Below are 72,089 nucleotides of genomic sequence, written 5' to 3'. Positions count from 1 at the left end.
TTTGAAACGGCCAAACGTATGCTTTCTTCACCAGTTTTATGTCTCTGATTCCCCATCCGGTGACGGCCAGCAACTCCGTCGGTGACGCAACTTTGTAAGTCATGGTTGATCAGATGTGAACAAAACTGAAAACCCACTCTATTTTTATACTGTGTTTTCCCCTTTCCTAATCCAATCGCAATTCCACTCCTTTTAAACCTATTCTGTTTACCACTAAAAGTATTTTTTTTTTAAAAAAAACTTAAAAAAAGAAAGAAATAAATTCAAAATTGTTTCTGATTTAGTATGTTTTAGGCTACAATAAAGGAATGTTGAAAGTGATGATTTTACAGGAAATTTCTAGGAAGGATCATGGTCCATAGAGTAAATAAATATCCTTATCTTATTTTTGGTAATTAGATTTTTTTTTTTTTCAGAAGTCAATATTTATATCAATATGAATCAATATAGATGGCGATTCACAAGTTCCCATTTTATACATTCTCATATTTATAACATGATTAAGTTATATCACATACATGAATAATAATAATAAATGGAGTTTAAATTATTAAAAGGAATATCGAGTGTGTTTGTTAAATTAATTTAATAATATGTAACATTAAGTATATTTAAAAAAAAAAAAACTTAATGTTACAATTCAAAGTAAAAAATGACTTAAACTAATAAATAAAAATAATTAACATTTTTATATCTTAAATATCTTTCCCTTAATCATTCATTGTACTTTTATAAAGGTAAATCGACTTAACCATTTACTATTAGTTAATGGGTCTAAAGCGGCTCTCACGATTTTAAAACGTGTTTACAAGGTTAAGAAAAATCCATACTTATATAGCGTTAGAAACTTTTCCCATGTGAGATGTCATACATTTAATATTATAACTTTAAGTTAAAAATAACTTTGATAAACCAACTTAGTGAACTAATATTTAAAGCATAATTTAACTTAATGTCATTTAAGTTATTAAGTATTATATTTTACTAAATCTCATATTAGATGATATGTTTTAAATCAATAATTAGGTATACTTTAACTCAGTCATTTTAACTTGATAAGAATTAAGTATTAAATTTTACCAACCAATCGATGAATAATTTAATATTGCAACTCTAATTTAAAAGCATTTTAAAATAATAAGAATTAAAAAAATGTTATTTATTTTAACTAAGAACTAAATAATAATTTATAAGTATTTTTTTTTATTTTAGTCATATTAAATCATTAAATTTTAAGACTATACGTTTGATTCCTAAAAAGTATTAAGAAAAGAAAAAAATATAAAGAAAATTAAATATAGTTATAATTAGTTAAAAATTTATTCATTTTAAAATGATTTAGTCTTTATATAATTGAAGTAAATAAGTGAAATGAGTTTGAAAAAACATGTAAAAATAATTTATTGACTTTGAATCTATTTTTATTTTTTCTTTCTTTTGCACTTTTCCTATCTATTTTCTTTTCATCACATTTTTCTTCAAAAATTTCAAAAATCAAACATAGTTTAAGTATATATTAGACTCTACTCAATGTTGTTTAAATTTATATTTGGATCACAAAAAAATAAAAAATAATTCTGGAATGCGGGAAAGAAAGGAAAATTATTAGAAGATTATTTATTTTCAAGTTTTCTCTTCTTTATATGGGAGGAAAATAGAAAAATAAATTTGGAGAAATTTGTGAAAAATGTTATTAACATTAAAAATAAAGTTTTTTATTATTATTATTTTTTTAATGATTGAATTTTTTATGAGGATATATTTTTTAGGATAAATCAACTAAAATGTAATAAAAGTTTTCTTTGCCCAAATGAAATTTTTTTGTCTTATCAAGTTTATTTTATTAATATAATTTATTCTGAAAGTATTTTTGAAAAAAATTTGATATTTTTATGATAAAATAAAAAAAATTATATCAATTTTAGTGAAAACCAACTTTTAATTACATCCAAATAGTTAATTGTATCCTAATTAAAACACTTTCAGTAAAAAAAACTATTGACAAAAGTAAATTTGATTTGGTTTAATCAAAATTAAAAATTAAATCAAAATCATAGTTTTAAGTAGAATTGATGTTTAAAAAAACGTTAAAGGGGATAATTTTTGTTTTTCGCTTTAACTAATATTAGAAATTAAGCCAATTCATAATTTAAAGAAATAGTATTGATATTATAAAACTTTTATTATACATTTAACAATCCCCTTGCGCTTGTAGATAAGTGAGGTGAGAGTTCAACTTAAAATAAAGCTTAGATGGAAAATTGGATTTCTATGACATGATTAGGGGTGCAATTTGGGTGGGTTGATCCGAACTCAACTTATGTTTGGGTGAACTTGAATAATAATTTTCAATATTTCGATTGAGTTTGAGTTAGATTTTTTCAATTTGCACTCAATTTGCGTTGAGATTGGCTAAGATTCAAACAACTCAAACTTAACTCGAATCCAATTTAATGTTTTTATAATATTTATTTATTTTTCTATTTTTTTTAAATGTCAAATTATATAATATTATATTTTTTTTTACTATATTTAGAAAATGTATAAATTTGTGTTTATTTATTTGTTACTATCTTGAAATTTTGTATTATAAAATAATAACATAGATAGATATTGAATTATGCCACCCAACCAATCTGAGTATAACCGGATCAATCCAAGTCTAACTTAAACAATCCAAATTTAATCTGAGCTCAAAAAAATAAGGTTGGGTTAGACTTAGGTTGAATACATTGAGTTGAGTTCGCGTTAATAATTTCTTAAATCGGATTGAGCTTGGGTTTGTCATCAACCTGACTAATCCACCTAAGTTGTAGCCCTTAGCATGATGAGATAGGTCTATGAAAATCCTATTCTATTGCCACTCCAAGGCATCTATGATAAAATAAAATAAATCTGATAAAAAAAGATGAAAATATAATAATTATATGCCAATTTAGTCAGATTATTGACAGTGAATTTATGGCCACATATAAATAATGGTTGTTCTCAAATTAAAGAAGCATATTATACACGCCTTTAATACTATTAATGACATAATAAAGTCCCAATTAATTCTTACTCCATTCGGTAGAAAAGAGTGAATGTATTGAATATTTCTAGCAAACTTTGAAAGCCCATGTGATAGTGGTATTGGGATGCCAATCCCAACCCATAGAAATAGAAACCTACCTCGATAAATGAATGTTGGCTATACATCCATTGTTTTTAGATATACAAGTCATTCAAGAATTCTCCCAACATTATGGTAAGCCTAAATAAAAATAAATGAAAATCCCATACGAAAAATTTAGTTTTAAAAAAAAAATGAAAAAGAAAAAATATCTTCTATCATATATTTTTGCGTGAGGTCGAACCTCTTGTGGGAGAGTACCAGGCCATGCAGGTGGCAGCATCCCAGTCTGCTCCTGCACAGTCTAGAACAATGGCGGCAACATCCTTCATGGCACTTGAACCTTCACCACCTTTGCTATTAGCGCCTGACCAAATACTAATTCTGGGGTTGAGTCCCTGCACAGCCTGAGCATTGATCTTAGCAATTTCTTTATAAGAACCATTGGTGAGCATGATGTAGTCCCTCAAAGCCTCATAGCTCCCGCCCAGTTGCTTCAGGAGGGTGCTCAAGTAATGGCCCTGTGCTTCTGCTATGGCCATGATTCCCTCAGCTTCCTTCTTCTTGGCATAGAGGTCACCTTCCGCAGCTTGTTGGCGTGCATAGAAGGCTGCGTCTGCGCTTGCCTTCTGTGCATCGACACTCTTTTACTTCTCATACACACTACATCTGCAGCTCTTTGCTTCATGTACAGGTCCCAATTTGCCTCTTGCACCTGTATATATATGTACGAAATATTAAACCTTCAAGTATTAAATTCAAATGAAGTTTTTTTTTTTTTTTTTTGAAATTTTTGATAGAGTAATAGCAATCCCCTCTATAATAATCAAAAGAAGATGAATTCCAAAGAGTAGAAAAAAATAACATTAAAATTGAAATACAATCACCAATGATAATAATTTATATTTTCAATGTATACAACTAATAGAATGCATCATTTTTCATCATTTTCATAAACAAATTTATATTTTTAAATCGATAATAATTTCTTTGGCTTCATATATAAGTGATGTCCATAGAAGAAGTTAAAATAATTTTGTAATTGATAAAGGCAAATATTAATTTATCACCATTTTTCTTGTGAGTTGATGGCGATTGTCACACTTTAAAACAAGTTGCTTAGAGCCACCTTTTATAGTGGGCCAATAGTACCCTTGAGTGAGGATGTGCTGACAACGGGATCATCCTCCAACATGATTTCCACGGATACCCTTGTGTACTTTATGTAAGATGGATGTGGCTTGCTCGAGAGATAAGCATTAGAGGAGGCTACTGGAGCATGAATTTAATTTGAATGCCTCTTTGCTCTCAGCTGGGAGATCCCCATCTCATAGGTATTTCAAGATCGGAGCCATCCACATCACGGGTTCAGGTGTGGATTCGATTTGACTAACAATAGGAAGGCATATAGACGGGACTGGGATTGATTCCATAGTAATGTGAGACGAGGCTAGAGGCATAGAGGAGGAGGCTAAATTGGCTAGTGCATCAACTTGTTCATTCTGAGTTTGAGGTACCTACGAGATTTCAATAATTTCGAAACGAATAAAGAGGATTTTGACAAGTTCTAAGTAATTACTCGTCCTTTTATCTTTGGCCTCATACTACCCATTTGCCTATGATATTATGAGTTGGGAGTCACTAATATTTTTGTTAGAGTTGGTTCTAATTAGTTGGTTAGATGTTGACATGTCAAGTTAGTTTTAAAGATTTCAGTTGGAGAACAAATCTTCGTTTATCTGTCAATATTCTGTTTTGACAATTATTTTAGACTGAGGGATGGTCTTTTATGGGAAGCTAGCTAATATAAAAGACTACAATAATAGTCTCTTTGGATTTTGAGGAGAAGATATACACGAATGTTTTGGGATTTCTTTCATTAAGAGAGACTTTTGTAGTCTAGAAAGTCAATGAAAGAAGAAAGAAAACTTGTTCAGGTTTCTAGGTTTCCAAAATAGAGTTTTTTCTTGAACTTTAATGTATTTTGTAATCTTGAAAGCATCTAATGAGAATGTCTCATCTTGAGATGCTGCTCCCATGGACGTAGGTTATAAAACCAAACCATGTAAACTTGTATGTCGTGTTTTTTTTTTCCGTTTTCTGTTCAAGTTACATTTTTGCAGCATTGTTCTTGTTGTTTTTCTGGTGTGTTGTGTTCATGATCACTACAATTTTTAACCAAACCACCAAAAGGTCTAGGGCTAGCCGTAATCCTATTATCAAAGCCTCATATTCTACTTGTTAGATATGGGAAACCTAAACTGGATGACCTATATATATTATTTAAATATGGTTAGGGGATTGAAGTACAATTCCTACTCTACCTTGATTTGTTTTAGAAGACTTGTCTAAAAATAAAATCTAGAAGCTTTCTATGCTGCAAACTCAAGATGATTCACTACCAAACTTATTGATGAAATCATTGAAGATTTGTCCCTTAAGTATTGTTCTGCGCTTATAAACTATACCGAATTCTCCTAGCTCACGACCTAGAGTCTTTCATGTAATCCATAACCCTAAGTTGTTCATAGCATCTAGAGTCCTAAGCTCATGCTCTAGAGCCGTTCATGTCATTCACAGCCTTGAGCTGTTTATAACATCTAGAGCCTAAGCTCACGGGACCCCGAGTCTTTCATATATATCATCCATAACCTTGAGTTGTTCATAGCATCTGGATCCTCGAGCTCATGACCTAGAATCGCTCATATCATGCACAACCTTGAGTTGCTTATAGCATCTAGAGCCCTAAGCTCATAGGACCCTAAGTCGTCCATATCATCCACTCCCTTAAGCGGTTCATAGCATCTTAAGCCTTGAGCTCACGACTTGGAGTCGTTCATGTCATTGATAGCCCTGAGCTGTTCATAGCATTTAGAGCCTTGATCTCATGACCTGAAGTCGTTCATGTCATCCATAGCCCTGAGCTATTCATAGCATTTGAAGCCTCAGGCTCATGAGACCCCAAGTCTTTCATATCATCCACAACCCTCTACTGTTCATAACATCTATACAATTAAGCTCATCACCTAAAGTTGTTCATGTCATCCAGAGCCTTGAGCTATTTACAACATCTAAAGATTTGAGCTCACAACCCCGAGTCGTTTAAGTCATCTACCACTCTGAGTTGTTCGCATCATTTAAAGCCTTGAGCACACGATCCCGAGTCATTCATATCATTCATAGCCCTAAGTTGTTCATTGCATTTAGAGCCTTGAGCTCACTACCTAGAGTAGTTCATCTCATCCAAAACCCAGAGCTATCCATAGAATCTAGAGCCCTGAGCTCAACGGAACTGGAGTCGTTCATATCATTCACAACCCTCAACTGTTCATACCATTCAAAGCCCTAAACTCATGACCCAAAATTATTCATGTCATCCACAACCCTGAGCTATTCATCGCATCTAGAGTCTTGAGCTCACTATCCGTACTCGTTCATATCATCCATAGCCCTGACTTGTTCATATAATTTAAAACTATATATTTCCAATTTCACTTTTGTTAACAAAAAGGTAACTATTTTTATAAGAAAATCTTCCAATATCATGTTTCCTATATTATAAGTATTTCTTAATAGGAAAATATAAAGAAGTTATATAGTATATTGATTGAGGATATTTTTTGCATAGAAAAAGTGTTAAAGACTTTATACTATATCTTATTTATTAGATATAGTATAAATTAAATTTATATAATATTAATTACATTTAATTCATGTCTTATTAAAAATAAAATTAGTTGTAATTGTAAATAAATTAAAAAATAAATAGTTTTTAATAAATATGAATAGTAATATTATAATATGTACACACAAATTTTCTCAAATAAAGAAATAGGTGACAAAATTTGCAAAATTTTAAAATTTGAAGGGGCCATCTTCAATATACCCTCCAATTCTCCTTACAAAAACAAAAACACCCTTTTAAGCAATTTAATGCTTAACTTTGAATCAAAAGGAGTTTCTTTAATAAACAATGAATCTTGAAGCCTTCAAATAAAAGAAATCTTTAAATTTTCTTTTCTTCGAGAAATCTTTTACAAAACTTTGAGTTCTTCAAGGAATTACTTCAATAACTCTTCAAATTTTCTTTATGTTGGGTATTTTCTCATGTGGAAGGCCTAAATTAAGAGCCCAAAATTTAAGGCCTCTTAGGTCTTTATATAAAAAGGTTAGAAGAAGAATCCCTCTTCTTCTTCTTCTTTCAATTTTTTTTACAGCCACCGGAGGTAGAAGAAAAAGAGAGTAGAAGGAGAAAAGAGAGAGAATGGGAGAACCACCATTTTTGAAGTTAGAGAGAAAAACTCAGTTTTTCTTCACTGTCCAGATTTCATCAAAGGTCCGATCCCGCTTCGTCTGTGGACCGATCAACTTGAAAATTAGAGGAGAGGTTTGTGACTCATTGATCTTCAATCTGAATGGTGAATATTAGATTTGGAGTTCCGAACAGTCGTCTTTCAGTCCGAGAACAGAGCCTTTGTTTTGGTGAGTTCTCTATCCGGATAGTTTTGATCATGAGCTCCGATCAAGGTTAATCCGTGGTTTGATTGAGCTGATTTTTGGTGATCACGTTCATAACTCATTGATCTTCATTCTGTACGGTGGAGATTAGATTTGAAGTTCGGAATAGTTATATTTCAGTCCGAGAACAGTGGCCGTGTTTGGTGAGATTTCTCCATTGTCTTTATGCAAAGTTGTCAAAATTGCCAAGATTAATTTGTCTTGAGATATGGTTGATGTATGCCTCTAATTTTATCTAGAGAGAATTGTGTAACCCATTGATTATATTAGTAGAGTTTTTAAGTGGCGTAAGGGTCCCGTGGTTTTTACTTCTCATATTGGAGAAGGTTTTCACGATAAAAGTTGTTGGTGTTCATATACTTGTTGATTGGGTGAATTCTTGTTGCTTTATTTGATTGATTCTTATTAGGTTCTTATAAGAAGGGATAAAATCTGGTTGTGCATTGTTTGTGTTTATCCCATCACTTTACTCTCCCCAAAAGTCCTCTTTGAAATTAGACGAACCAAAAAATTTTATTTTGCTATCATCCTTTGATTTTTAGAGATAATTATCTTATTTATTATGATCTAAAATAATTACATAATTAAATAAATTTTATTTCTTATGATAATTATCATTTATTTTAATTATCTAGACAATTAGATAAATTTTATTTATTATAATAATTATCATTAATTTTAATTATCACAATTAAAATTTTAATTATGATAATTATAATATTTATTTGATTTAATTTAATTTTTTTATTAAATTATTTTATATGACAGATTAGTCAATTATTGACATGTGATAATCAATTAGTGGACAAAAATAAAATGTCTCCCTACAAAATCATAAATTGTATTTTTTTTTATTTATAAAAACTATACTATTTTAGTGTATGTTAAAAACATAAAGATATTAATATCTTTGTTTTTTAAAACATAAATAATAATAATTTAAAAATAATAGTGGTTGATGATATTTTATTTGAGATGAATAACGAATAAAGTTTAATTTCTTTAACATGTAAATGATCCAAGTTTTCATTACATGCACATATTTAGTACTCAATTACAAATATAATATTTTAAAATGTGTTTGATTTAATCTTACTTGGATCAACTCTTTGAATTCCAAATTATTATTAAAAAAATCAAAAGATTCATTAAACAATTTAAATTATTAATTATGCCTCACTTAATTTATAATATTTTATCTAGTGAGAAAATTCATTAAAGTCATGACTATATTAGTTTTAATCTATTATTTTTAATGATTGAATCTATTTTTTAATTTTAAAATTATTTTTAAAAATTGTTAAACCCATTAATAAATCTAATATAAGTGTCTCTTGATTTGAAGTTCATTTTTTAGTGATAAAATTTATAAAAATATAATTATATAAAGAAAAAATAATAATCATTATAAACCAATTTTTATCCATAAATTTATGGTATTAAAAAGCTTATGATTTGAGTTTTAAATTATTTTTAAAAATGATTAAACTCGTTAAAGAATCCAATGCATTAAGTATTGTTTAATTTAGAGTTCATTTGCCTAGTGAAACAAATCAGAAAGTAATAATTTTATGTAAAAGAAAAACAATAGCTGTTCTAGGCCAATTTTTATCCATAAATTTATAGTATTAATTGGATTACAATTTGAGTTTTAAGTTATTTAAAAAATTACTAGATTCGTTAATAAATTCAATGCATTAAATCTTGTTTAATTTAGATTTTATTTGCCTAGTAAAAAAATTCATAAATTAATGATTCTAGATAAGAGAAATAATAGAATCGTTCTAAACCAATTTTTATTTATGAATTTTTTATATTAATTGTATCATCATTTGGGTTTTTAACTATTTTTAAAAATTAGTAGATTAGTTAATGAATACAAAACATTAAATCTTGCTTAATTTGAAATTTTTTTGCCTAATGAAAAGGATTTGTAAAAATATTATATATATATATTCTTCACAACTTTTGAGTGGAAGAATCGTCAAATGGTAAATGATGACTCTTATTACAAAGACAAGGTCACCAAGACGATTTGCGAAAGTTGAGGAAAAGTGTCACACCCCAAAACCCACTCCAAGGGCATGACGGTCATTTCACTCCTTAAGCCCAAAGACTCAAAGTGGAAATGACTCAAACATTCGTATTGTAACTAGAAATTTACCAATTACCAAATTCCTATTTAGAGTAGTAAAACAAAAATTTTTAAATCTCCAAATAATAATAATTTTTTTGAAACTAACACATCAAACCAAGTGTTGTTGTCCAAATAATTTTAATGGAAAATAAATTTTAACATCTAAACAATGCTCAAAATAAAGAGAGTTTTGACAAAAGTCCTAACAAGCCAATTTCCCCTCCTAACCGTCACTCCTCGCCCGAGAGTACTTTGAAAACTATCAATAAAGGGGGATGAACTCAAAGCCTAATAAAGAATATTAATATAGTTTCATGGATCAAATAGTTTCAATCATGTTTACAAATAGGAGATTTAGTGTAAAAATCATTTTCATAAGAATGTTTGAGTACAAATATGCTAATACATTTTAAGGTGTTTAACCAAACATTTACCTATATATCAAAATAATTTCATATCAATTTCAAATCAAATACATTTCAATTGTTTTTACTTTGGTTATCAAATAACAAATAGTGTCCATTTAAGTGGGGTTTTACAAATAGGCGACTAGCCTAAAATGTTCCTTTTAAGGTGGATGAAACCAAACACTACTAGTACTAGTAATCTCTAACCAAACCCTTAGAGACTGAGGTTCAAATTAATTACATTTTCCACTACGAAAATCTAAAAGTCAACTATTATATCCTATTGACAAGGGCAAAAAAGTCAACTATTATATCCCATTAACAAATGCCAAACAAACTAAAGTCAAATTCTTTATTTAATTTATTCCAACTTACAAAAATAGAAAATCCCCAAGTATTTTGATATAACACATTTTTCCATACAAAAATATTTTATCCATGTTTAAAAGAAAAATTAACAATTATACATTTCAAACAACATATAAAAAAAATTCTTTTCTTTTACAAAATTTGTATTAATTTCCCTTACCTCTAAAGAAGTCCTCAAAAACTTTGGAGAAAAATAATTCTAAAAAATCTACTAATCTCTCTTAACAAAATATAAGAGAAATAACCATTACTATTTATCTAAAATTATATGTTTGACAATCCTAAAATTTTAGGTATTCAAATTAATGTTTTTAGTTATGAAAGATAATTTAATCTATTACTATTTTTAAAAAATTAATAAATTTATAATTCATATAAAACTTAAATTTATTTTCAATTTATTTCTTGGGACACAACATAATTTAATTAAACTACAATTTATTTTACTAATTAAATTTTATGCTACTTATTAACTTAATATTTATTATTAATCTAATTATAATACTATAAATTTAACTAATTTGTACTTCACCTCCTTTTATTTATACCTAATTTATTATATTATTTTCATATTTTTCAAACATAACTACAGTAACAAACTCACACAAATACCAATATAATATATATAACTATACATATAATCCACCCAATCACACACTCCACGTGCATGCCTCTTATTGTTATTAATATTATTATTTTCATCCACCCACTTACACTATCTCAAAACTTGTTTATTATTATTATACACTTTTAGAAATCACCCAATACATTGAAATCTTACAATTTTTTTCTTCCTAATATTTTCCAATCCCTTAATCCACGTATAATCATATATTTATTTACTAATTTAATTTTTGAAAGTTCATTACTTAGATCTATTCATCTAAGAAATTTTAAATTTCCCTTTTTTTCATCAGTAGAAGAACCTATATTCATAATTTTAATATTTTGACCTAAAATTTTTAAATAGATTAACCCTAGCGTAAATCGAAATCTTCTAAAGATTTTTTTTTTCATCTAAAAAAAATCAAGACTTCCCAATTTCCAACAATGAATCAACCCATAATCTTAAATTTCCAATATTTTGATATTAAAATGAATTAAAAAATAAACTAACTCTAATCTAAATTAAAAAAATTTCAAAGAATATTTAGCGTGTTCAGAACTAATTAACGAATATAATATTTTAATTTAGGGTTAAAATCTTACTTCGAAAAATCTGAACTTCAAACTCTGAACCTCTAACCCTTGAGCCCTATGATATCTGATTCTCTAATTTTGGTTGATAGGGTTTTCTGAATAAAAAAGACGAGGAAAATCTAATTTATACCTAGGATTATTAATTGCAAAAGGACTCTTCCACCCTTAATGAGTTTAATTAATTACTTATAATTTACTATTTTGCCCCTAGAGTAAATTTTTTGGTGTGTTACAAAAAGCTTTTATTCCAATGAAAGCATAGGAATTGGATAAAGCAAATAGTGATGTGGTTCTCATGGTGCCTACTGGTATATGTCAAGCTTGTTTTGATCATGAAGAAGAGTTGTTTTTTCACTTAAATCCTTCGAAAAAATGGGAAAAAAAATTCAATTGAAGTTTAGTTAGTTTTACAAAATTGGGAAACGAAAATTAAGGGTTTGTCTGGCAATAGTTTTTAAAAAATAGATTTTTATTTTTAATAACAAAAAAATTGGAAAACATGTTTGTTAATCAGAAACTGTTTTCTGTTTTCTTATATCATAAAACAAAAAACAGAAAACATGGTGTTTTTTTAGAGAATATCTTTGAGTTACTTTTAGTTATTTTCAGTTATTTTTTGAGATTTGTTTTAAAAAATAATTATACAAATATATGTAATGATTAAAATTAAAGTTGTGGATATAAAAATTATTTTTAAAACATATTTAAAAATATTAAAAACAGGTTAAAATGTTGTTGTTGAAACAACTTGCAACATTGTCAAGCTTCGTGTTTTCTTTTTCTACAAAACAGGCATGTGAGAAGGGGTTGACTGAACTAATTGCTGGAAGGCCTTAGGGAATCAAAATGTTGTGGCAGATTTAGGGACGTAAGTGACCCACAATCATAGTGATCGAATAATTTCATGTTGTCTTTAGAGTTGTTGCTGACCTGTTTAGAATTTCAGTGGAGGTCCTTGAATGAAATAGGAGAGTCACATGTGCATAATGCTACCATGATATCCTTGTATTCATCGCTAATATCCTAAAGAGAGTATATCTATATATGAGCATATAATCATCATTTTGTGGGGATACAATGATACTAATAAAACTGCGATTGACAGTGTTTTTACTAAAAGTATTTTTTTTTAAAAATGGTTTTTTAGAAAAATCACCTATAAGTATTTCTGTAAAAAAATATCATAAGTGATTTTTCAACACTATAAGAGTCCATTTGGTAGTGATTTTAGAAAACGTTTATAATATTTTTAACATTTGAAAATTTTTATCATTCAAATGTTAGAAAGATTAGAAACATTTTCTAAAGTCATTACCAAACACATTCTTAATCATTTTTTAGATTTTTAAAAGTAATTCCTAAATTTTGTCAAACATCTAATTTTTTAATTTAAAAATAATTTTTAAATTAAAAAACGTTTTTTAAAATCATTATCAAATGGACTCTAAAAATGTGTTTGATAGTGATTCTAAAAAGATTAGAAAAACTTCATACTTTCTAAAATCAATATCAAACACACCATAAGTTTATCTGTAATATACTTATGAACATGACTCTTTATACCTTAGGTCATACCAGCAATTTTATCCTTGAGTTGAATGAATCGAGAATAAGATCAATTTGCATAGAGTTTTGTCTGTCGATTCCACACAGCTTTGCTGGTTTTTGGCAAAGGAAACTAATGGCATTACTGTTTTAAACAAAGATGCAAGGACAACATGGAAAATTAATACATCTTGTCACAACTAAAGAACATGGACTGCATGTGGTTGGGACACATTAAATACAATGGTAGGTTCTAGGTAGACAGAAGTGCCATTGATGAAGCTCCGCAGAGACTAATGAACTGATCGAGCATGCCATAATGGGTAATTTGAGGATGTTAGCTTCAATGACAATTGAGCAAGGACATCTATAGAGATGAGATTGGCTGAACTAGAAGTAGTGGGTGAACTACTGATTTTTGGGTACTTTCAGCACCGTCTTCTACCATGACTTGAGAAACCTTGAGATGGAAAAAACAAAGAGAATGGCTCGTTAGAGCTTTTGAATACTTTGATACCATGCAAAAGACTGGAGTTGATGGGAAAGCTGTAATTTTCCCCTTGCTGTTAATTTTAGTATAAATACAGAGTGCACAAAACCATAAACAGAAGATCACAAAGTGACAACCTGAACAATAGGAAATTGATTACACTTAGCAATTAAATGATGCATGAATTCAATCATTAGAGGATTTGATTGCGTTGATGAACTCTGATTGTAGGAATTTGACACTGTTACTACTCAATCCCAAATTTATCTTCTTTTTCTTTTATCCATTCATCTAAATACATCATCCCTAAAAATCATTCAAGCCATTTACATCTTCTTCTTCTTCCTTCTTATTCTTCTTCCTTTTCTAAAACTCTTCTTCCACATTCATTCTAACCTTAAACTCCATAAAAAAACATGTATTCATAGTAAAAACTTTCATAGTAAGGTGTAACCTTGCTAGTATAAGTTATCATATTAGAAATTGGATGTGACTTCTCTTGTCCATAGGGATTTATTGACACATTTATGGTTTTGTCCTACTCCAAGTTGCAAGGATTGTAGGGTCATGCATCATCTTCTAGACTAGTATTTGACTCTCAAGTCACGTGGACACTAACATATCATTAGGAGGAGATAGTGAAATAAGCCATTAAAACTATTACAACTCTTTTTAATAGATTGTAGTAAAAATTAATATATACTAGCTAAAACTATATTACAAACTATGTTCTTTATAATCATATATGAAGTAGTATTAAAATTCATTTTCACATAGGTAAATGTGATATCACTTATACAAATATAATGGTCAAGATACATCTTTTATTCACTTTTCTAGTTCATATTAAGATTTGATAGAATTTGATCATCCCTTTTTTTTTGTTAAGGTGGAGAATTGAATAAAAAAATTCTCTTCATCATCATCAATCAAATCATGGCTCAAAACCTAGGATTTTATTTTATCAATCTAATTATCATTATATATTTTTTTCTTATCAATGAATAGACTTTGTTACTTGTATAACTTAAATGTTCACATATTTCTTAAAAAAATGCCGATTGATGGGATTTGATATGATGCTTATGAGATTTAAAACCTCAAAACATCTCTATGTATTAGAAGTAGAGAGCAACCTAATCATTGACCACAAAGTACACTACCTCCCCCGGCCCCCCCTTTCCTAAGAATGATCTTCATCCCATTTCTCTTACGAGTCTTCTACATGCATTGAATCAATGCGTCATTAATATGGTTGATTGCACTGACTGTGAAGACACTTATGTAATCCATAGGCATTGTAGCATGTCTACTACTTGCATCATAATATAGAAGAAAGAGATTTACAAAATTAAGACAAAAATGAATAAAACAAACATTTTGAAGGTCATTCCATAAATCCACATTGGACAATCTTCTTGGCATTTGGTTGTAGTGTTCTACATGGTCTTTGTGATGTTTGGAAGTTGAGTGTTAGACAATATAAGACTTCCAATAGACTTAGGTTGAGCGCTATGAAAACCATCTAGCCGTATACATTGAATGAATTCCTAACCCGATGTCATAAAAATTCAAAAAGAAATGAAAAGCTTAACAAACTGAGAAGAAATCATACTCTTCACTCATTTGATCATAGAAAATAAATATTTATTTAGCCCCCTTCAACCTCAAGCCGTGTTCATTCAAAATCCCTAGGTCTTCCTGTTGAGATATGGACTCACATATTTAACAATGATACATGACTAAGCTATTCGCTTATTGATATTTATTTTGTATCAGTTTTTCATAGTATAGGCCACCTTATGTGTAGAGCCCATTGCCATCACGGGCCTTAGATGATGGGCCTAAGACTTGTGAGGCCCAATAGCCAAAGGGTATGGTCCCTAAGGCAGGAGGGTATAAAACCAACGGTTAAGTGTCTGTTCAGTTTAATCACATCATTTGAAATAAGAACAGACTCGTTTTCTTTCCCGCTCCCATCGTCTGAGAGAATCCAGAAAGAGGTGGTGCCCTCCACAGTCTTAGAAGATCCATACCTTGTTCAAACGAAAACAAAATGGATTCAGGTATGATTCACTCAAAACAAAGGCATATTTCTTCATATGATTTGGCATGAGATTCCTGTGTAGGCATTCTTGGATTTATGATGGTTTTGTAAACACTTCCTTCCCCATCTTCCCCTTCTTCTACCCCGCCACTATTTTCTCTCTCCTATCCTTCCCACCTAATTTTCTTTCTCCCATATCCTATATTCTGCACTTTATATTAAAAAAAAAATCATAACAATTATTATTATTATTATTATTTTTAAATGACAAAGCATCCTAATCAGGTTTATGGGTGGGAGTGGTTTGAAACTATAGAAAAGGACAAAAGGATCATTTCTCACGCCTTGGGTTTTTTCATAAGAGTAAAAAGGAAAATGAGGGTCAAAAAGACCATAAAAGTGTAATTATAAATCTCTCTTGATTAGGACTCCATTAATTATCATAATTTATTTTCAAAATTTTCTAATATGGATATTTTAGCCTTATTTTTTATATCAATGCCGATATTTTGGCTCACCACCCCCACCTGTGGTTCAGATTAATAGCTAAAATGAATGATGCCATTTTTTCAAATCAAAATACAAATGAACGTAGCATTCTGCTTTTCCATTGACTTTTTGGCTCACCACCCCCACCTGTTGTTCAATCACTGGGATGACGAGTCCCTTCACATAATCAGAAAGTGAGAGATTTGTTGGGTTTTTCCTCATATGGAAGACCCAAAATTTAAGGCCTCTTAAGCCTTTATATAAAAGGGTTAGAAGAAGAATCTCTCTTCTTCTTCTTCTTTCAATTTTTTTTTGCAGCCATAGGAGGTAGAAGAAAAAGAGAGTAGAAGGAGAAAAGAGAGAGAAGGAGAGAACAACCATTTTTGAAGTTAGAGAGAAAAACTCAGTTTTTCTTCACTATCCAGATTTCATCAAAGGTCTGATCCCGCTTTGTCTATGGGATGATCGACCTGAAATGTGGAGGAGAGGTTTGTGACTCATTGATCTTCAATATGAATGGTGGAGATCAGATTTGGAATTCTGGACAGTCATCTTTTAGTCCGAGAACAGAGCCTCTATTTTGGTGAGTTTTCTATCCGGACAGGATCATGAGCTCTGATCAAGGTTAATTCGTGGTTCGATTGAGCTGGTTTTTGATGATTACATTCAGAACTCATTGATGTTCATTCTGAACGGTGGAGATTGAATTTGGAGTTCGGAACAGTTATATTTCAGTCTGAGAATAGTGGCTGTGTTTTGTGAGATTTTTCCATTGTCTTTATGCAAAGTTGTTGAAATTGTCAAGATTAATTTGTCTTGAGATATGGTTGATGTATGCCTATAGTTTTATCTAAAGAGAATTGTGTAACCCATTGATTATATTAGTGGAGTTTTTAAGTGGCTTAAGGGTCTCGTGGTTTTTACTTCTCACATTGGAGAAGGTTTTCCATGCTAAAAATTGTTGGTGTTCATATATTTGTTGATTGAGTGAATTTTTGTTACTTTATTTGATTGATTCCTATTAGGTTCTCACAAGAGGGAATAAAATATGGTTGTGCATTGTTTGTGTTTATCCCATCAAGAACTAACCATTAAGAATATATGCATCTTTTTTATTTTTATTTTTATTTTTATTTTATTGATTTTTGTTTTTTAAATTTTTATCTTGTTGGTTTTCCGCCTTTTATGATTTGCTTTTGTGGAGCAAAAGGTATTTTGGCATTCGGGGTTTTGGGATGATATGAAATTGCTAGTGTTTGGGTCTGAACTTTTGGTTTACATTCCCATGTAACACATGATCACATGGGTTTTCATAAATCATGCTTTTTGGCTGGCTGGATTATTGGTGATTATTGAGATGTCATTTATGTGATATTGGAGAGGAAGGGCAGGGTCCAGATTAAGATGATACTCATCACACAAGCATATAAACTATGTGCAGTTGTGGAAATAGCAACTACATTGTTATATACCTGGTATGAAAAAGTTTGGACCTTTGATTTGATATATTGCTACCTCAGGGCAGCCTGTATTTGCTAAGTGACATGTCTTTGGTTTCCAAGAAAATAAAAATCAAAAGATGGAAAAGTAAAGAAAAGAAAGAAAACTAAAGATTTATTAAAGAATTGAAAAAAGAAGAGTTCAATCTCTCTTCCTCCATTCCTCTCTATCCTCTCTTCTTAACTCTAAAAAATTAATATATATAGTCTAACTTTAAAAGAGATATATGATAATAAAACCCTTTAATTTTACATGAGGATCATCAATTTCACATGACCATGTGAAATAGAGATGGCTTGATGACACTTTAACATAATTTTGGTGGTTTTGGCACGATTGTGTGAAATTGTGCATATTTATATGAAATTGATTCTCATTGGTTTTTGAGCTTTGGTTCAATTCGCACATTCCTTCGAAAATTCGCATTATCATGCGAAACAAATACTTCTTCTTGTTTCAACTCTGCACATTTTGCTTTATTTGCTTATATCTTCCTTGTTTTAGCTTTGATTTGCAAATAGTTTGAAGCCTTAGACTCTAAACTTCTCGATCTTCAAAATGATATATAGCATGCCCAAAAATGACCTTAGTGTTCTATGAATCTCCAAATCACCACCAACACAATCATGAGCCCTTTTAGAACAACATGTTGATTCTTCACGAGCACTTTTTCAATAAATGTGTCAACATCAAAATGCGTTAATCTCCTATACTTGATTATGTTTGGAAATATTAATACATCCCCTATTTGATGTCTTGGTTCTATCTTATCTTTCACATAGAATAGTGGCTTCCCATAAAATTGTAGGTTCTAGTATTTTTAATTGTCAATGCATTTAGAATAGCTTGAACTACTATTAAAACTTATTTTCCTAACTTCACACCATTCAATCCCCACAAACCTTAAGATCATATTAGGTTGGTTGTATATAACATAGGATAAGATAAGAGGAAAGATATTATATCCTATCCCATGTTTGGTTGGTAATGGGATAAAATAAGTTATTCTATCACTTATCTTATCTTATATTCAACTAAACATGTGACATGATAAGTGGTGAAATATATTATACTAAACATGGGATATGATAAGTGGTGAGAAATATTATCCACGTTTTTTACTTCTTTTTTTTCCACATGGGATATGTTAATCTAATGGTAAGATATGAGATACACATATCCTATATATCAAAAATTTATTTTTTAATATACTCATTTTACAAAATAATTTTTTTATTATAATTTAAATTTATGATTAAAAAAGAAAAAAATAAAATAATATTTATAAAATAATATTAATACATGATATATCTAAATTATTTTTTATATGAAATAACATAATATAAAAAAAATTTATTTATAAAATTTAAATCTTTTAATTATGAATATTGTTAACAATAACAAAATTTTCATTTTTTTAAATAGAAAATATTTGAATGTGATATAATTTCTATTTTAAATATTAAAAATAATATATATTTCATATTATTTTTTATTCATTTTATAAATTAAATATAAATATAATATAACATATTCATATACTACTTTAAAATTTGATATATATATATATATTCAAGAATATCATATCCCATTGGAAATCATATCTTATCTTATCCCAACCAATCCTACCATAAGAGTAACTCACTGATTGACATTCTCGAAAAGCATAAGATAACAAGATGCTCATTACCCCGAAAGTGGTAATCCTTCAATGGACTAAGGGCAACGGTACTCTTCATAAGCTTGTTAGGTGAAAGAGCTCTTGAAATCCACTAATGAAGGTTTTGTGAGGTGAATCCTTTACAACCTCACTTATTGTAGTTAACATGAAACCATGTGTAAAGATCGAAAACTGTCGAATTCAAACTCTGCAGAACATTGTGTGGGTCCTCTGAGTTGGTCCCCAATCCATGTAAAGCATCACCTTCCATGTTAGCAGGGATGAAAGAGAACGGATGAAGCAAACAGAGCAAACACCACACCCACCATTCTTCTCCACAGGCCTGTGACAATTTGGACAAGGCTTTGCATGAATTGTGATCTAATTGACTGTTTTTGATTCATCTCAGCATTTCTTGGTCGCAAGCTCCCACATCAAACATGAACCAGGCGAGTGTATCTCTGATAAGCAACTGAAACAAAACTGCAGACTGCATGAACATTCTACCTCGCAAAATTCATCATCTTTGGGCACCATATCACTGATGAAAATTTAAACTGCATAGGATCAGATGTTGACATTTAAGCATGCATTGAACGGCAAAAACGGAAACGTTCACCTTGGTTAATTCCGTGAAAGGCCATTTCTTGCTCTTTTCTGGTATTCAAGAAGCTCCTCCAGTGATTGATGGTGCGAGAATTACGGGTTAATGAGCTCTTCCCTTCTACACCCAGATTTAGTCCAAAACGAGAGTGCGTGCTCTCTTTCAGCCAAAGGAGAAAGGAGCAGGGAGCAAAAAAAAACCCCCTGTGAGCCCTTCCTTTTCTTTTATATATATGAATATATTTATATATATATATATATATATATATATATATATATATATATATATAAATATATTCATATATATATCACACACATTATTTGGACCACCACTTGACTTAATGGGCCAGTCAAGTGAATTAGGGTGAGCCCATAAAAAATCAAGCAACAATATGTGTCCAGTCCCATTATGGACCACAATGCAAAAATAAATAACATTGATTTATGACATTATTAAATTGATTATGTAAGTCCACACATAAAAATTCCAACAATCTCCCACTTAGACTACATAATCAAACATTACAACATACACATAATCATAAATCAATGTCCCATAGAATCTCATCAGAAATAAATAATCAAAAGCAATCATATATGCTTCATTGCTTGATTCATAGGGAAATGTACAATAATAGCAATCCTTTCAACAATAACATAGTATTACAATACCAAAAAATGGCTCCCACTAACTTAATACAACCTAGGCTTCCAACAACCCCATTTGAGATACATGTTCCTGAAACGCAATTATGGGTAAGCCTTTTGTTAATGGATCCGCCAACATACTTTTTGTGGACATGTGTTCAATATCAATAAAAGACTCTGCCACTTTCTCCTTAACAAAATAGAACTTTACATCAATATGTTTGGAGAGAGAAATACTCCTAGTGTTCTTGGAGAAAGCAACAGCTGCGGAATTATCACAAAATAATTTCAGCGGTCTAGAAATGGAGTCAACAACTCCTAAAGCTGAAATAAAATTCCGCATCCACATAGCATGACAACAAGCCTCATAACATGCCACATACTCTGCCTCCATAGTTGAGGATGCTGTGAGTGTCTACTTGACACTTTTCCAAGATACAGCTCCTCCTACCATCATAAAAATATAGCCCGTAGTGGATTTCTTATCATCTATGCAGCCAGCAAAATCAGCATCACAAAACCCAACTACATCAAGTAAGCTGGTGCGCTATATGTCAACATTAAGTCCTCAGTTCCTTGCAAATACCTAAGGACCTTCTTAGCTGCTTTCCAATGTTGACTCCTAGGATTGCTCAAGTACCTTCCCAACATGCCCACAACAAAAGCAATATCAGGGCGTGTACATACTTGAGCATACATAAGGCTGCCCACCACAGATGAATAAGGAATGGTCTTCATTTCCTCTCTCTCATCATCATTTTGAGGACACTAAGCCTTTGGAAATTTATCACCCTTCACAATTGGCGTTTTAGTAGATTTACAGTTGTGCATATTGAACCTCTTCAATATCCTTTCAATATAGGCTCTTTGAGACAATTTAAGCACTCCATTAGCCCTATCACGAAAAATCTTTATGCCCAAGACATAAGAAGCCTCACCAAGATCCTTTATGTCAAAATGGGTTGACAACATGTGCTTTGTCTCAATCAACAAGTCAGGATCATTTGATTTGAGTAGTATATCATCAACATATAAAACAAGAAATATGTAACTACTCCCACTGACCCTCAAATATATGCATCTGTCAACTGTATTTTCTTTAAAGCCATTTTGGGTGATAATCTTATCAAACTTCAGATACCACTAGATCTCTCATCAACAGAGCTCACATCTTCAAAATATACAACCCTGTCTAACTCAATGATCCTGGTGGTATGAGATGGACAATAAAATCTGGAACCCCTTTATCCAATGCAATAGCCGACAAAGAAACTACTAATGGTTTTAGGATCAAGTTTCTTTGACTGTGGGTTATAAGGCCTAACCACGCTTTTGCTGCGCATAGCTCATAAGGTGTCTTAAGCACAGACTTACTGGGCACTTGATTCAAAATATATGCCGCAATCCTTAAGGCTTCACCTCACAGAAATTCTGGTAAGGAGGAATTAGACAACATGCACCTCACCATATCCAACAATGTGCGATTCCTCCTTTCTGCAACCCCATTCTGTTGAGGAGTGCCTGACATTGAATATCCAGCATCAATGCCGCATTCCAACAGAAACTTAGCGAATGGTCCAGAATTCCGTCCAGTCTCATCATATCTCCCATAATACTCACCATCTCTAACCAATCTCTCTAATCTTTGCTTAGAAATATAACCTAGGCGTTTGTGCCACAATATGGAAGAACTCAAATTTACTTGGCTTATCAACTCTCAAAGCCCAGTCCAAAATGTGCATAGCCATATGCACATTGAAAGACTCAAAACATTCCTCAAAATTATTCCAGTAAGAGGGTTTGATGGTAGACAGTTGCAGAGTAATACCAGGATTGCTAGTAGCTGGAAAATAGCAAAATTAAGCAATATGCATGTTACTACAAAATCATGCATTTGCTAGTTTCCAGAATTTCTCAATTTAGCAACAGCTTGGAATTTTGAAAATTCCACGGCGGTAAGGACAATCAATTAAATATCACAACCAAGATGCACTAATTTTATTACTGAAAGGGCAAAGAAAATTAGTACGAGTCATAATATAAAATTAATTTCCTTCACCAATCCAAGCATCCTACCAAATATTATAATCATCGATAGGACAATCACAATACCCGTATGGACCTTAGTTATCACAATAATAAAACAATCAAAAGAGGGAGATAAAATATCTCAACAAAGACAATTTGACACATATAGGATCACGATAGGCAACCACACATATGTTCACTATTATCATGAATAAAATTCAAAATATCTTAATTTTCACAATTTGACACACTTGGAATTGAGATAGGCAATCACACAAGTGTGCTTCATTGCCTCAATAAATTGAAATATTTAACAAAATTGACATAGGACAACATTATTGATATAAGGAAAAATTATACCATAAAGAACAATAATAATAATAATTGTCCCAATAAAGCCAAATTTAACAAATGCATAATAATTCTAGCATATGCACAATCAATCACACACTTGGAATTGCGATAGGCAATCACACAAGTGTGCTTCATTGCCTCAATAAATTGAAATATTTAACAAAATTAACATAGGACAACATTATTGATATAAGGAAAAATTATACCATAAAGAACAATAATAATAATAATTGTCCCAATAAAGCCAAATTTAACAAATGCATAATAATTCTAGCATATGCACAATCAATCCAATAATACCAAGGCAACAAACAAACAAAAAAAAAAAATTTGGTTGGTTTTTTTTTTTTTTTTTTTTTTTTTTTTTTTTTTTCAGCCAAAATTTTGGGCATTTTCCGACAAAAAACGCTTAGATTTCCATCCTCAAACATCAAACCTTCAATCTAATCCCAAAATTTGCACAAAAATCACATAATAGGAAGAACCAAAGCAAGCCCTAATTCTCGAAATCCCACCAAACAAACTCCAAAAATCAAATAAAATGATGGGTTTTGCTCCAAACAATATTCTCTACAAGTTTCCAACAACAATCGGGCTTGAAAACAGAGAATCAACATCAAACGAGAAATAAAATTTCAAAAAAAAATGGCTTCCACAACAGGAAACGGGAAACCAAAAAATAATCCAAAATTGCAGCTCAAATGTCATCCATGCTAGCTCTGATACCAATTGATGAAAATTTAAACCGCATAGGATCACATGTTGACATTTAAGCATGCATTGAACAGCAAAAACGGAAAAGTTCACCTTGGTTAATTCCGTGAAAGGCCATTTCTTGCTCTTTTCTAGTATTCAAGAAGCTCCTCCAGTGATTGATGGTGCGAGAATTACGGGTTAATGAGCTCTTCCCTTCTACACCCAGATTCAGTCCAAAACGAGAGTGCGTGCTCTCTTTCAGCCAAAGAAGGAAGGAACAGGGAGCAAAAAAAAACCCCCTGTGAGCCCTTCCTTTTCTTTTATATATATATATATATATATATTCATATATATATCACACACATTATTTGGACCATCACTTGACTTAATGGGCCAGTCAAGTGAATTAGGGTGAGCCCATAAAAAATCAAGCAACAATATGTGTCCAGTCCCATTATGGACCACAATGCAAAAATAAATAACACTGATTTATGACATTATTAAATTGATTATGTAAGTCCACACATAAAAATTCCAACAATCACTTCTGTACATCAAACAGTAAGCCACGATAAATTTATCCCCAGGATTGGAACGTGTCATCAGTGGCCTAGAAATTTCATCAACTTTCTTTTTTTTCCATATAATTGCTCAACCAAGGAAATAGGGAATCCCACAGCAGTGCCTGGTTCTTAAGACACCTCTCTTCATAGTCCCATAGCCAAGAATATGCAAGCACCAGAAACAAGGAGAAAACGACCAAAATAGAGTACCAAAGAAGGAAACAAAATGAAACATCGAATTAATGAACTAAGCCACGTTTCATGCTTTGATCAATGGGCCAAGAACGGGTGAGACATATAGATAACAGAAATGTGAATATCAAATATGGAACTCCAAGATGAAACCATGCATCAGTCGAGTAATCCACGCACAAAAAAGATAGCAAGAACTGAAAAATAAACCAATGTGATAATGGAGAAGATCTAGAGATCTATGACAAACATACCTGAGGGTGCAATTCTCTAGCAAGATCAATTGAGCTTCCAGCTTTCCTTTCCTTCCCTGTTATCTTCCCTTTCTTCCTTCTCCAGTTTCTTCCCGTCCAAGCCTCCTCTGCCAAGGCACCCCGATTCCTCTCTATCTCTGTTTCTGCTCTTTCTTTCTCTCTCTCAGCTGGAGAATCACTCTTTTTCTTTTGTTTGCTCTCCAAGCCTTTCTCTCACAGCCCTTAGCTCGCTCTTTCTGCCTCTCACAGCTCTTAGCTTACTCTCTCTGCCTCTGGTTCCTCTTGTTGCAGACAGAGGATTCTGAAGTTCCATGGGTGTATCATGATTTTCTATAGAAGAGTCCAAAAATCCTACATAATAGCCTTCCCCCCAGAGAGAAAACCCTCGGTTTGTTATGCTCCTTTTATATCTGTTCTAGAACCTTCCAGAAAGACCTCAACAAACGTGTGACTATCCTTGATCCTTTTGAAGTTCCTAGAGCCTTCTAGAACCTGCCCCCTAAAATGCGCGATCCCTTCCTTACAGCGTGATGGTAGTGATCAACTCCCGTGGCCTGCACGTGATAGTGTAATGCCTTCTCGATGGAACTCTTCATAATCCTTGCATGATGATCCCCTAGTAATGAGATGGTGCGCCTTCCAATAAAAGACGTTGATGCACAGGTGTAGCAAGTGCTTATAACATCCTCTTGTGGCTCACCTATAGAGCTGCTGATAGTGCTCTCTAAAAATGAGTGTAAGTCATCCTCCTCATAGCACATGATGGTCAAAACTAGTAGTTCAATTCCACTACCCCTCTTCTGGTGTATGTACACCATGCCATCCAAAATGCACTCTTTGCTCCTCAAAATACCACGTGTCCCTCATGTTAAAAAGAAAGGGAAAACATGTATCAGTAATCAAACTTGTAAATTAATCAACATCTATTTACAATTAAAAGATGATCTCATGCAAACAAATAATAGATGTACATGCAATTCAAAAACAAAATAAATAAAAAAACAATTTCATGCAACAAATAAAAAATAAAAAATATACAATTAAAAATAAAATATTCACCGTATGCCATCAAATATCAAAATGACCCACATATAATCGAAAATAAAAAATCAATCCAATATTCTTCTAATCTTAAAGATTCCAATATTTGAGTTATAGATTCCACTTATTATGTGATCAACTGATATACTTTAACTCTAAAAAGCTATGTCACATTCCAATAAAGGAATTATTACGGTTATAGATTTCATAATCACATGTTCTTTGGATCACCTATGAAGACACATTGTCTTAATTCCATGAGATATCATGGTGTTTCTATTTAGAATACTTATTACCATCAATCTCCATCAATAGTACTGACCTAATCCTTAAGGATATGACCACTTTAGGTCTCATCTATAGGTTAATAAATTTTATCAAGTCAAATACTACCCTTCTAGCGTGTGATCCATTGCAATAAAAAGCACTAACTTGATTTAGATCAAATGATGACATTGTTGGGGATGGAGGCAAGGTGAACAAGGTTTTTTCTAGTGAGGGTTAGCCCTTGTGATTGATATCATAAGATTGGTGAAGTTCTCTTGACCAATTCTTCATGCTATGTATTTTAATTGTTTTATTTCCTTTTTTTTTTTTTCGTGGTTTGTTTTTTGTTTTGATTAGATGTGATGATATATGATGGGCTATAAAAATCTTTTGAAGATCACATTGGGTTGAGATTAAGTCTAATCCAATAATTGATAATCTAATTTTGGTAGAGATAGAAAATCAAGTGGACAATCAACAAAGTCAAAACACTTCAAATGATCGTGAACTTCCACTTCTATTGTCCTCCCTGAATATTTACATGTTGATATTTAGTGAAATTTACCAAGACACGTAGTTCAAAATATAATAAAATATACTGACATTAGTTTTATTGCCTCATCATCAAATTTGTCCTATTCTTGTTTGGCCTTCATTTTACTAGTGGATCTACTGTTTTTACTCATATGACTGAAGGTTACCACCCAAATTCCACTATATTTCACATATCTTTCCATTAGATTTTAAGAAAGAATTCTATGTGAACTTTTCCTCTGGGAGTAGTTATTTCTATCAAAGAAAGATAAACCGTTAATCAAAGATCTCATTCTGAAGGGTTCTATGAGTCAACAACAACAACAACAATAGGAATAAAAAGAAAAAAAAAACAACTTTTGAAAATTTTAACTCGATCTATTACTAATGGTATCCAACAATATATCGAGTATAGGAAGAATAACTACTCACACAAATAGACACCATATATATATATATATATATATATATATATATATATATATATATATATATATATATATCTGTGTGTGTCTATGTGAGAGTGAAAAACCACTTACAAAGTTTGAACCAAAAATTATATAGATTTAAAGACTATGGGTCTATTGACCACAAAAATAGTTCACTAAGGGTTTACAATTTTAGTTAGGATGAAGGCTATCTAATCCCATGAGACTTATACTAACCAATATTTCTTCTTTATGTATGTGATGCAATACTTGCTTATTTTCCTTAGTGAATTACCCTAAAATTGTATTGAGCCTTGATTTTTCTGATATTTGACATTTGCCTTCCCTGCCCAAAAAGATTTTTGAGTTCTCCTTTGAAAGATTTTCTTCAAGTTTTTTTGGCCAGGGATAGAGTCATGGTGAATCTTTTATTTTCTTCGAGGCCCTAACAAAAAGATGTTTCCATTTTGCTTTTATATCAAGTTTTCAAGTTGAAGCACATTTGAAAAACAATTTTTTATTTTTTGAAAAGAAAACTAAAATTTCCCATAATTTTTGAAAACCTTTCAAAGAAATATTATAGGGGCATATGTACGTTGAATACCTTCTAGGTGATGTGGTAAGACAATTTATTTATTTATTTATTTAGATGTAGTGCCATAAGATATTTTATTTTATTTATTTATTTTTAAAATTTCAATTGCTAGAATAAATGTAATCATTACAAACCACCAAAAGAGGAATAAATTTAAGGCAACACAATAAAATGAGAAAACATTTACATAATATGTATTTGAGGAATCATGAAAGTGATTGTTATATATAGATATGAAAAAAATTAGCTTTAGCCAATTTATGCAGCCTCTGTAAGGATGAAAGGAAATGAAAAAGAGTTGCTTAAAGATCCAAATAGATAAATAGATTGACTAATTAGTTGTGTCCACTTTCATTAAACTAAATTTTTTGTTTATGTTGTTTTATTTAGAGACGGTGAGTTTGATGCCTTTTCAAAATAAATGGCTGGACTAGAATGGTTAGACTAATTACAAGATGTGCGTCCTTTACATTAAAATATCAATGTTTTCATAGTTGGACTACATCATTTAGACTGCTAATGGTACTTCCCTTTTTTATTCAATTTGCATTTTTTGCTTCTCATAAGGTTGGATTGGTTAAGAACCGACCAACTCAAGAGGGTCTTCATAACTCAATTCATCTTGTTAGTTGTACTTATTGATGATTCCAATAATTGTTCTATCACCTTATGATTTTCTTCTATTTTTTTCCATGTTTTCCTTTCCATTGCTATTAATTTTTATTGTCACTCCTCTAACTAATGCAAGGACTTTGCCAACTTTTCCATACCTCCTTCAATTTTCTTAATTTGATTACTTATGCTTGTTTATGTTTTCCGTTGATAATGTTTTCTCTTGATACTTTTTCCTCACATCATTCCTCAATGAGATTTCATCAGACAATGTCAAAATATGTTTCTTTCCAAAAACACTACAACATTATGTTTGAGCTTTTTAGCATGTGGTTGTTGTCGTTGCCATGTGGGCATGCAAGAATCCAATAGACTCAATTCTAGTACTTAGCCTATGAATAAGCATGCCAAGATGGTCTTGATTGAGTAGATATGGTTGGAGGTCGAGCCTCGACCATTGTGTTGCAATCTAGATTGATCAAGTGAAAGATGAGTAGGTTGCCCAAGGGGTTTTTTTTCCTTGCTTGAAGTACTAGGGACTTAGAATTCCAACAAGGGGATGCTTAGTTATCTTACAACACTACTCCTAATGATAGATTGAAAATATACACATACTAAGATGAGATAAAATATGTCAAAATATATTTTATTGTTAGTCATTTCCTTTACCAACGGTTAATTTGAATATTTATTGGTGTACATGGTCTCAATCTGCTCTATTTCATTTTGGCATATTCCTATTTTTTCTTTGATTCCTTTCACATTTCTTATCAACCTAACCATATCCTAGTTTCTAGCCACTATTTTCTTATCCCCTTATCTTGTAAGTCCCTTTTCTTTTCCAATTTCAATCCAAGGCTCCCTTCCCTTTTGCATTTCTCTAGTAATGACTTTCATTACTTGTTTTTACTTCAAAAAAAACCTTAGTTGAATCCAGTTCACTCTTGCTTCCTCTCAAGCCCTTTTACCATCCACATCCTTGGTTTTTGTTAGATCTTTTTCGTAATATTTTTCTAGTAAAAGTTGTGTTTAGAATGATCTATCATCTTAAATTAAGAGCATGCTTAGGAGTTATTCTAGAAAATATTTCCAACATTTTTAATACTTGAATGATAAAAATTTTCAAGTATTAGAAATATTAAAAACGCTTTTTAGAATTACTATCAAACGGGTTTTAAAGCAACCATTAATCACATTGTTACTATTTACAAATAATTCCCTGAATTTGCAAAGATTTCAACCTTTTGATGACAATACCGTGGTGAAACCACAGTACTTGCCAGGAAATTATTCACAAGCAGAGATGTAACGTCGCATTTATTAGATGCATGGAAGCCAGCCTTGCGTTCCAAGCAAGTTGTGGACTTGTTGGGTGGGTAGATGACCAAGACTTAAGTGAATGTCTTTATCATGTAAGGAAGACAGCTTGGTTAATTTCTTCTCACTATCCTAATCAAATGTTGACCTACCCCTTTAGCGCCCTTTACGCGTCTTGCCAAACTTTCTCACATTATCTAACTTTTTTTTTTTAATTTCAAAATAAAAAAAGTGGTTTTTATTTCACTTTCCAACACATGCTTTATTTTGATTTATGCTCTCTTGTGAGGTTTAAGGAAATAAACTACTCAATTATTATAATCATCTTAGCATATTCTAGAGCCGTTTGATTGTATGATTTAATTTTTTTTTTATTTTAAAAAATAAAAATACTGTTTTTAAAATTTTCAAACATTATTTAGTTATTGTTTCTTAGAAACAATTTTTGAAAACAAAGTAAAATAAAAAACAATTTTTAGAGAACAAAAAGGAATTATTTTCACCAATTTTTAAAACAAAAAGAAAATATGGGTCAATTTGACCATGTTTTCAAAAACTTGTTTCTAAATATTGTTTTTAAGTTAAAAGAATAAAAAATAATTTTTAAAAAGAAGTTTTAGAAATCATGGCCAAAAAAGCCCCTAAAACTCTTGTTTGGATTGGCTTTTGCAAGTTAATACTAGTTATTTCTTAAATTTAATTAAAAAAAATTATTTGTATTTGAGCAATTTTAATCCGATCACATTTAAAAAATGTTTTTTTTTCCATGAAAGTTTTTTTTTCCCATTTTTAATCTACATAAAAAAATAATTTATATGGATTGCAACTTTTATAATAGCAAAATTAACAACCTTAAATCATATTTCAGATTTTATTTCTATTTGAGAATAAAATTAAAATTTAAAAGTGTTATCAAATATAGCATAAGATAAATAAATCACTACATTACAACTAACCCATATTACATAAACAAGGCTATTGCTATGTGTTTTTAACAAGGTATTAAGAATTTTTTCTTTTCTCATATTTGGTTTATTATAAAAATATAAATAAAATAAAATAAAATTTATATAATTTTAAATTAAAAATAAGTCATTTTTTTTAAAAAAAAATTATATAAAAATAATTTATTAATCTAAAATCTATTTAATATTTTCACTTTTTTTTCTCTATTTTTCAACTTTATATTTTATTTCCCCTCAAATTTTGGGAGGCCATTTCTCCGCCTCTCAAAACTCAAGCAATCGTGAACATGGGAAGTGCCTAGGCTGCTGTATTATTTTCCAACCATGGAAAGTAACACCACTTTTGAGTGGGACATGACTTCCAACTGAGAACTGTATATATCTTGGACCTTTCCTTACTTTACCAAAAGAATTTGCAATTTATTGTCATGATTTTTCTCCTTTGGGTGGGAAATGAAGAACTTTAGACCCAAAGGTTTCTTGCATTTTCTTTTCCAGAAACCAAAGGTTTTTACACTGTCCACCCAACATTGAGTGCAGTACATGGTTGAAAATTGTGCATTTTTATATCATCTCGCAGAAACCCAAACAAAGCCTTCCTCTTTCTCTCCCTCTGTCAAGCCATGCTCATGGAAAGGTTTAGCTTTCTCTACCTAGTTGGAGCTCTATCAGTTCAGTCCTGCTTGCTTCTTTTGGCTGCGTCCCCCTCCAACTTCACTGATCAATCCGCTCTCCTCGCCTTCAAATCAGATATCATCGATCCAACCCACTCTATCTTGGGTGGTAATTGGACCCAAGAAACAAGCTTTTGTAATTGGGTTGGGGTCTCTTGTAGTCGGAGAAGACAGAGAGTCACAGCTTTGCGCCTTCAGAAAAGGGGTCTTAAGGGCACTCTTTCTCCCTATCTTGGCAATCTCTCCTTTATCGTGTTGCTTGACCTCAGTAATAATAGCTTTGGCGGCCATCTGCCATATGAGCTTGGTCATTTATATCGTTTGAGAATACTGATATTACAAAATAACCAGCTAGAAGGAAAGATCCCGCCCAGTATATCCCATTGCCGGAGGCTTGAATTCATCTCTCTTGCATCAAACTGGCTGAGTGGTGGCATACCAGAGGAGTTAGGCATCTTGCCCAAGCTAGATTCCTTGCTTCTGGGAGGAAACAATCTCAGGGGTACAATCCCATCATCCCTAGGCAACATCTCAACTTTAGAGTTGTTGGGTTTGCGTGAGACTGGCCTCACAGGTTCAATTCCTTCTCTCATCTTTAACATATCTTCTCTACTGTCAATTATTCTTACCGGTAATAGCATCTCGGGTAGTCTTTCTGTTGATATTTGCCAGCACTCCCCTAATATTGAAGAATTGCTTTTCACTGACAACCAACTTAGCGGCCAACTACCATCAGGAATTCACCGTTGTAGGGAGCTTCTCTTTGCATCTCTATCATACAATAGGTTTGATGGACAAATACCAGAAGAAATCGGGAGTTTACGAAATCTTGAGGAGCTGTATCTTGGTGGTAACCATTTGACAGGACCCATTCCATCCTCCATTGGCAACATTTCAAGCTTACAGATTCTATTCTTAGAGGACAACAAAATCCAAGGTAGCATACCGAGTACCTTGGGAAATCTTTTGAATCTAAGTTATCTGGTCCTGGAATTAAATGAGCTCACTGGGGCAATACCACAAGAAATCTTCAACATCTCCTCTCTACAAATTCTGTCCGTTGTAAAAAACAATCTTTCTGGAAATCTTCCATCAACGACTGGGCTTGGGCTTCCTAATCTTATGGTTCTCTTTCTAGCAGGGAATGGCCTTAGTGGAAAAATTCCTCCATCTCTTTCGAACTATTCTCAGCTCACTAAGATTGATATTGGCAACAATTTATTCACGGGACCAATACCCCCAAGCCTAGGCAACTTAAAATTCCTCCAAACCCTTTCTCTTGGAGAAAATCAGCTAAAAGTAGAACCGGGAAGGCCTGAACTTAGTTTCATTACTGCTTTAACAAACTGCAGACTTTTAGAAGAGATAACTATGCCGAACAATCCCCTGGGTGGCATCATACCAAATTCGATTGGGAATTTGTCAAACCACGTTAGAAATATTGTTGCATTTGGATGCCAACTAAAGGGTCATATTCCTTCAGGGATTGGTTCTTTGAAAAACTTGGGTACACTTGAATTGGGCGACAACAATCTGAATGGAAACATCCCATCAACAATTGGAAGATTGGAGAATCTACAAAGGATGAATATTTTTAATAACGAGCTTGAAGGGCCCATTCCAGAAGAGCTTTGTGGTTTAAGGGACCTGGGGGAATTATCACTCTATAATAATAAACTGTCTGGGTCAATCCCACATTGCATTGGAAATCTTAGTAGATTACAGAAGCTATTCCTGAGTTCCAATAGTTTGACCTCCTCAATACCAACAGGTCTATGGAGCCTTGGAAACCTCTTGTTCTTGAATTTATCATTCAATTCTCTTGGCGGATCCCTACCTTCAGACATGGGAACTCTGACTGTCATAGAGGATATAGATTTATCTTGGAACAAACTCATTGGAAATATCCCAGGCATCCTTGGGACCTTTGAAAGCCTATATTCCCTCAACTTGTCGAGAAACTCTTTCCAAGAAGCAATTCCAGAAACACTTGGCAAGTTGAGAGCGTTGGAATTCATGGATCTTTCACAAAACAATCTATCTGGCACAATACCCAAGTCTTTTGAGGCACTTTCACATCTCAAGTATTTGAATTTGTCTTTCAACAATCTATCAGGAGAGATCCCGAATGGGGGCCCTTTTGTGAACTTCACAGCTCAATCATTTTTGGAGAACAAAGCACTTTGTGGGCGCTCAATCTTACTAGTATCACCTTGTCCAACTAATAGAACACAGGAATCAAAGACTAAGCAAGTTCTTCTCAAATACGTTCTTCCAGGCATTGCAGCAGTTGTAGTATTTGGAGCTCTCTATTATATGCTGAAGAATTATAGAAAAGGTAAACTACGAATTCAAAATTTGGTTGATTTGTTACCTTCAATTCAGCACAGGATGATTTCATATCTGGAGCTTCAACGTGCCACAAATAGCTTCTGTGAAACCAACTTGCTTGGAGTGGGAAGTTTTGGTTCAGTATACAAAGGAATTCTATCTGATGGTACAACTGTTGCAGTTAAAGTCCTGAATTTGCGACTCGAAGGTGCTTTTAAAAGTTTTGATGCAGAATGTAAGGTACTAGCAAGGATTCGACATAGGAATCTCATCAAAGTCATAAGTTCATGTTCAAACCTTGATGTAAGAGCTTTGGTTTTGCAATACATGTCCAACGGCAGTCTTGAGAAGTGGTTATATTCTCATAACTACTGCTTGAATCTCTTTCAAAGAGTAAGCATCATGTTGGATGTTGCCTTAGCTTTGGAATATCTCCATCATAGTCAATCAGAGCCTGTGGTTCACTGTGATTTGAAGCCCAGCAATGTCCTCCTAGATGATGACATGGTTGCACATGTGGGCGACTTTGGTCTTGCAAAGATTTTAGTAGAAAACAAGGTTGTAACACAGACAAAGACCCTGGGTACTCTCGGCTATATTGCACCAGGTAAATCTTCTCAATTCTAGACATTTTATTCTTGATATAATGTGCCGTTTGATTAATATGGTTTTGTTGGTTTGAATGTTTTACAGAGTATGGTTCTGAAGGAAGAGTATCTACAAAAGGTGATGTTTACAGCTACGGGATTATGCTGTTGGAGATCTTCACAAGAAAGAAACCGACTGATGAAATGTTCTCTGAAGAGCTGAGTTTGAGGCAATGGGTAAATGCATCACTTCCTGAAAACGTAATGGAAGTTGTTGATGGTGGCTTATTGAGTATAGAAGATGGTGAAGCTGGAGGAGATGTGATGGCCACACAAAGTAATCTTCTTCTTGCTATTATGGAATTAGGCTTAGAGTGTTCGAGGGACTTGCCTGAAGAGAGGAAAGGCATAAAAGACGTGGTCGTCAAGCTGAACAAGATCAAACTGCAATTTCTTCGCAGGACGCGTGCTTGATACTCCACTCTTTATCAGAACTTCGGTTCCATATGGCTGATAGCAATCTGAATGAAAAGACAATTTATGCTTTACGAAGTATGCTAGAGACAATATTTTCATCCGAAATAAGAAAGAGATTGTATTAATTACTATTCGATACCATGAAATGGAATAGCTGCATTTTGTTAGAAGTTAAAATGAATCTATTTGCCAACAGTGAATGAATCATTTCTTTATTAGCGATTGATTATGCTAGCTGTGTAGGCAGTAAGCTTGAGCATTTTCGTATGTTCTTATGTTCGAAAAAAAAATCCAATCTAAAGTATTTCTTCTTGAACAATTACATGCATAACCTATAGTCAATAGAGCAATTGAGATTTGGTATCTAGTAGGTTTTTTACAACTGAAGTCTCCAAGATCTGGATAGGATCTTTTAGAGGATCATAGGCTAATCCTGGATATAATGTTGATGTAGAGAAAGACAAAGAGAAGATTAAAAAACCACATACTTTGTTTTAGTCATAAGCCCACCAAAAATTTACGAAGTTAATTAGATAACATAACTTTAATTGGAGTGAATTAGCTTAATCAGATGAGTTAGAAAGCAAGAGCCCATTAATTAATACAACCACACACTCCATTTTGCACACAACCATCCAATATCTATCAAGGCTACTTGATTAGATTTATCTTTTAGTAGTTTATAAAGCAACTGATTTCTTAGTTTGCCTTAAATAATTTAACAGAATCATGACAAATAAGGATGAGAAGGAGATTAAATACCTTCTTTCCACACCTCACTGGTCCAGGCACTACTCCTTGGAGAACCACATACTGAACATGGATAAGAGTCCATTTGATAATGATTTTAGAAAGCGTTTCTAACCTTTCTAATACTCGAATTTTTTTATCAAAAAAGTTATTTTCAAGTGTTAAAAAAATTAGAAATGCTTCCTAAAATGTCTGCCAAACAAGCTCTAAGTTATATTTTAAAAAACAATTATACCTTCAGGTATAAGTAATGATTAATTGAGTTAGAAATATAACTCATATATGATCTTAATTCATTAAGCTCCTCTTCACTGCTCAAATAATCCTTTCAAATTATTTAATTTATAACTTCACAAAATTTAAAACATAAATAAACAAAGTCCATTACCCATCCCTATGCTGTGCCAAATAATTAGATATGAGTGAAAACATGAGAATCCATCATCATGTTGGGCCAAGGTTAAAATTTGATTTGACCCAAAATAAACAACTTCGAATAAAGTTCTTTATAACCCAGTCTGAAACGCTATGCACCACCCATTTTTTTTCTCTATCCTATCTAGAAAATATCCTAGATATTAATACAGCTCAACGGTTAATGGCCGTCTCTTTCGTCTAACGTGATATCACACTAACGGTAGGTAGATCTTAGCTGATCCAAAAATGTTTTAAAAAGAAAACTACGTTAGTATAATGGAACCAAGTGTCGTTTGCTAGGATGGTAGAAATTGTAAGTAATAAAAGAGGAGAATGGTATGGATTGGAATTGAGAAAAATAATTGCAAATGAAGAGACAAAATTTGACAAATAGAGAAAATCAACTACTTGTGATGAAAGCATTTGAAATTATTAGGATTAAAGAAAACAAAGGATTTAGGATTGAAGAAAACAAAGAACTTCTTGAGTTTGTTGCTGAAGAAAAATGTTAGGACTCTTATTCACAACTGAAACTGATTACAAGAGAAGTTTAAATAGAAGCTCATAACAAATATGAAATTAACTTCCCAACTTCTAAATTTGTTCTAACAAACTAACAACTCAAACTAACAATTAAGCTAACTATTTACAACTTAATCATTGGCCTTAACAGCCCCCCCTCAAACTCAGAGTAGCTAAGTCTTCTACTTTGAGTTTGTTTCTTAACAAGGGAAACTTAGAGCTGGAAATGGGCTTTGTTAAGACATCTTCTGTTTGATCTATTGAAGGAACATGTTGAATCATCACCTTCTTCTATAGAACTTTCTCTCTAACAAAGTATAGATCTAATTCAACATGCTTTGTCCTATCATGCAATACAGGATTAGCTACAAGCTATAGTGTACTCAGATTATTGCACCAGACTATAGGCCTTTTAGTTATAGCTACCCTTAACTCCTCAAGTAAAGAAGTTATCTAAGTTAATTCTGCCACAATGTTGGCAAGACTTCTATATTTAGCTTCTGTAGATGAATGAGAAATAGTATGTTGCTTCTTAAAGTACCATGACACCAAGTTTGCACCAAGAAATACACAATAACTTGATGTAGAGCTTCTGTCATCTGGATCTGTGGCCCAATCAGCATCACATAATCCCACCAAGTTGAGCTGAGATGATCTTCTAAGATGTAGGCTATAATCCAAAGTTCCACCCAAGTATCTTAGTATCTTCTTGACTAATTTCTAGTGAGATTCTAGTGGATTTTGTATGAATTGACAAACCCTATTGATACAATAGGAGATCTCTAGTCTAGAATGGTTACATATTGTAAGGCTCCAACTATGCTTTTTCTCCACAGGATCACTTTCATAAGTGGATAATTTGAGGCCACTTGTCATTGGTGTACTACTATTCTTGGCAAATTGCATCTTAGCTTTGCAAAGTAAATTCTTGATGTGCTTGGTTTGAGAGAGATGAAGTCTTTCAGTTGTATGCCTTAATTAAATGCTTAAGAAATGGTATACTTCACTAAGATCCTTTAAGGTAAAATTTTGATTCAATTGATTGATAAGAGTTTGAACTTCTTCACTGTTGCATCCAGTAACTAATATGTCTTCAACATAGACTAGGATAAATATAGTATGAGTATTAGTAAACCAAATAAACAACAATTGATCTGATCTAGCTATGATGAATCCAAAGGCAAAAAGAGCGTTAAGTAGTTTCTCTAACCAAGCTCTAGAGGCTTGGTTTAATCCATATAAGGATTTGTGTACTTTGCATACCAAATGAGGTAGCTTAGGATCCACAAATCTAGGAGGTTGTTCTATGAACACCTCTTTCTATAAGTCTCCATTCAGAAATGCATTGTTAATATCCAAGTGCTTAACAACCCAATTGCTTACTAAAGCAATAGTTAACACCACTCTAATAGTTGTTAGCTTAACTACTAGGCCAAAAGTTTCATTGAAGTCAAAGCTAGCCACTTGATGAAAGCCCTTAGCTATTAACCTAGCTTTATACTTTTTAATTGTCCCAATAGAATTTTCTTTAACCTTAAAATCCACTTGCATCCAATTGCTTTTCTCCCATCTAGTCGAAACACTAAGGACCATGTTTTGTTTCTTATAAGGGCTAAGAATTCTTCTATCATAACTGCTTTCCATTGTTCTTTTAAAAATTATTAATTTATATAGTAAGTGAGTCTTATACAAAACTACACATTTTTCTATAATGTATCATCTAATAAATTTATTGAATTATTAATTCAACACGACGACCAAAACCTTCAAAAAAATATTATTTAATAGAAATCATAAAAAAAAAATTAGTATAATTTATAAAGGTTGGATTATACTTTAATGATATTTTCATAGTATAAAAAAATATTTAAAAAAATAATAATCATTTTTTAACATTTTTTTTAGTAGTTAACATCAAATGGAACTTGGAAAATGATTTTCTCATATATGTTTTTATTGTTAAAAATGTGAAAAAAAATTATATGTAATTAAAATTAGTTAAAAACTTATATACTTTTATTTTTAATCTTTATATAAAAGAATTAAAATAAGGGGAATGAGTTTGAAGTAGTATAAAATATTAATATATTGATTTTAAATCTATTTTTATTTTTCATTATCTTTTTTCTTTTTCTCTCTATTTTTTCTCATATTTTCTTCAAAAAAAATTGAAAACCAAACATATATAACATAAAGAAAGAAAATGAGAAAATATTAAAATATTTTTGTTCCCATTTTCCCAAAAGAAACTGATGAAAATTTAAGGAAAATAAATTAATAAAGAATTAAAAAAAATTTCTTTAAAATCTTCCATAGACACTCATATAAAAGACAATTTCATTTAATATTTTTTTCCCAAATTTTCTTCTCAATTTTTTCACCTTGAACTTGGGAATGAACAATAGCATTAAATTTCTTACAACCTACTATTGGGACAGAAATGATATTTAACATTTTTATATTTCCTTACATTTCAACTCTAGGGTAAAAAAAACTGAACTAATTAAGCCCAAAATAGAATAAATGGGACAAGGTTAAAAATTGAAATTAGGACATTTGTTAGATTAGTGTCATCGAGGTGCAATAAAGTACCGTCTTTAAAGTAGATTTGCCTTCTTCTAAGATCAGTCTCAATGTACTATGGAACTAGCATCCTACCTCCAAGATTCAACAATCAGAATCTTATCAAGTGTACTCCTTAGATAAAGTAAAATAAAGCTTGAGCAGTAGGAAAAGTTGAGACTTTGAATAACCTTCAAAAGATGCACGAAGAGAAAGGTTGCAGTAGTAAGAAGGCTGCAAACCCAGATGCAATAACATAAAGGTTGCAACACACTTAAATGCAACAACGGGTATAACTACTGTAGTGGACTCAATGTTAAATAAAAATCTAAGAATTTAGTCTTAGACAACTTAACTAAGCCTAAAACTAACAAAGCAAGAAACAAAACAAAACTAAAATAGGGTACTAATCGAACTAAAGTGGTTAAGGTGTGTGTGGACCCCCTCGGATGGAGGGAATTCTTTTTTTTATTCCTTCTTTCTTTTTTCTTTCTTCTTCTTACCATCCTGAGAATGAGCTATATTGGGCGGCTAGATGGGACGTGAAGAGGGCTGTTTTTGGGCGGCCAAATGGGACAGAAAGAAGAGGGAGCAGAGAGCTAGTTGAAGCTACAGGGAGGAGGACGTATGGAGCGTGGGGCGGGTAGCAGCATGGCATGAAAAGAAAGAGTGGGCAAGAGAAAAAGGAGGACATCCAATGGGGCAAGGGAACTTGAGGAAAAACGGGAGTGAGAAAGGACAAGAGGAAAGATCAGAGTTGCAAGAGGGGCAAAAGCGCAGCTGGAAGCCAATCCACTCTTTGCTTGAAATGAGCATTCCAGGTATGACTATTTGCGAGCTCCTTATTTTCCATTTCCACATTGATTAACTCTCATTTTCAGCTATTCTTCTATTTGGTTTGTTGATTGGTGTGGATATTATAGGCCACTCGTTTCTTTTGTGGGACTTTGGGTATGCATGCTCTGTTTCAGATTTATTTTGGGTGTTTTTGATTTCTCTTGAAAATATCTGATGTTCTGTTCCTTCCCATAACTTGATATATCAAAACCATGCTTTTATTCCCTCCGGATTCCACTTGCTCATAGCTCTTTGACAGTCCATGGCATAAAGCTAAGCTCATACTCTGTTTTTATTACGTTTTCATTCTTCCCTAGTTATTGCTCTGTTTTTTGTTGAGGGTGGAGTGATGTCTTCAATGACCAAGCTACTAGGATTCAATGAGTGTGGTTATGAGGGGAAATGAACTTAATGGAATATTTTTTTATTGTACTTGTGCCTCGTTTGATTGGTTCAAAATGGTGGAAGCTGTCACCAAGTTGGATGAGTGCCACCAGAAGGTCTCAGAGATGATTGTGGGGAAAGACCTTTAGGTTTAGAGTAGAAAGAAGGAAAGGAAAAATACTGGAGGTGCTGAAAAACTGGCCTGAGAGGAGTATCCAAGTTATCTTCGCAACTGATGATGAGCGTATTTTGGGGCTTAGGGCTGCCAGAGAATGGGAATACCATGGTGCCAACGGCTTCTAAATTGTTACCGACTTACTTAGCAGCTCATGAATGGCACAAACACCATACTGCCCTCATTGCCCTTACTCAAATTGCAGAGGGTGGCTCCAAGGTGAATGATAAAAAAAATCTAGAACCGGTAATATCAATGGTCTTGAACTCATTTCAAGATGGGTATGACGAGTAGCTACTAGTGCCATTGGACAGTTGTCAATGGATTTAGGACCAGAGCTACAAGTTAAATATCACCTCTACAGATGTTAACGTCCATGTATGAAGTGGCTACAGCAAAATAAAAATAACAAGAAGGCTATTTGTGTTAATGTAGATGGAGTTCTCATCATCACCAACGGAGAGGCAGCATGCAAAGCACCTGTGGCAATAAAAGAAGTAGCCAACTTCACTGTCCAAGCCATCATCATGAGCCACCCTGGTCAAATCAGAAATGGCCATGCTTCCCATTCGTGACCGTTACTTCTTCATACTCCAGATACCTATATCTTTATCCATCATTTCACCACCTCATCCATTCAAACCCGAATTAACGGCCAAAATGGCCTTATACCCAAACATAATATCAAAGTTGGCCTTCAGGCCAAAGTAATGTTCAAAATAGCCTTTCTTTCCACATAAGCAGGGCCAACAATTGTTTTATATATATATATATATATTTTTTTAACTTTCTCCTTTATTCATCCCTAGTTGGCTTTTTCTGCTATCATTTTTTTTAACTTTCCCCCTTTGCTTCATCCCGTATCCAGAGGTCGTCTTCAAGCCCTAGCCCCACCATTTTTTTTTTAACTTTCTCTTTTCTTCATCCCGCAGTTGGCTTTTTCTGCTATAATTTTTTTTAACTTCCCCCATTTGCTTCATCTCATATCCAGAGGTCATCTTCAAGCCTTAGCCCCACCAGTAGGCCAGAGATGTTTTTGGAGTTGCAATTGAGGTTGGTTTTGATTTATGCGTGAGTGGGTTATAGGTGTTGTGCTTCGTTGCATGAGAAGAATTTTTGAGAATTTTTCTTGGGTTACAGTTTTTTAAAAAATATGCAGAATGTTGTTGCCTTCAACTTTGCCTTTGACAAGAGTTGGGTGTTTTTTTTTATTTTTTATTATCATTATTATTTTTTTATTATGATTCTAGGAGATGTGAAAACTAACCTGTGCTATAAAAAAAAATATCGTCTTTTGATTCCTCAAAGTGGCAACCCGATCTCTGTCAAAATCCCTCTACTGCTCTCAAAATCTGATTGTGTCCCATCCGGAAAAAACTCCCTTCCGTTTGAAAAGCGTGTTCTATTGTTCATTGCAAGACAAAAAAAAAGAAAAAAAAAGCTACTTCTTTATTTAAAAGCAATCAGGAAAGATTAGGTGAAGCCTAACCTTTGGATCATGATGCGAAAAATGGGGGGAAAAATGCTATTTTTAAAAAATTTAAAAGCATAGTTGATTCATTGGATTATGCTGGATGTAAAATTTCCTTTGAGCAAGGAGCTGCAACCAAATTTTCATTGAATAAAACCAATTCCCATCCACCATTTTAAAATGTATGATCTGCATCAAGAAGACCAATTCTAGAGAGAATGTTTGAAATAGTTCCCTTTCCGCAAAAATGTTGCTTTGATAAAATAGGTTTCAAAGGCATCATTTTGACAAATATCCATGCTCCGGTGTCCCCCCACCCCTAACCCCCTGTTGCACTAGCACAAGAAAAGATATCATGTCTTTCCTTTATCTTGACAAGGACATACCTCAATCCAGCAAAAGATGTTATCCATTCACTATGCAACTCATAGACATTTCATTTTTAGAGACATTCCTTCTTTTAAATGAATAACTCAACATAAAATCCAACTTGCCTCTAGAACTGTTTGTAGACCTCTTTTCCTCAACAAAAGCTTGACGCCCACCAATTGTCATAGGTGAAGCCTGAAACATCGAAGAAACAGAGTTCTAAAAAAAAATCAAGAAAATATCAAATAATTGGACAAAGTAAGTCAATGACAACATGAAGCCAAAGAGAAACAACTAATGAAACAATATCACACTAAAAACCTTGATGTAAAATAATCCAACCAAATCAGACTCAATAATGTGATTCAAAATGGTTTACAAAGAAAATAAATGTTGCTTTATCATTAGAAATGTCAGTAAGGAGGGTAACAAAATAAATAAAAAATAAGCAACTATTGATCTCAAGGCATAAATGTATTTCCAATTCACAGTTCATTTAGTTGACAGAAAATTGGCAAAAGGGCAATTGAGCCTGAACCACCGGACTCCTTTTATGGGGAGAATTAGCATCCAATATTGTTCGATTTAAATATTTATTTGGTTTATTATTTTATTTTATGAATCATTGACCATAAAGTATTATTTTTTACTTGAATAAATATTTTTTTATGTAATAACCTTTTGTTATTATTTATGTGAAGACAATTATGACTGATTCCACAGTAGAAGTGCTATGTTATTGGAATGGAACAATTTTGAGGACAGAAACAGATTTGAGATATATTGGAAATAATGTAGAGATTGAGCCTATAGATGTGCCCATTCATATGACCTTTGTGGAGTTGTTGAAGATGATATATGATATCATTGGTGTTGACAGAGACTATCAGTTAGTCTTGAAATGTTGACATCCAACTGATATGAACAAATTTCAACCATTAGTGGTGAGAAATGATTAGACAGTTGCACGTATGCTACTGGTGTCATTGAAGTATGGAATGTCTTCAGTTCAATTATTCATAGAGCAAACTCTCAACCACTATCATTTGAGTAATGAAATGGGTCATTTGACACGATTATCAATAGGTGATACTGATGTTGATGACGAAAATGAGAGAGATGAGGAAGATGATAGAGATGATGCAATCGACATAGATGAGATTCATTTACCTAATGATGATGAAAATTATTGTCAAAGAGAAAATATTGATTTGGTGATGGTCCAACAAGTTGTGGAATGTGAAAGCACAAGATTTGTGAACCTTGAAGTTGGTGATAGGTCTAATAATCCCGAGGTTGAGTTTGAGGTTGAAAACACATCACTAGTTGCCTCCCCACATGGCACCCAATTTAATATCTCTAATGACAACCTAGAGGAAACATTTGCGCCCGTTTCATACCATATGCCACCTACACCACAATTTTTAAATATGGATAAGGCAATTAATTGTGTTGTAAGTGATTGGACTCCATGGAAAAAGCCAACTTTAGGAAATGTTGATGGGAGTTATCAATTGGCCAAATATTTCCCTCAAAATCAGATTTGCAACATGTTGTGAAGATGTTTTCCATAAAGGGCAACAAGAGTTTACTATTTATAGATCAAATGCAAGTGTGTTAGTTCTTCAATGTAAAAAAGCACCATAGTGCTAATGGCGACTAAGGGCAATGACAGTGAAAGATACCAGTATGTTTAGAATCACAAAGTACAAAGGTCCTCATACATGTGTCAATCCATGTATTAATCAAGACCATTCACAGTTGGATTCTAGCTTTGTATCTGAGTATATTGAAACATTGGTGAAGACAGAAATGACCATTACAGTTGTTGCAATTCAAGTTGTTGTTGCGGAACAATTTGGTTACCAAATTTCTTATCAAAAAGCAATGAAGGCAAAAAGGAAAGCAATGACTCGATTATTTGGTGATTGGTACAAGTCTTATGCAGAGTTGCCTCGTTTCTTCCTTACCTTGGAGCAGTCAAATCCTGGATGCATTATGTATTCCAAAATGGTTCCTGGAAACAACCCGAATGAAGAAATTTTTCAACGTGTTTTTTGGGCATTCGCTCCATCTATTAAAGGGTTTGCTCACTATCGACTAGTTCTTAGTGTTGATGGGACAAATTTGTATGGAAAATATAAAGGGACCTTGCTGATTGCTATGGGATGTGATGGTAATAACCAATTGTTTCCACTTGCATTTGCCATTACAGAATAAGAGAATACAGATAGTTGGAGTTGGTTTTTGGCATGTATCAGAGTTGGAGTAACACAAAGGAAAGGGTTGTGTCTGATATCTAATCGTCATCCTAGCATTATAGCTACTGTCAATGAAACATATTCGAGATGGATTGAGCCAGATGCTTGTCATAGATTTTGCATGCATCATTTAGCGAGTAACTTCAACACAAAGTTCAAAGATAAGACTTTAAAGGATCTCATGTGTAGGGCTGCTATGGAGAGTAAAGTTAAAAAAATTATTTCTCACATGGATACAATTGGTCAGATAAATGCTGAGGCTAGAAATTAGTTGGAGCAAATTTCTATTGAAAAATGGGCACTCTCACATGATGGTGGGCGGAGATATGGGATTATGACAACTAACATGTCTGAAGTTTTTAATGGTGTCCTTAAGGGTACTCGTAACTTACCAATAACAACTTTAGTCCGGTTAACTTTCTATCGAGTTAACAGTTACTTCACAGTTAGGCAAGAGCATGGTGCCAGTTGGCTCGCTTCAGGTGAAGAATTCACTCCACATATTGACACCAAGATAAAGGCTAAAGTTGTTAAGGCGGGTGCACATGAGGTTCTTTTGTATGATCATGTGGTGGGGCGTTTTCGACACCCCCTATAGATTCTGACCTTCACTCTATAGATTGACGAGGTCGACCTCAATTTGATTGGAGGTTGTATCATGAGCACTACCTAGCATTATGGGAGGCTAGGGGGGATCACATTGTCACTGCGGAGCCTATATAGCCTTATATGGACTACCATGCTCCATACATGACATGGTATCGTCATATTACACGTCGTTTTATTACACCTATGGATGATTTTGGACCTATGTGGCACCAGGCTACTGCCTTATCTGCCCACTTATTGGTTTGTATCACTTTAATATTATGTAAATATTGTGTATAATATTTATTCCAACAAATAATTATATATCATTTTATGTGACAGATTGAGACTATGACATCTATCATATCTCAAGGAGGTCATGTATTGGAGGACTCTAATAGTGATGTTTGTCGCACTGGTATTGTTGATATTATTCGTATGGCCACTAATGTTATGTGCATTATTCGGGAGGATTATCGTCTCCCACATGTAGAGCATGGAGGAGGTAGGTCACCAGCTCAATAAACAGTTGCTCGACCACCACTTGTTTGAGTTCGATCGACATCTCGAGGGAGAGGTAGATATAGTAGTTGTCAGCCCATCACATCATCAGTATCAGCATTATTACAACCCCCTACCTTTTTATCCTCACGATTAGCACAATCACCCATCTCTTCAGACGTACCATCAGTGCAGTACTCTACTTATTCAGACCTACCATTAGTGCAACCCTTTACCTCTTTAGACCCACCATCAATACAACTTCCTATTTCTTTAGACTTATCTCCAATTCAGGCTCCTACTTAATTCTTCAGACCCACCATCAGCCTAACCTTTTACCTCTTCAGACCTACCATCAGTACAACCCCCTACCTCTTTAGACCTACCTCCATTACAACCTCCTACCTCTTTAAACCCACCATCAGTGCAGATTGACACATCTATTCAACTAGATTTACCGCAAGCCATTCTAAGGAGTAGGCGGGGCCTACGTCGACCTAGATTGCTACCGCCACCACCACCTCTATTTCCAGCTCCAGCCTTATCACAGACAGATGTTCTTCATGTGTCACATGTAGTACCTACTATAGTTAGAGATGAGCGTCCAAAAAGGAAGAGAGTATAAGTTACATATAGGTTCTCTTCTTGTGGAGGCATGTGAGATTATATATGTTTTTTATTTTCCACTATATTAATTTTTAGTGGATATTTTTTATGACTTTAATTAAACTATTAAAAATTACATTTTTTAGTAGACTTTTTGTAATTAATTTCATTAACTAATTTTGTAAAATAATCTATATATGACAACTACAGCTTAAGAGTATACTATTATTTCGATAAAGATAAATTTGTCATAATACAAATAAATTAATATCTTAAAAAACAACAAATTAAATATTTTAAATTAATAAATTATACAATTTTATACATTATTTATATGTTATATAAATTTATTATTTTAAGATTATTAATTTGTTAATAAATAAAACATTCATTTCTAGTATCTTCTATTTATTAATTTATGTTTGTTGAAGCAATACTAGATTTTTAAGTTTAAATATAAATAATTTATTATTAAAGTATATATTTTTAATTTCAATAATAAATTGTAATTTAATAGTTTTTAATTAAATTTGAAAGTAAAAAAAAATTATAATTGAAATCTCAGTTATCAACTACGGTTTAAAAGTATACTATTATTTCGATAAAGATAAATTTATCATAATACAAATAAATTAATATATTAAAAAACAACAAATTAAATATCTTAAATTAATAAATTATACAATTTTATATATTATTTATATGTTATATAAGTTTATTATTTTAAGATTATTAATTTATTAATAAATAAAATATTCATTTATAATATCTTCTATTTATCAATTTATGTTTGTTGAAGTAATACTAGATTTTTAAATTTAAATATAAATAATTTATTATTTAAGTATATTTTTAAATTTCAATCATAAATTGTAATTTAATAATTTTTAATTAAATTTTTAATTTTAAAAAAAAATTAACTAAAGTCGCAGTTGCCAACTACGGCTTTAGTTCAAATATGAAGCCACAGTTGCCAACTACGGCTTTAGTTCAAAAATGAAGCCGCAGTTGCCAACTGTAGCTTTCACTAAAATGACGAAAAAAAATATTTTTTAATGACATGGCGCCTACGTGGCACCAAGAGGCCAATTTGAACATAAGTTTCAAAAAGTGGTTAAATGTTACAATTTTTTTTTTTTTAAATGGACCATTTTGACCCAAAACTCTTCAAACCCGTTCTCCTAGTCCCATGCACATGGCCACCTCCATCCTACTCCATTTTTAATTCTCTGCATTTCCATTTTTCAACCCGTTTCTCTCACACCATCATCTTTCATACCCATTTCTCTCACTAGCCATCCTTCACTCTTCCTATACCCATTACATACCTATATCTCCATCTATTATTTCACCACCTCGTCCATTCAAACTCATTCTCCTAACCCGCATGTTGCACCACCACCCAACAATATCCCAGTCTCCTTTCCACCATCGCTACCACCATCATCTCCACCTTTATCTTTTTTGTGTATTCTACAGCTATGCAAATACCTGAAACTGAGCATATCGACTAGCTTGTCTCTTCTCTGTCTGATGAGATACCTCATATACAGACCTTCAAAGGGAAATGGGCAGTTATTAGAGGCAAGCTGGGTGATCTCAAGACCCAAGTGGCTGATTTCGGTGACTTTCATGGGTTCAAGTCCAATCCTTTTTCTATGGAACTCATGCAGTCTATTTTGTAGACCCTACAAGACGCCGTTTTGGTGGCTTTGAAGTGTAGAGAGTTTGAGTTGTCTCAGGGAAAGCTCCAGACCCAAAGCGATATAGACTCGATTTCCACGAAGTTGGACCGTTTGATCAAAGATGGTGAGATCTTGATAGGGAGTGGAGTGCTTCAAGATGGGGTATTAGTGGGTTCGAAGAGGGAGTAGTGCGAGCGAAGGCGAGGAACTTGATAACTCAATTGCCGATTGGGAGTTCCAAGTCCAAGAACTCGATGATGGACTCGCTGTTGGGTTTGCTTTCAGAGGATGACAAGAACGTGATTATCTCAGTGGCACAAGGTGTGGTTCCGGTGTTCGTGCGCCTACTCGATTCCAGCTCTTCTATGGAGATGAAGGAGAAGACCGTGGCGGCGATTTCCAGGGTCTCAATGGTGGATAGTGGCAAAAATGTGTTGGCTGCTGAAGGGTTGTTGCTTTTGAATCATTTGTTTCGAGTTCTGGAATCAGGAAGTGGGTTCGCAAGAGAAAAGGCTTGTGAGCTTTTCGAAAGAGAACACTAGGGCAATTGGCTGTAGAGGTGGAATCTCATCTCTACTAGAAATTTGTGATGCTGGGACGCCGAATTCTCAAGCTATTGTAGTTGGGGTTTTGAGGAATCTTGCTAGGTTTCAAGAAATAAAGGAGAATTTCATCGAGGAGAATGCGATTTCTGTTATTCTTGAGCCCTAAGGAATAGGAAAAAGTGCGGGGATGTGTGAACCCCAGGCTGGCATGCATGACCCTATTTTTGCATGGCCACCTTTGGCCAACCCCAACTGCCACACCTCTTTTACTTATTTATTTATGTAGTCATTCAGTTATTCATTTATTTATTTTTATTATCCTTCGAATTTCAATATCCAAGCTTAATTTTCCAAAATTCTTGTTCCCAATTTTAATCTTCAAAAACCCCATTCTCATATAATTATTCAAAATTCCAACTTCCAAATTTAATTTCCAATTTTCACATTTATTTATTTAATCATTATTATTTTCGTTATTATTATTTTATTTATTTATTCATTTTTAAGATTCCATCTTTAAATAATTCTTCAAAATTCCAATTTCCAAATTTAATTCCCAATTTTCGAAATTCCAATTTTCACATTTGTTTATTATTATTATTATTATTATTATTATCATTATTTCATTTATTTATTTATTTTTAAAATTTCGTCTTCAAATAATTTCCAATATTCCAATTTTCATAATTTAATTTCCAAAACTCCAATTTTTTTCAAATTTAATTTCCAGAACTTCAATTCTCAAATAATTTTCAAAATTCCAATTTCTTTCAGATTTAATTCCCAAAATTCTAATTCTTAAATTTAATTTTCAAAATGCCAATTTTCAAATAATTTTCGAGCTTTCAATTGTTGAATAAATTTCAAAACTTTAGTTTTCTTTCAAATAATTTTAATCTCACTCCAGTTTTCAAATATTTCTTTAATTCTACCACATTTTCATCTTTCCTTAAGGTTCAGGGTCATCAAAAATCTCATTTTTAATAAACTTGTTGCCTTTTTCTTTCAAGCAAGCACCTTTATAAATTTTTCTTTGATTTTTAAATAATTTTTCTATTTCTCTTGATTTTAAATAAGCAAGAATGAATTTTCCATAATTCCCAAATAATGGAATTTGTGAGATTAATTCATACAAGATCAATTGGGCTTTGGTGGAGGGCCCTACATATGAGTTTTCTCTTCTCATTGTCAACTGTTATGCTTAATGAATATTGTTTGATATTTGTCTTGCTTTTTGATATGCATGTAATGATTTTATGCTTGAATTAACCCCGTTTCCATGATAGCGCACTATTGCAACCAAGGTACGCTCCTACTCCCACTTTGTTTACTCTTATGTGTGATTCATTTTATTATTTGATCATTTCATTGGTATCTACTGATTTCCTTATCAATTGTCATATTTGTCTCACTTTATTTAGTAGAGACTCATTTTTAGGGGCTTAAAGGGGTGGTACAGTCTTTACCGTACCTTTCAATAAGTAACCTGACCCCCGAACCCAGACTCTATTTTTCATAAACCCGTCCTTTTCAAATAAAGAGTCACACTTAGGGTTTTCTTTCTTATTTTGTTTTTCCTTTAAAAAGAAATAAAACAAAAATAAGTGGTGACTCCAAGTCTTTTCTAAAAATCAATTTTTTCACAAATAAATAGAAATCGAGTTTTGTCATCGAGTGGGAACGCATTGAGCGAAATGCGGGGTCCACAGCATGCAAAGTATTGTCTTTAAAGTATATTCACCCTCCTCAAAGATGAACATTATCGTAGAAGGGAACTGACGTCCTACCTCCAAGATACAACAATTAAGAACATTACCTTAGGTGTGCTTTGTTGGTGAGATATATATACAATACATCTTGACATTTTAAAGTAATTTAGAAAAAGGAAGATGATAGAGGACTTGAGATGAGAGTGTTATTATAGACTCAGATACAACAAACGTATGGTTGTTGCATACACAATTGTTAGTGGTTGTAACAGGGTAGTAGTTGCAATAGGACTTAGAAAACGACTTTATTAATGCAAAGTGTGAAGGTTGGATTTAATTTACATTTAATATAAAATCCTTAAAGTTTAGAAAATATAGTTTGTTTTGCTTGTTTGACCAATATTTTAAAAAGTTAAATTTATTAATGTGAGATTTTGTTTTCAAATTTTGTTGTTGACCAATTGGTTTGAATCTACCTTTCTATTGGGGGTAGGTCGCAGATTTCTTCATCAATATATTTTGTATTTCATTTATATCAACTACAAGTAATGATATAATGAGACTTTAGGGCATTAACATTTTTTTGAACTAAAATTCAAGAAAAAAAAAAGAATTTTTAGAAAGTTATCTTAATTTCCATAAACTAACATTCGTATATTGAAAGTGCGGGCCAATATACAAAATTCATCATAAATATTAGAGTTTTCCGTTCTAAATCTTGCTTCAAAAGTCTTCAAATTCTATAGAGGCTTGAAAGAATAGATTAATTTTTATCTTCTTGTTCCTTTATATAGATTATTTGACTTTTAATAATTGTATAATTGAGGGAGCTAGAGGTATTGTATGATAGGGGGAAGATATCCATAATATTAGTTACCTACCAAATATAGGCATAGAGCCTCTTATTATTGACTTTCGCGATGCTAAAACAATATTGTAATTTTATAATTCATCTAGTACATTGTTTAAGATAAGCTACCTAACCCATTTTAATATTTCCTTCATGTAAAGTTGAAGAAAATGTGATGGGTTAAAATATTATAGATAACAACAAATTCTTATTCCATTGATGTGAAGTTATAAAGAACAAGCCATGTTTAGAAAAATCATAGTCAATATATGCTTCATTCCCGGGTTTAAGGTTAAAGCGGGTTTGAGTTGTAAATATCCAGTGATTTGAGTTTTCTAATCATTGTACTAAGGTTTATAAAGAATATTAAGAAAAAGATGAAAGAGAATAATAAAAAAAAAATTTGTCACTTTCTAATATAAGATAAAAAGAAAATTTGTAAAAAGAGCATTTTAAAAGAATATATTTTATTTTTTTCTTAATCTTTTATTAACAAGGCAAACAAAAAAATTCAAATTTTTTCTTATCTTTTACTTCATTATATATATATTTTTTCTCTATTTTTTTCCAAACATTTTGGAACTAAGAATAGTCTCAAATATCTTACAATATAGCTTTGGATTAAAATTATATTTGATGTTTTTAAGAGCGCATTTGAAAGTGTTTTTATTTAAAATATTTTTAATTGATTTTTTTTTCTAGAAATCACTTATCAAAGTAATTTTCCAAAAATAAGTGATTTTTAAAATATTAAATTTTTTTTTTTTAATTTTGCTAGATTCATAATTTTTCTTTAAAAAATTTTTACACTTAAAATATTTTCTCAAAGCATTAATAAACGTGTCTCTAAATATCTATCACCTCCTTCACATGTGTATTGCATGTTGGCAGGAAAACTTCTTAACTAAGTTGAAAATGAGAACATGCTCATATGCAATGAGTTTGCTAAAGAACATGTGAGGCAGCAATCACACTCAACCACAAGCGACCAAATTAACACAAAAAAAAAAAAAAAAAAAACAAAAACAAAAACAAAGAGAGAAGAAAGCCTCCATTCCTTATGATGTGAAAGCCTCATTCTCTCACACCTAACACGGCAGATTGAACAGCCATGTCCACCAAAAAATCTTCTTCAATCCATCATGGCGTCCAACTCTAACTCAAACTTTGATGAGCTCAAGTGGGCGACTCAAACACGTAGAATCCTAGATGAAGAGGTTGAATACGAAGGTGAAGTTCCTGTATGCATCTTCAATGTCCCCAAAACCCTATTGGCTACTAAGCCAGATTGCTATATCCCACAAAAAGTTAAATACATTGGCTTCAAGTTTTCTCGATATTTTTTTTCTGACGTACCAATCAAGCTCTTTTTGCTTTCATGCTGGATTCGGGATTTTTTTAATTCTTAAAAAATTTAGGAGAGGAGAAAGCTTATGATAGACTTTGTTGAAATTTAGAGTTCTAGAGAGAAAGTTTGGGCATTTTTTGTGAATGTAATGGAAGAAGAGAATCGATTAGTTACACAAGGCAGAGAGATCAAAGATGGTGGCACTGCTGGCAGCAATAACGGTTTTCCTAGTGGTGGTGCAGCAACTTTGCTAGTGGTGGGGCTGATCAGTTGGGCACCAACGAGAGCAGCAGCATGGTTGATGGTGCTGGGGAGTTTTCTCCAGGTGAACCCGCCACAAAAAGAATTAGGGCAATGTCATTTGCATATATTAAGGAAAAGAAATATTATAGCATTTATTTATTTTAAAAAAATAAATTCCAATTCCATATCAGTTGGGTACCCCTCATTTTTTTTTAATCGTATTTTATACTTTACTCTCTCCTATTCAAAATACTTTGTCTTCCAAATTTGTTTATCCTTACCCCCTAATTACAAAACTTTCATAAAATTATAAAAAGAATTGTTTTTTTCCACAATCCAAACAATAATTTGAATTTGGATGGAATCAATTTTAAGTTTATAAACTTAAAATGAAATTTTCCAAATGCCTTCTAAATATGACATATACCAATTTTGATTTTAGAGGAGTGTTTATTGGATATTTTGGTAATTATGAGCCTACATATTAATACATTTTACATTAAGTTATCTTATATTTAAGCGTAATTAAATATGATCAATTAAGTTAATGATATGGGCCTTTAAAGCATCTCTATGTATATAGACTATATGTGTTTTGAAATGTGTATAGACCAATTTTATTTTATTTATTAATGATGGGCTAATAAATAAAATAAAAACAATAAAAGGTATAAATAGGATTATGGTCTTCAGTCTAAACGAGAGGAGATAGATAAATTGTTAATTATATTCACATCCCATCAGTGAGTAATTTCAAGGCTGCAATACTCGTTTCATATGTAAAAGACAAAACTTAAGTACATAATTTCAATGGATTTAGGTATGTCTTTCGATATTATTATCTTATAGATTTAACATGAAATTCTAACATATATATTGTTTAGTTGATAAGATTTTATAATCATTCTATATGATTTGTGATTTTCCAACAAGTGGTATTAGAGTTACTCTTGTTAAATCTATTAGGTTTTAATTAAAGTTGTTTCGATTAATTTTTTTTTAATGTGATTTCCATTCATTCATCCACCTTTTTTTTTGTGTTTGGTTGTAAGGAAAATTTTCTTTAATCTAGATTTCCCAGATTTCCTATTGTAAACACATATTTTGCATATTTTTTGCGATAAAATATGTGTTTTTTTTATAGAATTTTGGGGATAAAGATGAAGTGATTGGGTGATAATGACCAACTTTTTCATCATTATCTTGTTACTTTTTAATAATTCTTTTAATAAGGTCACTTGGGCCTAAGTATTTTAATAAGGTTATTTGGGCATTGGGTTGAGTCTTTTAATAAGGTCATTTAGACATTGGGCCTAAGTCATTATATTGAGTCAGTTAGATGGTTGAACCAAGTCCATTTAAGTTGGGCCAAGTGTTGGGTAAGGTCAAGACCTTTGATAGACCCAATTAGACCTTTGACTAACCCATTTGACTGACCTAGTAGGACCTTTGACTGACCCATTTGACCAGCCCAATGGACCTTTGATTGATTCATTTGACCATTGACTTTGACCATTGACCCATACTGTGGACCTGCATTTTTCACGTGCGCCCCCACTCTATCGGCGAGACTCGCTTTTTATTTGTGAAAAATTAATTTTAAAAAAAGTTGGAGTCGCCACTTATTTTATTTTTATTTTAAAGGGAAAATAAAATAAGAAAGAAAAACCCTAAAAAATGACTCCATAATTTTTGGAAAAGCATGTCTTTGAAAACCCAAGTCTTGGTCCGGGGATCAGGTTACTTATTGGGAAGGTACCTCTAAAAAGTAGCACCCCTCTAAGCCCTAAAAAGGTCTCTACTTACAAAGTTAAAGGAAGTGTGGCCATTAATCAGTTAATTATGGATACCTAAGTAGACTAGGTGATTTTGAATATGGCATGCCTAACAAGGAAACCAACCACAAGAGAGAGTCGAAGTGAGTACCTGAACGGCTTCTCAAGTGCTATCATGAAACATAGGAGATTAGTTTGGAAATATGACACATTACATGTATTTTATCAAAGATGATCAAACAAGCATCAACACAATCAAATATGGCATCAAACGTGGTCATGGTTCATGATAACATACATATTCATAGAATTTCAAAGTTGGGGGGTAGAGAAAGCGTACCTGATTAGCGAGCATCCACACGTCTATGGGAACAAGGGTATCTCAACAATAGATATTAAGTGAATTCAAGTATTTCATCAAGAAGAATCAAAAATCAACATATCAAGCAAATAGTATTAAAGTGAGTGTTATGAATGTCGGGCCCCCACCAAAGCCCTAATTGATTTTGCATGAGTTGGTTCAATGAATTCCATTGTTTGGAATCATGAAGTTTGTTCATGCTTATTGAAAATCGAATAAAACAATGAAAGTGCATGCCCGAAGGAAAGTGGCAGCAAATAGCATGTTAAAATTTGGAATTTATACCTAGAAGCTCCTAAGGAACTTTAAAGAAAACCAAAGTTATTTTGATGGAAAAAGATTTTGAAATCCAGATTTAAGATGTATAAGATCACAAAATGAAGGAGAAGGAACAATAGGAGGAGTACGATGTGAGGCAAGGTGACCAAGCTGGATTAGTGTCTAGGCTGCTTTTGAGATGTCAGCCTTTGAATGAGCAGCTTCAACAGTAGCAGCAAACTTTCCCAGATTTGATGCAGCAGATCTCTTCACCATTAGCATGTCATCTTGACAAAGCTGGCTATATATTGCTATTCTGAAGTGGATGACGTATTCTGGAAAACTGTGCTTGTCAACTGGATTAATTTCTCACGACATTAAGAGGAACCACGTACTTCTTCATTTGAACCTTCCCACCAAGCATTTAATTGAATTCTGGATTCTCATATTACCAATAGGATAAACAAACTAATTCCTGTAGCTTCACTTACAAGATCGTAAATACCTTGCTGCCATGTGTTCAATATTAGTCCTGTTTCTATCCTTTAGAGCATATATATAAGGACATGCTTTAGGAAGTCCTGCATTATTTGCATTTCGCTTAGCTTCTTGCTCAGTAATTCAATCTGAATATGGGGTCGAGGCATCTAAGATGCAAAGATGACTATGGATTGTGCATTTGCTTGTTTGTCCTCTTATTGTTTTCTGAATCAAATTATCTGCTGTTGTGTCCCCTGAAGCTGTAGCCTCATCCAACAATCTCTCAAAAAAGCATAAACACCAGATTCTACAACTGTGCTGTTCTCAGATTGCATCAGCAATACAAGGGTTTTATGCACTCAGAGGCCATTGGTGAAGCTCGAATTTTCGGAATATTTAAACAAAGCAAAGCAGAGTTGTGCAACATTTCCCTTTTGATCTGAGGATGAAGTAGAAAAAGACAAAATTTTGCAAAGACTCTCAAGGGGATTCCCATCCACGTCCGTCATCAAAGATGCTTTTTGATGAATTTCCCATAGTCAACTTGATTAAGACAACGAGAGTAGCCTGTTGCTCACTCTTCATTTCACCGGGAGAAGTGTTAGGATCTTCCAACTGAATTCCTTTATCAAGAAAACCTGATTCGGCTTCTTAAGGGATCTCATCTTCAGAATAAGGCGGATCCGTAGAGTCAAATCTCTCAGGACCTTTACTAGAACTGCCTGATGTGATATGTTGCTCAAATTCGGTAACTGACACTTTCTCTGTAGCCATGGTAGCCAACCAATCATTCTTACTACTGAGATTTACCGGAAGAATTAAAACTCTAGTGAGAGACGAACTGCTGGAAACTGAGCTACTGGGGACAGTCTCATGAAATTCCAGACTGTCCCTTACGAACTGTTACAGGATGAGACGCGCAGAACTCGGTTGCACCTCCAAGATAAACCTTATTAGAAACACCCCACTTTCTAGACCATTACTAATCTGAATTGTCTCTTTAGCCACTGTTTCTCTTTCACCTCTCTTCTTATCCTTAAGTCTATTTTTGGAAGTTCATGGGGAATTCGTCTTCATTTGGTTGTCCCATTATTCCACTCTGACCAGGAACCTGAAAATCTGCCCTGCTATCCATTCTTACACGCATGCTCAGGAGTGGCTTAGAGATCCATGCTGAGAAATAGAAAGCTTCAATTACGCCAATGAAGAACATGGGACCAATTATAGAGGAGACATTCTGGTGTTAGCACAGTACAGCAACCAGAGACATTAGGCAGGTGGTGACTGACATTATAATTATAACTGCCAAGCCAGATGCGTTACCTAAGCAGTTCATGTTTCTAAAACCAAAAGCAACAGCCAAGCATGACAGTACTAAGATCCAGTTCCAAGTACTGATCCAAAAGTAGTGACTTATTGATGCCGTTTCGAATGTATGGAACGCTCTCAAGAGCAAACTATATCCATAGGTTAGGGTACCGAAACCTGTGCTAGGTGGTACTATCAGCTTGGAGGAAGCCTTCTGTGGCTGCTTGAATTCTTTCTACACCTTCCGGCTTTTCTGAACCTTTCCAAGACTAAGAACCTTTCCTTTCAAGCCCAAGGGTTCCCTTTGAATTTCTCTTTTGCTTTTTCTAGGTGACATGACTGGGACTTCAGAATTGGATTGAATAATAAATGGGCACGTAGAATGTGTATTGATACCAGCATTTTTGTTCAAAGGGTCCTGCTCATGTGATTTCAGTTCTTTGCTTCCTGGAGCTGAGCATGCATCGACGACCTTCTATCCAGGTTCTGGCCCAAATGCCACGCTGCCTCTTGAATTGAGCTTTGGTAAGGAGATTCACAATGCCAGATTCAGTAGTATTCCTCGCTGAGAATTTTTGCCAGGTAGGATCTGGACATCAAGAGGACATTGGTGTAATCCATGAATTGAATATGACCGGGACATTTGAAACAGAGTGAAGCTCTTTGTAGCGAGACTGAATTTGGATCCCTTAGTATAGGGATTCAGTGTGGAGATTCGGCGTTGACTTTTCTGAAGACAATGGACTGATGAGCTCGATGAACAGGTTTTCATAAGCATTTGTAGAATGGGAATGTCTTCAGCTACAACCATGGCTTGGGACTTGGCAATATCTATTGGCATGATTGACCATGAATGTTTTAACTAGCATAAGAGGTCCAAGACAGATTCTTGAACAGCATCACTTCCAGACTCGAGTGCCCCTACCAAATGGGGGGAATGCACAAGGTAGTTGCTTCAGAAATATGGAGCTTATAAAAATTGGCAAATATTATATTTATAGTTCTCAGGACCTCTTCGTTGATGGTTGATGTAGACCACAACTCCTCTAATGCAGCCGTCAATAATCTGATGAGCTCAAGAATGAAGCTGTGCGGGGGCTTCATATTGTCCATCATTAAAGTTGCCCATCTGCCCAGAATTGCAGCATTCTGCTCCCCTATAGCATTCCTCATACTATTTTTGGCTGCTAGTATTAAGCAATACTGTCCAATACTTGGATTCAAAAATGCAGCGTGGTTGGATGAAAGAGTCGGCTTGTTGATCACAGAATCCATTTGGCAGCCAAGCATTATCAGAAAAGATTGGAAATACTTCCCTAGTTCCTACTCCGTGATACTTGCAAGTCAGACTCACATCGTCTTGGAAGAACACGATCTACAGGTTCTGATAGATGCGAAACATAGGCGAAATCCCCTGCTGTGATGGCCGTTGCGTTTGCCGGAGAATCTCAGAAAGCACTGCCTTTACCACCGATCTTTGAACCATAACTTCAGAAGTAAAGTTGGAGAATGTTACTTTCTGAGGCAAAAGACACAGAGAAGCACTCATAAAGAGGCAACGATTGTTCTTTAGTAGAAAATATGGATGCCAGATTTAGGCTGCTTGTCAGTAAGTTCTGGAGAGAAGTCAATCCAAACTGAACACTGCTGCTGTCCACTGAGGCATTTGATGCCACTCCCAAAAGGTCCGGTGATCTCTTTAGTGTCAAAGGACGACTTAATAAATTTGGGCCGCTGTAGGTAAGGAGTCTTCTTTGCCATCCTAATTATATAATGTCTGACTCAGACCTCCAAGTCGAACTAGATTCAGATTCTGAACTACCCCATTGCAATTCTGGGTTTCATGCCCACCAGGAAAGCCCAAGAGTGCTTGCCAGTTGGTCCTTCCTGCCTGGTTCACCTGCTTATCAACTGGAACTGGCTGAGATCTCACCAGAAATTGCTGATCAGTGCATGCTGAGCAAGATTCATAGAGGCGGCCTTATTGAGAGGGTCTTTATGTTTCAGCTTCAGAAAACAACTCAGCCACAGAGAATAACACTTGGGAAGATGATCGGCATTATATAGCCATCAACATTGCTTAACCTTCCACAAAGCCTAAGTTGCGTTGCATTAAAACTATTCTGGACATCTTCCATTGTGGTAAGATTGGCACCTAAAGAAAAATCAAAACTAAAAGGTCCTTGTGCAGTCCAGAAATTCAACTTCTTTATTTGTAGCAGAACCAGAGGAAATCGAGTCTGGATCAAATTCTGTCTTTCTGAATATGAGCCTAATCATTCGGGTCAACATTACCTTTGATGCTGTTTCGTTTAGTTCGTTTGCTACAAAGCCGACAAATTTCTTATCTTCATGACGTCAAGGTGGGAATTGTCACAAGCCATAACACCTCCAACTACATAATCAGCAACCTCTGTTGTTGTTATGTCCAGAACACATCGTATAAATCCCCTTCTGATCAGATCCTCCATAGCCCTTCCACCCATTCCAGTGGTATGGAAAATCAGAGTCTCGTATCCTTCTTCTTTTGACAGCATATACACATGGAGCTGTAACTTCAATCATGGCTACACCAGTAGTAAACTTCCACTGCTACTTAGGGAATCTCTGGATGCCAGGAGCCTTTCAATCACCATTCCAGCCATCCTGTCATACCCCGTGATGCTCTGAGTTTGAGTATTACCAGAACTGCTACTGCAACTTGGGGCATAAAAACTTTAATTCCATCCTCTAAACTGTGGTTTCTCAATTCCAGAGACGAAAAGAGTGACTTTTGTATTGAGTGAATCCTCCATATTCTAAGAAGACGTATAAGTCTTCTTATCCTTATCCCCATTGTCAATGTACCTGCTATCTAAGAAGACAGCAGGGTGCTTCATTGCAAGAACAATATATCTCTCACCAATAGTAGATGATAAGATGTACTTCTTTCCATAGCTCCAACTGCAAGCACCACAGATTCCAGAGCATATCGCATGTGCATGAATTCAACAACTCGCATTCTCTTCCAGGCTGCTAAATTAGAAGCAACTGGCTACATACTTATCAATTCAATAGCATCTTGAAATTTATTGCCAAGGACTTCATCGAATAGTACCCGCAGGGAGGTTTAAATAGAAAATCTTTCCAAAACAAAATTTTCAACAAAAAGGGTCAGACTGATTGTCTTCTCCAATTGCCGTAATTTCTCTTTCAGGCAACAACAATGAGGATTTTGAATTCCATAAATGAGCAGAATTGACATATGCGACAAAAGAGACAAGATCAAGTTGATAACATAAAGAATCAGAAAGGTCTACTATGCAAGCTACCTCCTCTGATTGATCACCTTATTGAGAAGGTTCTTCCAACCGAAATATTTGGAACTTACTTGTTCACAGAAGTCGCATCAATTTCCTTCTTTCTGTTCCTTATAGTAATTGTTAAGCCTGTATTGGATCCTTCGGTATACTGAAACTGTTTCAGAATATTCTAACACAATACATCAAGAATCTCTGAAAATTCTGAAACTACATTCCTAAAACCCATGAACTACGTTTCCTCAAAAATAGTATCTCCCTGATTTGCATTAATCCCATTGCCATCACCAATCGTCTCTGCCCCAAATCTGTAATACGACCCAGAATCGGCACCAAACCCATCAATCTATCACTAGTATCCCGCAATTCTTCGTGCTGCTCTAATAACTCAAGGCGTGATTCAAAACCCTAGTTCAAACCATCCTTTTCAGTGCTACCCAAATCAATCACCTTCCTGACACTCTCCGAAACCCTCTGTTTTACAAGTCAAATTGCTTTCTCTGAGACCATTATTCTTACGCTCAGAAGCGCTTGGAAAATTGGAACGGGTAGAAGTGATGTTGGCCAATGATAACGCGATTATTCGGAAGCAAGAGAAAATATTAGCTTGGCTTTAACCCATTTAGCTATGCTTGCAAATAACCCCGGAGTTGCGATTCTGTACGAGCCATTGAATCCCATAGGATTAGAAAGGCCAAATCTGATGCCAATAAGACGTTACCTCCAGTCTCCACAATCCATTACAATACATCGGAATCAATTATTTTTCAGTGGGATTGTTGCACAGTTCATCCCTCATATTGACACTTACATCATTCCTCAACGTATACCCAAATACAAGAGCAAGGGTTCGAACACCATGCGAGGAAAAGAATATAGAAAAAAGATAAAAAAGTTGAAGTAAAACTTGGAGAAGGAAATGGCAGAAGGTGTCGATCAGTAAACATGGATAGCCCCCACTTCAGATATTAATCCATGGGCTAAAAACAGGGGACAAATGCAGAATATGATTTAAATGAAGAACAGAATATGATCACATTCAGGCATGGAGTTATATGCTTCCGAAGACATCAATGACATCCAAAACCAAAACAAGGCAAACAAGTAAGCAACCAATCTCAACAAAACAAATTGTGGCCCCTTTCGTCCACACAAAATCAACAATACCATTAAATATTCACGTGGAAAAAAAAATCAAGTATAGGTCAGAATTCCAAAAGCAACGAGGTGCATACCTGGACAGCCTTGGTTGCAATTGCTCTTTTCGTTTCCTCTGTTTTTTTCCCCGACCAATTTTCCTCCAATGCCTGCTGCTCCAAAAAGAATCTCCTCCCCTAATCAAAAAAGCTTTTTCCACATATATATATCACCTCCTAAATCCTAAATCTGTCCCGAAAGGAAAAAATCCCCTATTTTCTCTCTTCTTTTCTCCTTATCCTTTTTTAAATCTTCCAATTCAAAAGCAATCTTCACAATTTCAAATTCCTCTCCCAAACCTTCAAGGAGAGTCCCGCCTTCCTTAAACTCCAATAGTAAGTTTCCTTGCAAAAACATGAAAATTTTCTAAGTTAAATCATTGAATGAATAAATAAGCAAGTAAATAAATTAGGAAACGGTAAAAATAAATAAATAAATAAATAAAAATAAATAATAAATAAGTTAAGGAAAATAATATAAAGAGGAGAATAACTAATAAAAAGTTAATGATAATCATAAAACTAAAACTAAAATAAAATAAAATAAAATAAAATAAAAATAAAGCAATAAACAAAAGCCGAGCCCAAAAGCCATGTAACCATGCAAGTCATACAAGTCACGCTAAGAATGTCCAAATGGGCCAAGTGTGCCTAAACGGGCCTATGATGAGACTAAGCGGGCCTAGGGTGGTGCCTAATGGGCCAAGTGTATCTAAAAGCTATCCTAAAAAAAAAACAAGAAAAACCTAAGTCTAATTTAGGGCTGCCAAGGGTCACAATAAGGGATCAAATAATCCCTCAACCAAAGTCTCCGAGGTGACTCAGAAAAAGGTAAGTGGTATGAGTAGTCATGGGCCACCAAGGAACTATTGTGGAGCATTGAAAACGAATTTTAAAGACATGTGCTAAAGGGACAAAATTGAGGGTCTACACATACAAATAAAAGACTTTACATATTTAGAATCCAATATTTCAATATAAATAAAATTGAAATTATATGTCACCAAAATAACTATTGTTATGTAAATTTTATGTGGATTTTGAAGTATGTGGATTTTATTATGGAATTTTATGAATAGTATTCTATTGCCAATCTCTAAATGAGAATCAACATGTAGTATTAATAAATGAAAAATTAAACAAATTTCTTATGTAATATCCTACTCTCAAATTCCAAACATGATGTGGTGTAGTACTATGCAAATCAGCATGAATTTTCCTCATTATGTCAAAATTTGCATTCAATGTCTTTAAATATGACATCCCTTTACAACTGATTTTTTATTTATATGCTTTTAATTATAGTTTTACTTAAGTTGTAAAATTATTATTATTGTAAATTAAATAAGATTCTATCACGTGTAAGAAAGAGAAAATTGTATGTGAATGATTTGATTTTTATTAACACATAATTAAATTAATTAATCCGAAAAGCAAAGTGGTTGGGATTTACTTTACATTTAATATTACTTCTAAATATAAAACAATGGATCATGTAACTCACCTACTTTTAAGGTTTTAACAAAATGCAGTTAATCATCGTTGGATTGAAAATTCGTCAAATACCTCTATTATTTTGAATTAAATGGGTGGTGACTAAAAATATCAAATGAGAACAATAGAGAAAACATGTGATAAAATTTCAAACTAATGGTCGCAAAGTATATTTAATCAAAACTTAATGGAGGTTAATAAATTAACCCTATAAAACAATTATAATTTGTAATAGGACTTACCTTAAAATTAAATTTGTTGATGGGATATATCTTGAATTCAAATTTCTAGCTAGTTTTGTATATTTCATAATAGATTTCTTTATCCATGATATTTTTAGAATTTCCTTTCATATGAGAAACAATGAATGATGATAACGTTTTTGTGTATTCAAAGTCTTATTTTTAGATGATTTATAAGGTTCGATGATTTATTTTTATTTATTTAATTATATATCTTTTATGTATTTAATTAATTCTATATCTTTTAGATACACTTCTTATATTCTATTTTTAAAAATAAAACATTATAATAACTCTAGTATTAAATATAACAACTACTTGAGATTTATTTTAAAAAGTCGATAATAATTTTTAAAAACTATTTAAAAGATTAAAACTTTTTATAATTTAATATATATATATATATATATATATATATATATATATATATATATATTTAACTTTTTCTATTTAGTTTTAAGTAACCTATTGATATCAATTATCGTAAGTAAATTGAATCTATTGATGACAAATTCACTTTAATTTTATTGGTTGATATTAATAAGTTACTTTTAATTCAATATAAAAAATATAATATTTTAATTTTTTTAAATCCAGTCAAAAAAATAAATACAACCTTAATTATGCTATTAAGCGAGACTTTGTAAATCCCTATTGAAAAAAGAAGTCAAGGGTGGGTATGCTATCATGCTTAGGTAAGTTTTTAATATTGGATTTTGATAAAAGTATATATATATATATATATATATTCTATCTAGAATCGAACAACCGTACAGGCATCTTTTGCAAATTGGCCCCCATGACAACCACCACCCAAAGACGGACGATGCATCACCATTCTCTTCGGTCTCTTCCTTCGCCACTATTTTCGACCACTTTCAAGACATCAAATCAATCTTGATCTGCATTACCATTTTCTCCATAGAACTCATATGAGTTTCGCCATAATTCTCTAGAATTTTTCCATAATACCCTTAAAATTTCCACTTTACCTAACAAGGTTGTGCTGACATTCAGTTACAATATCTCCCTGTGCAATCAATTTAATTTTGCTGCACGTCTTCATAACTTCATCTACTATACCCACAAAAATATCTAAAATATCTAAATGAGTTATAGATTTCGTTTCACAGTGATTTTAAGAAATATTTTTAAATATTTTAATACTCAAATTATTTTATCATTTAAATATTAAAAAAATTAAAAATATTTTTTATAATAACTATCAAACGTATTTTTACTCAAACTAGTTTCTAGCGTATTCATTTAAACCTTCATTTGGATTTAAGCCATGATGAACTTCATAGAATTTCTCCTCTATAAAGCTCAGGATTTGTTGTAAAATAAAAATATGTCTTGATAAATAAATAAATAAATAAATAATTATATTAAAATTATAAAATTAAAAAAAAAAAAAGAAGTGAAGTTGTGTTTTGAAATAATGCTAATGAAATTGAGTATTTATAAAACAATTAAATTCTTAAAAAAAGTCGTGTACTAAAAAAAATAACTTCTATGTAAATTATTTATATTTCAACATCTACTATTTATTTAGAAAAACAAAAATCAATTCTTATTTTCATTAAAAAAATGTTTATCCTTTATAAAATTTATATCTAGATAAAAATAAGTAAATATAAATAACTTAAATTGTAAATTTAAAAGACATGAAGTAACACTTTTAATAAAAATTGAGTATTTATAAAAAAAAAATTAACATCCCATTTGGCCATATTTTCTGCAACCCCTTTTTAAAAACTGTTTTTAAGTTAAAAGAACCAAAATTTGTTTATAAAATTGATGAAAAAAATTATTCTTTATTTCACTATATTTTAAAAAATTATTTCTAGAAAATAATATCAAATAATATTAGCCATTTTTAAAAACAGTTTTTTGCTTTCAAAAACAATTTTAATTTTTAAATCACACGATCAAATAGGCTCTAAACTTTCAAAAAAAAAATTTGAAAAAAAACTTTGATGTAAATTATTTATATTTTAATACTGACTATTTTATTATTTTCAAAATTTTAAATTATTTATTGGAAATACAACTTTCATAAAATAAAAAATTTGTTTGTTTGGTTTTTTTTTTTTTTCCTTTAAGAAAAGGTTTATACAACTTCTTACACTGAGAGTGATGTAAAAGGCATCTTTTAAAAAATTAACATATTATATGAGACATTATTACAATTTGTACCTACTTTCATATAAAAATTGTCTTTTAAAAAAAATACTTAATTTCCACATGGTCAAAGTTACTTAGGCATGTTTAACAATTGTTTTCAAAAACACTTTTTGAGAATAATTTTTTAAAAACTATTCTGTAATGTTTTATAAAATAAAATTCTACTTGGAAATTAATTTTTTTAACCTATTTTTAATATTATTAAATATATTTTAAAAATAAATTTTATATCTAGTGTTTTATTTTAATAATTCTACATATAATTATTTTTTTAAAGAGTCATGACAAAATAAGTGAAATAAACCAAAAACAATTAAAAAATATTTTTTGAAAACATTATATTTTTTTTCTTAAAAATAAAAAATAGAAAATAGTATTTAGTTGTCAAATGTGTTTTCCTAATTTTTTTATTTATTTTAAAGAACAAAAAAAGTACTCTAAAAAATAGCTATCAAACAAGTTATGAACCCGCATTTTTTATATGCATCCTCATTCGAAGGGGCGAGACTCACTTTTTATTATGAAATTTGATTTTTTTTTTTTTTTTGAAAATGATTGGGATTCGCCCACTTATTTCAAATGATTTTATTTATAAAAATAATAATAATTTTGAATGAATGATTTCAATTTATTTATTTATAAAAAAGTTTCAATTTATTTTCAATAACTAATTTAATTCAACTTTATTTGTTTTCAATTTTTTATTTTCAAAAAATTTATTTACACTTATTTTATTAAAAGAATTTATTACAAAATTTCGATTTGATGGCAAAAATGATTTTTACTTGCTTTACTAAAAAGGAAAAAAAAAAATTGAGATTTTACAACTTCATTTATAAAAAGTCTTCAATTTAATGATATCTACTAAGCAATTAATTTCTTTACACACTTTATTTATAAAAATATTTTCAATTCAATTTTATTAAGAAATTGATTTTTCCAATTTTAACTTACAAAAATGACCCTCATCCTAATTTCATAATATATATATATATATATATATCCATTTATAAAGATTACCTTTAATCTCATTTTAATTAAAAAAAAGAATTTATTAAAAAAAATAGTTTTTTCGATAATTTGGTTTAAAAAAAATTATTGAAAACAATTTTCTAGATTCCAAGTTTATAGGAAGTCCTTTTCTTCCCTTAAATTCAACCATTCGGTAGTGGAGAAAGAGATGGGGAAGGGGGTCATTACCCAAAGTGACTTGCCAGTAGCGATTGGCCAGCCGTGTTGCTAGCAATGAGGGTTGAGTGAATGTGGTGGTAGTGGAGAAAGACATGGGGAAGGGGGTCGTTGCCCGATAGTGACTTGGCCGTGGCGACTAGCAAGCCATGTTGTTGGCATTGAGGGTGGAGTGAGTGTGGTGAGGGAAAAAGAAAGAAGAAAAAGAAAGAGAAAAAAAAAAAGAGAACAAAGAAAAAAATAAAAGAAAAGAAGAAAGTGGGTCGTCTTGGAAAAAAAAAAAAGAAGCAAGAAAATAAAAAAAGAAAATAAAACAAGAGAAAAATGTGATAAAAATTCAAACTAATGGTCGTAAAGTATATTTAGTCAAAACTTAATGGAAGTCAGTGAAATTAATCCTATAAAACAATTATAGCTTGTAATACGACTTGCCTTAAAATTAAATTTGTTGATGGGAATATCTTGAATTCAAATTTCTAGCTAGTTTTGCATATTTCATAGTAGATTTCATCCATGATATTTTTAGAATTTCCTTTCATATGAGAAACAATGAATGATGATGACATTTTTGTGTATTAAAAGTCATATTTTTAGATGATTTATAAGATCTGAGATTTATTTTTATTTATATCATTGTATATCTTTTATTTATTTATTTAAATTTATATCTTTTAAATACACTTCTTATATTCTATTTTTAAAAATAAAAAATTATAATAACTCCTATATAAAATATAACAACTACTTGAAATTTATTTTAAAAAGTCTATAATAATTTTTAAAAACTATTTAAAAGATTGAGATATTAAAAAATTTTACTACTTAAAATCTTAAGGAAATAGAGTAAATTTATACATTTTATATAAGAGTTATTATATTTTGATATTTTAGAAAATAAATAAATAAATAAATAAATATATATATATATATATATATATATATATATATATATATATATATATATATAATAAATCAAATGTTTGTGTTTTGGCTAAATAAAAAAAATCAAAATATTTGATTTTTTCTATTCAGTTTAAAGTAACATGTTGATATTAATTAATGAAGGAAATTGAACTTATTTATAACAAATTCACTTTAATTTAATTGGTTGATATTAACAATTTTAATTGAATATAAAAAATCAAATATTTTAATTTTTTTTATCCTAAAAACCACCTTGATTATGCTATTAAGTGAGACTTCTAAATCCATGTTGAAAAAAGATGTCAGGGGTATGATATCATGCTTAGGTATTCAATCTCGTATGATGAGTCGAACAGAAGAGATCAAGAATAACAAGTAAAAAAAGGTAGACAGGCATCTTTTGCGAATTGTCATGGAATTGGCTCCATGACAACCAAAAGGTAGAATTGGACAACCGCACAGGCACCTTTTGCGAATTGGCCCCCCACAACCACCACCCAAAGACGACGATGCATCATCATTCTCTTCCGTCTCTTCCGTTTGCCACTATTTTCGACCACTTCCAAGACATCAAATCAATCTTGATCCGCATTCCCATTTTCTGCATAGAACTCATACGAGTTTCGCCACAATTCTCTAGAATTTTTCCATAATATCCTTAAAATTTCCACTTCACCTAACAAGTTTGTGGTGGCAGTCAGTTACAATATCTTCCCTATGCAGTCAATTTAATTTTCTTCATAAGTTCATCTACAATACCCACTAAAATTTCAATTTTGGCCTTATGAGTTTTTCTCAAACTAGTTTCTAGCACATTTATTGTGACCTCCATTTGGATTTAAGCCTTGATGAACTTCATAGAATTTCTCCTCTATAAAGCTTAGGATTTTGTTGTAAAATAAAAATTATGTCTTGATAAAAAAAAAAAATTTATTTTAAAATTATAAAATAAAAAAATAAAAAGTGAAGTTGTCTTTTGAAATGATGTTTTTAATGAAATAGAGTATTTATATTTCTATGTAAATTATTTATATTTCTATGTAAATTATTTATATTTCAATATCTACTATTTATTTAGAAAAACAAAAATCAATTCTGATTTTCATAAAAAAAATGTTTATCCTTTATAAAATTATATCTAGATACAAAGAAGCAAATATAAATAATTTAAAATTTGTAAACTTAAAAGACATGAAGTAACACTTTTAATAACAATTGAATATTTATAAAAAATTAATGAATCATTTGACCATATTTTCTAAAACCCATTTTTAAAACCTATTCTTAAGTTAAAAAAAAAACCAAAAACTGTTTTTAAAAACAGGTTTTAGAAAATATGCTCAAAAGAGCCTATATATTTTTTTTTATAATAAAATTGATGAAAATAATTAGATTTATTTTTTATTTCACTTTATTTTTAGAAAGTAATGACCAAATAGTGTTAGTAATTTTTAAAAACAGTTTTTTATTTTTAAAAGCATTTTTTGTTTTTAAAAATATTTTTTTTAAATCACACGATGAAATAGGCTATAAACTTTCAAAAAAAATATTTAAAAAAACAATTTTGATGTAAATTATTTATATTTTAATAATGATTATTTCATTATTTTTAAAATTTTAAATTATTTATTGGAAAGACAACTTTCATAAAAAAAAAAAAGGTTTTTTTTGTTTTGTTTTGTTTTTTTTTAAAAGAAAAGGTTTATACAACTTATGCTGAGAGTGATGTAAAAGGTATCTTTTAAAAAATTAATGTCCTATATGCGGCATTATTACAATTTGTACGTACTTTCATATAAAAATCATCTTTTCAAAAAATACTTTTAATGTTATTTCCAAATGGTCAAAGTTACTCAGGCATGTTTGGTAATGGTTTTCAAAAACACTTTTTGAAAGTAGTTTTTAAAAACTATTATGTAATGTTTTTTAAAATAAAACTTTATTTGAAAATTTAAAATTTTTTTTTTCTATTTTTAATTTTATTAAATGTATTTTAAAAATAACTTTTATATCTAATATTTTATTTTTAATAATTCTACATATAATTATTTTTTAAAATAGTAATTACAAAACAAGTGAAATAAATAAAAAATAATTAAAAAATATTTTTTGAAAATATTCTATTTTTTGTTCTTAAGAATAAAAATAGAAAATAGAAAATAGTATTTAGTTGTCAAACATGTTTTTTAATTTTTTTTTATTTTAAAGAACAAAAACCTGCTCTAAAAAATAGTTATCAAACAAGATATGAACCTATATTTTTTACATTTGAAGGGCAAGACTCTGGAATCACCACTTATTTCAAAGGATTTTATTTAGAAAAAACAATAATTTTGAATGAATGATTTTAATTTATTTATTTACAAAATAGTTTCAATTTATTTTTAATAACGGATTTGATTCAACTTTATTTGTTTTCAATTTTTATTTTAAAAAAAGTTATTACAAAATTTTGATTTGATGATAAAAATAATTTTTTCTTGCTTTACTATAAAGTAAAAAAAAAAAAAGATTTTACAACTTCATTTATAAAAAGTCTTCAATTTAATGATATCTATTAAGCAATTAATTTCTTTACACACTTTATTTATAAAAATATTTTCAATCCAATTTTATTAAGAAAATAATTTTTCCAATTTTAACTTACAAAAATGACCCTCATCATAATCTCATATATATATATATATATATATATATATATGTAATAAAGATTACCTTTAATCTCATTCTAATTAAAAAAAAATTTATTAAAAAAAATAGCTTTTTTGATATCTAGATTCCTTTAATAATATTTTTCTCAATTTCTTTTCCTTTTATTAAGGGATTTTTTTTATTAAAAAAATATTTTATGAACTATCATTTTTATTAAAGCATATTTACAGAATTATTTATTTAATTAAAACAAAATTACTAAGTTACCTAGTGTTTAATTTTGTATACGCCCACTAAACAATATATAAAGAATATTTACGGGAATACTTATAGAAATCAATACAAATGAAACTAAATAAAAATTGAAAAATAAAATATACCCAAACAAATTTATAGCAAGTCCTTTTCTTAAAAATTAAACCTTTCGGTAGTGGAGAAAGAGAGGTGGAAGGGGGTCGTTGGCCAATAATGACTTGCTGGTGGTGGCTAGCCCTAGCCGTGTTACTGTCAGTGAGGGTAGAGTGAGTGGGGTGAAAAAAAAAGAAAAAAAAAAAAAGGAAGAAGAAGGTGGGGGCGTCTTTAAAAAAGAAAAAAAAAAAAAAAAGCAAGAAAAGGAAAAAGAAAAATGAAAACAAGAAAGAAGAAAAGGGAAGAGAAAAGGGAAGACAGGAAAGTGGGGGGATATGGGATCCCTGACGTGGGAATGGGCTGGAGAGGGGGAGTAAGTGAAAAAAAGGAGAACAAAGGAAACATCAGAATAAAATAAAATAAATAAATAATAAAAATAAAAATTTAAAACGTATAAGTGGGTAAAAAAATCAAATATAATGAAATTTAAAATTTAAAAATAAAATTAGACTTAAAATTAATAATAAATTTATAACAGATTTGAGGTTTCCACGAGCCCTTAGGTTTTTCAATACCTTTTTTAATTTATATTTTTTCATTTGGGAGAGAAGTTAAAAACTCCCTTCAAGAATCTAACATTCTCACGGATGAGTTTAAAGAAAAGACAACAAAAGTGATCAGTTTCAGTGCCGTCTTGTACTCCACTCATCTCCGTGATAATTTTCAGGCCAGACTACACTCCACTGAAGTGATAGTTTTGCAATCCACTCATGAAGTGATAATTGTCGAGCCAACCTGCATTCCACTCATGTACTTATCACAGACTCACAGTGTCCAGTGAACTTCAGTTGGGGGTTTGGAGTGGTCAACTTCCACGCGTTGTGTTGTTAGCTTTTTTCTAATAGTAGCCATGTATAATTAATTATATTTGTGTAAATAATATTTAAGGGTATAAATTGATAGGTAGGTGAATCAATTGATTGAACATCTAAAATTTTTTTGTATAGAAGACTCAAATTATAAATGTAGAGTTAAAATATTTAATTTATATTAATATGGTATTACAACTTTTGTAACCTCATTATTATAAAATTTATTTGATGCCTTATGTTTATGAGTAATTGAGGAAAATGAAAAAATATAATTTATGCAATTATAGAGATGCATTTAAGTTAATAACCCACCATTACCCATTGATTTGTACATAATGAGTGTAAATAATAAGTATAGCTCCCATACAGTCTTTGATGGGAAAACTAAGAGATATACAATTTTTGTAAGTTAAGGTCCCAAGTCACACTCTCATTCTTATGTCATTTTGTTGTTTTATTTTTAACAACATATACCACACAAGTGACACATCCATTATATGAGCGTAGTTAGTCGAAGACCTTAACAATACAATTCACAAAGTGACTCAGTCTCACTTCAAAAGTGTTATTGGTATCATGAATCAAGGTAAAAATATGATCATTATTTTAGTACTTCAATTTATTTTGTTTTATGCATCCAAAATTATATTTTTAAATAATTATTTCCGCATAAAGTTTATAAAAGTTTGGTTAACAATTGGTATCAGAGCCAACCAATTTTGGATCATAAAACACATTTTTTCATTTTTTGATTATTGTTTGATCTTATGGACAACTAAAATATATATGATGTGATGCATATGAATGATGTAGGAACACACATTTTCAATGTTTCATGATTTCAATCATATCTATTGCATGATTTTATGAAAGTTGCAAAAATATGATTAGTAATTTAAATGTGTGATTATGAAAATCTCAAGAATTAACTTTTCTAGTATGTATGTGTGGACCCCGCATTTCCGCTCATGTTTGTCCACTCGATAGCGAACTCGCTTTTTATTTGAAAAATGATTTATTGTTTAGAAAATGACTTGGAATT

General features: G+C 31.9%; 2 protein-coding genes and 1 pseudogene across 2 annotated transcripts in view; 2 read left to right on the top strand and 1 right to left on the bottom strand.

Moving 5' to 3' along the window:
• LOC100257835 (flotillin-like protein 3) overlaps positions 1–195 on the bottom strand; it is a 2,266-nt gene extending 2,071 nt beyond the window's left edge. The window contains exon 1 of the mRNA XM_002270251.3: positions 1–195. This exon is cut by the window's left edge and continues 827 nt beyond it. Within this exon, the coding sequence (XP_002270287.1) occupies positions 1–103 (103 nt within the window). The 5' untranslated portion in view covers positions 104–195.
• A 30,782-nt stretch (positions 196–30,977) lies between these two features.
• Positions 30,978–34,869, top strand: LOC100268109 (probable LRR receptor-like serine/threonine-protein kinase At3g47570). The gene is made up of 2 exons (XM_002270171.5): positions 30,978–34,183; positions 34,270–34,869. The coding sequence occupies exons 1-2, from the start codon at positions 31,195–31,197 to the stop codon at positions 34,635–34,637; spliced, it is 3,357 nt and encodes a 1,118-aa protein (XP_002270207.2). The 5' UTR covers positions 30,978–31,194; the 3' UTR covers positions 34,638–34,869.
• Positions 34,870–47,564: 12,695 nt separating this feature from the next.
• Positions 47,565–48,479, top strand: LOC100256079 (uncharacterized; annotated as a pseudogene).
• Positions 48,480–72,089: the final 23,610 nt, after the last annotated feature.

The sequence above is a fragment of the Vitis vinifera genome, chromosome 9 (assembly GCF_030704535.1).
Source record: "Vitis vinifera cultivar Pinot Noir 40024 chromosome 9, ASM3070453v1".
In the NCBI taxonomy this organism is placed as follows: Eukaryota; Viridiplantae; Streptophyta; class Magnoliopsida; order Vitales; family Vitaceae; genus Vitis; species Vitis vinifera.
This window is presented reverse-complemented; position numbering and strand designations above follow the sequence as displayed.

Coding starts and splice junctions, on each gene's coding strand:
- LOC100268109 (XM_002270171.5), top strand. CDS start 31,195: ATGCTCATGGAAAGGTTTAGCTTTCTCTACCTAGTTGGAGCTCTATCA. Junction 34,184..34,269: donor TCTCGGCTATATTGCACCAG/GTAAATCTTCTC, acceptor AATGTTTTACAG/AGTATGGTTCTGAAGGAAGA.